A 71,388-nucleotide genomic window follows, 5' to 3' on the forward strand; every position below is an offset into this window, starting at 1 on the left:
CTGCTGCACTGCCAGTGAGCCCAGCCCCTGTGTGCCACCAGCCCTGCTCCCCTCCAGCAGCAGCCAGGCACATCTCAGCCCAGCTCTGTTTCCTGCTCTTCTACAGCTGCCTGCTGCTCCCATCGACTTCCCCAGCTTTTCCCAAAGCCCTGCTGCTGCTCACTTGTAACTCCTAGCTCACCCTGCAGAGCCCTGCAGAAGGCAGAGAGTTCCTAAGTAGGAACTGCTGGCCTTTCCCACACCAGAGACCTTTCCTGGCGCCGTCATACGGATAACACATGCTGTGTCTGCACTGCCAGGAAGCTGCAAGCCAGAGCCCTGCTCCCAGCCTGATCCCAGTGCTGGGGAAGGGGCTGGAGTGTGTCTCACATCCCCAGAGCCCACTGCTGTTTGTGCCTTCTCACCCACACTGGGGTGGGAAGGGGCAGAAGCTCTGGGGATGTGCTGGCCCTGGCGCAGAGCAGGGTGACATGGATGTGCACACCCAGACCAAAGAGCAGGAAATCTTTCCTGCATGGCTTATTTTACTGCAGCCTCTGTGCCCAGAAACACGCCAGGGCTGGCACCAGATTAGTCAGAGGAGGAAGGGAGGGCTGGCAGGGATGATGCTTCACCAAGTATCTCCTGCTGCTCCTTCTCTTAACCTAACAAGCTGGGGCTCCAGGCAGTGGCTTTTGGTGCCTTTCCCCAAAACCAGTGTCTCTTGGAATGGGATGCTTCCTCCTCAGCCCACAACAAAATTGTAAGCCAGGTTCTCCAGGCTTGGTGCACCCCTGCCCTGCTGGAACTTAGCTGATGGGGGATGCCAGATCCCAGCAGCCTGGCTGAGCTCTACAAGGGCTGTGCTCTGGCCTTTCTCATGGCCAGAGAGACTCCATGGTGGATGCTCTTTCTCCAGACCTCCTTCTACCAGGGGAAGAAGGGAAAATCTCCACCCCAGTGTGCAGAAAGAATTGAAGAAGCCCTTTCTTACATTCTGCCCTCTGAAGGAAGCGAGCAGAAGCTGTGAGGAGTCACCAACAGCCTCTGTCCAGCTCTCAGAGGCTCTGCTGCAAGAGGAAACACCTCTGTCAGGGCAGAAAGGCAAGTTCCCAGCTGCCTGTCTGGAAAGACCAGCAGGGCTGTTAGGAGAAGGAGGAGGAGGGTGTGGGAGAGACAGAGGCTAGCCTGTGATCTGGGTGTGAAAGAATCCACAGTGGAGCAGGATCAATAAAACAGTGCCAAGACTTGTGACGAAGGGAGCAGAGAATAGGATGGTGGAGAGTAAAAGAGAAGGAGCCCCCCTACAGCTTCTGAGAAGAGAGGGGTAGGTAAAAAGGGAGCTCTGATACCACCAGGCCCACAGGAGACTCAATGGGTTGTCTCATTATTATGGTGAACAGAGAGAGCTCATGAGCTGGGAAAGATAGGAAGCTTTTATTTATTTTTTTTTAAAGAGCACAGCCTCTAGGAGGGTTTTTGCAGCTCAAATGCTTTTATTTTGTGCCAATTACTTATACAGGGTCTGCATTATTCCCGTAATCAGTCTAAATGAAAGTCAAACATGAAAGATTTCTAACAATGAGCTAATTGGAATGCCATTACCATTTAGATTTAATAAGGTATTTGTAATAATAAACTTGCCTCAGTCTATAGAGTTGTCTTATTCCTGCTCAGATCTTGTGAGAGTGTAAGGGTTGACATTTGTCATTCGTTCTGCAAGACATTGGATATAACCTTCAAAATGTTTTAGTCTTGCAGTGCTTAGTAAATGTCAGGGACAGAAACAAAATCTATAGCCTGCTATTGTTCTGGCTGTGTCAGGCTCAGAGTTAACAGGAATTGTGCTACAGCTCAACAGCAGATTATATCCCACATATCCTCCTTTATTTGCAGTCCAAACCTCTCGTGGTTCAGAACGAGTCACTCAAAGTCCTCTTATGCAGCTTCATTCATTATTTGCATTGAGGACTTGCTGAGGAACTTGGGTCCAGTTCCAGCCCTGCCAGGTACTACACAAGCACCAAGTGCCTTGCATAGCTTAAGATCTAAGTAATTAAGTCAACACAGGCTCTATCTTGAAGCCAAGATGTCCCATCTACAGAGGTAAAAGCTAATTAGAGCTCCATGCATAGCTACTTTTGAGAACTGATCACAAAAAAAAAAAAAAAAAGAAAAGAAAAAAAAAATTTCTTGCTTAACATTTCTGGGCGAGCTGTTTTCACAGAAAGCACATGTGAGCTCAAAGATTTGGTCTCACTGTGCAGCTGGGGAAGTTTTATTCAACTGTAGTTCATACCACAAAAGCAAGGCATAATCTTGGTAGGTATTTCTTCTATTATGAAGAAAAAGAGCTTGGTACTGAAAAGGCAGAGGTTCAGCAGGTGTGTGTGTGTGTGTGTGTGTGTGTATGTGGGAAGCAAAAAGATAAAAAAGGACAAAAAGCCAACAAAAGACTCAAGGCAGCATGGATGGTACAGAAAAGAGCATGCTAGGAACATTCTTAAGATCATGATGCTGCTTCTCCCTCCCTCTTTCACCCCAGAAAGATGCTATAGGTATTTCTCCAGCCACTAAAGAGATCCAAGAAGAAAGCAAAGGGGCAACAGAATGCTTGATTTCTGTTTTAACAGGAAATAAACCCCACCAAATTCCTGGTGGTACCTCTGCCTGAAGAAGCATTACCCATCCAATAAGCCGTGCTGCCATCAGCCGCAGATGAATTATGTTCTGCTGACACTCTGTGGTCCCAGCAGCTAGTCCTGAATGATCTGACTCAACAGAAAACTTTGTACAATAGCTCAAATAAACATCAAATCATTGGAAACTGGCAAAGCTCACGGAAATTTGGAATGTTCCTTCCTGAGGACAGTCTTTTAATACAATCCGACGCTGGGGATTCGGCTGAACATTTATAACGTCCAGGAAATTCTAGGCACAGTTGGTAAAATGACCAATGGTCTTATAAACCTCCTTTTTTTTTTTTTTTTTTTTTTTTTTCCTCAAAACTGTGTGTGCTTCATGCCAAAAGGTTTTTTTCAGAAACAAAAGCCAACAGTCAATGGCCTTAAGTTAACCATATGCCTGAGCACTGTGCTGGATTGTTGGAGAAGAGCAAGGAAGCATGAAAATCAATAGCTTCCCTGTATGTCTTCACAGAAGACAGTTGGGCTAAGAGTTAAAATCTGAGCCTAAAATGCAGCTTTTCTTGCCCTTGATGGTCTGGTTAAATTTGTCTTTTTCTGATTCACTTCATACACTAGGAAAAAAAGTGATGCTTGTTGCTTAGATCACAGCAATGTTGTGAAGCTTAATTTTCTGAGAGGAGTTTTGGGATCCTGTATGAAAAGTGCTATAAATATACACATTCTTAGTACTATTTAATTTACTTCCTTTACAATTCCTTTGAGCCAGCACATGTTGCCAAAAATGCAATATTCTCTAAGATGTCTTTTCTTCTTGTATCTGTCTGGAGTCCAGGACATATCCCAGCCTTATAAAGCATCCGATATTGATGTATCCACATGCAGCGTGTATATATATAGCTAATACCATCAGATGGGGCTTTTTTCTCCACACAGAAACCCAGACTTGCTCAATGTACAAGATGGACATGCTTAGCAAATGAGGCAGCTGTTCAGGTTTTATTTTTATGCTCATTGTTTGCTGTGCAGCCACATGTCTCGTGGAGTGCATACCATCCAACCTTTGGAGTGAATCAGACAAGGCTCCACCAGAACTCACTCACTTGGAGCATCCAGCTCCACCCTGCTCCCTGTCTGACACACATCTGTGATCATGTATTCAGGGACTGAAGCTTAGGAAGGCTTTAACTTTGTCATTTCCAAGCTTTTTTTTTTAGCCTCAGATTTTTTTTTTTCCTGTAGGTGTTTTAACTGAGAATCCCTAGGGATGTAAAACCTTGCAGTACCAAAATAATCCCCTGAAAGTTGTGCAACAGCATCAGTGTCCTGCAGATAGGAGGACACCTGTGCCTGAGCATCAGCTGGGCCCTTTTCTTGATTTTCTGAAGAACAAGGACACTTCCAGGGCTGCTCCTGTTTTGTTCTTCTGCACTGTGTCATGGAGCACATGCCAGATATAATTTCATCAACTTGACTAAAGAAGTTTGCAGCAGATCTGCCTGTACAAGAAGAGATCAGCTTTTCAGTGTTTGATAATAACAATATTATCACCTGTGCATTCCCCTCTCTGGGGGAGTTGGGGAAGGTGTATAAAGCATCACCAATTTTTATATTTCCCAGCATTTTGAAGTCAAGGGTATTCACACATTTTACAAAAGGATTTTGTTCCTTTCTTCCATAACTGGAGATGATATGGACATCTTTATAGCTCTTTAAGTTGGCCTGGCTCACAACTCAGTTGTTGAATATGTCCTTTAAATAGAGCAATGCAAATAGCTTTTATTGCTTTACCAAGAAATTTGAGACTAGACTAGAGGAATAGAGAAATTTGAGTTTAGGATTAGCCTAGAAAAGAACAGAGAAATCACAGCACTGGATGCAGAGCTCTCTTCTCCTACATCTTCAAACATGTACAAGGAGGTGGCAAGAAAGCAGCAATTTATGTACAGACAGAACAAGAGGCCAAGGACTTTATCTTTCAAAGGGTTATACACACTTATCTTTAGACTTATGATTAGCCCCATTAATTTTGGTAGTACCTTGGCTTCAGGAAGGTTCTGAGCATGCAGTATTAGACTATTTCAATAATGTGCACTGTGTTTAACTGCTGCAGAGAGCAAATTGCAGGAGTGAACAAAATGTGCTACAGGGGGTCACGGGCTCAGCAATTACTGCAGGCAGTGCTGGGCAGACAAGATAGGGTTGTCCCCTGCTTGGTAACATGGGATACAAATAATGTTTATCCAAGCATAGGTGGTGTTTTTACATCTCAAAATCCCCAAGTTTAAATCAAAGTTGAAAGGGGAACTACAAGAGAGATGGGGAGGGACTATTTACAAGGGCATGTAATGACAGCACAAGGGAGAACAGTTTCAAACTGAAAATGGGAAACTTTAGGTTAAATGTTAGGAGGAAATAATTTACTGTCAGGGTGGTGAGGCACTGGCACAAGTCGCCCAGAGAAGTTGTAGATGTCCCATTTCTGGAAGTGTTCCAGGACAGGCTGGACAGAGCTTGGAGAAACCTGGTCTGGTGGAAGATGTCCCTTTCCACAGCAGGATGTTGGAATGAGTTGGCTTTTAATGTTCCTTCCAACCCAACCATTTCATGATTCTATGTAGACAAGGGGAGGATGCTGGAGAAGAGAGGGGAGAATGGAACAAATCCCTCCCAAGCCAGGGCAGGAAAACACCTGGAGCAGTGCATCCACGTGAGCTGAGTGAGCTGATGAGTTGGAAACCAGGGGAGCTGGGCAGTGCTTGTCACAGCAGCCCACCTCAGCCAAGCACAGGCTTGTCACAAAGTGGAGCACCAGGGGATGCACAGAAGCACACAGGGGTTTTGCAAACACTGCCACTGCAGGTCCCTTCTCCAAACTGTGACTGCCACTTATGTGTCCCCTGCCATCATCCCACTGCCATTCACCTGCCTTCTGACACCCCATTCCTGAGAGGGAGGCACATCTCCATTCCCACCCCGTGTGCTGCCCCTCCACACTGTGCCCCTTGCAATAAGCAGAGGCAGGGCTCAGATCTGGAGGATCTGGGTCCTTCCCCACAGTCCCCATGTCCTTAGGATGCCCTAATCATCCATCCTGACCTGAAGAAGCACAATGGAGCCCACTATTCTGACTGGGGCCTCTAGGATCTCTTCTAATATAAATAGTAATGACTATAATTATTAATCATTACTGTGATTATATGATTATAATTAATAATCATAATAATGAATCATTGTAATTACTCTACTAAATGACAAGCCCTGCTTCCTCCAGTGAACTTTGGAAGCACGAAGAATGAGCTGTTGTGTATATTTAAGGAATCCCAAACACTTCTGGTGTAACAAGTCCAAGCGTCTCTGTCTGTTTTAAGGACTTCCACATTGGATTTAATTTGGAAATCTGCAATTGCCTTGAATTGTGACCAATGGATTGGTGCTACCACATGCAAGCCCTTTGCTTTAAATCCAGCAGAATTATGAATAAACAGGGATTGGAAAGAGGAAGGAATGTGCATATGGGCAATGCTTGAAGGATGGAGAGCCAGATCTGCCTAATGTTTCATATTTCCATCTTAGATTTGTAACTGAAGTGCATTTTCAGAAAGACAAAATAAGGCAGCAAACGTAAAGGCTGCAGACACTTGGAAGACAGATGGTTTGACATGCCCTGCCACTTGGGTCTCGGGATCCACAGGCATGACTACTTTGGTGCTATAAGCTCAGGACAAGGGAGGGGAATTTATAAAAAATATTAACATGATTTTAAAACTGCACTTGAAGTGAAAGGATTTTTCTCTCTTGATGATGTGCATGCCACAAGCCCAGGTGGCCAAGACATGCTAGCTGTAAACCTCTGTGTTTTATATGAAATACCTGAAATCTGGTCAGAGGCACGTGGCTGCTCCATGCCCTGTGGAAGAGGGTGTGGAACAAGTGCCCTTGGGAAACCTGCTGGAGTCACTGTATATATTGGATAATTACCTCTGGTTACTGGGCTGCTGTGAGTCACTCCTTCCCAAGCACAAAGAAACCGATCTTGCAGAATGTAAAATCCACCCAGGAGTGGGTCATTGTTTAGGTTCAGCATCTCATTCTGGCATGTTCAGGAGGGGCACGGGATGAGCATTGTGACATTGTAGAGGAATTCTCTCATCTTTTTGAGATAAAATGTTTGCCAAGGTTTAGCTGATATGATTTGATTCACTGCTGGTGACCATAAAATCTCATTATCCTTTGTTATGGTTGGGCACGTGTGTTTGAGGCTGTGTTTTGCTGAGTTATTGTAGCAATTACTCTAATGAGAAGGGTGCACTTAGCAAAAGAGCTGCTGCTCCACTTCCATGTGACTGAGTGCAATGACAAGATGTGAAAACTTTTGCATTGCCTCTCTGTATTTTTGATACATTTTGGAAGGAAGGGAGTAGGAAAAGGGCCTGCCTCTGTCTGTTTGTCAGGATTGTCTCCTGTTCTGTTAACACTAACAGAAGGTGAGCACATCCATGCAGCAGCCTCTCTGTAAGCAAATTAAAGAAAGAAAAAAAAGCTAATAGGTAGGAACATTAAAGAGGTTGTTTGGGCTACTCATAACCAGTGAAATCTATTTTAGGTGTGCCCTATTTTGAGATTAATAGGTGGTTCTGGAATTTCTGCAATCTCCTTGCAGTGATAACCTGTCTAGAGGCAGGGGACACTCTCAGTGCATCCTCAACCTCCTTGTGTAGTGGTACCAGCCATTACCCCACGTGAAGCAGGACCTTTTCTGCTACTGCTTGTGCTTCTTTTCAGAGAAAATAATAATGTATGGGCTTTAAAAAAGGAACTGAAAAGATAAGTAACTAGTATGGCTTAATTATAACAACAGCTCTCAGGTCTGAACTTGAAGCAGAATTTAGCAGCCATTCCATATTCCTATGTGCAATGGCTGATAGGCACTAGATACTGTATGAAAGGAATAAAAAGATGAAGGCATAAATCTTGAAGGTTTTTTAGTGCCTAATTCCATCAGTCAGGCTTGTGAGTTTCTGTTGAGAAAGTAGTATTCCTTCAGGGAAGAGTCCTGAGAGATCCCAAGTGAGCAGCTGAGAGCAGGGCTGACACCCCCTCTGACACATCCTTCAGGCAGGATGGGTTTCAAACCCCACACTCCGGGGTGGTGAGAGCACAGAGGAGATGAGGCCTGGGGCAGCCAGAGCTTCTTCAAACAAATATGTGGATGTATAAATGATTTAATTACCAGACTGTTTAGGAGAATTTCTAATCTCTCTTCAACCACTCGTACTGACATCTCTGATGTGTGATACCATTCAGATTGAAAAGAGAATCCATTTAAAGCCTAAATACTCCAATTACTTTTTTTAGATGCCTGGGAGCAGCTCAAAGTTCAAGGCACATGATGCTCTTAAAGACCTACTAAATTAGAGGCCATGGGGCACAGGGGGAGAGAAAGAATGTTCAAGTACATTATATTTTGAAGTATGTGGTTTTCAAACTGACACAAACGAGTTTTTAACTAGAAGTGTAACCTAATATGGGTCAAGGTTTCCAAACTGAGGTGTGCATCGTGCCAGATACATTCAAGAAGGGAAAAAATTTATAAAAAGAAACCAAAAAACTGGGACAGTCCAGCTCTGACCCTCATTGTGAGACAACCTCCTGTGAACATCTGGCAGCTCCTTGCAGGAACCAGGAGGTCCCAAATCTCGGCCTCCCTTCAAAAATCAGTCTTGCCAAGCACTGTGTGGGCTGCTAGTCAGCACGAGGTGACTGTGCCTGCAATTGCAGCCTGAATACATAGTGGAAGGAAGAAGACTTTCAAACTGATCCTTACACATCACTGGAAGCTGCCACTTAGGTTTTGTGATTCACAAATTTGCTCTCTTGTTATAAACAAACATTTCTTTTCATGACAGTGTCACGAGGACCGAGCTTGAGAGCCTCCCTGTATTTTTTTTTTTTTCCTTTATTTTGGCATATCAGCACAGTTGAAAGACACACTCTCTTGCCTCCTTAGACTCCTTGCCAAGCCACAACCACAAACCATCCTTACAGCCCCAGAGCGCTTTTGGCAGTTGTGACACAGAGCGTATGGCTCGTGTGGTAAAATGTGCTGGCAAGTTCCCTGCAGGCCCCATCCAGCCATCACTTATGTGCACAACTTGATGCCAGATAGCAGCTGTTGTGTCGAGGCTGCTCAGTATCACACTAATCAGCCCTGTCTCATCCTTTCTTTCCCCTTTCCTGTCTCCACCTGCTGTTTTCTTTTCCTTTTTATTTTTTCACTTCCCTCTTTCGTGTCTTAGATTAAGACTGGATGTGCTCTGGGGCAGAGACCCCAGACTGGAAGTGCTCTGGGGCAGGGACCATCATTTGTCCTGCGTTTCTCTCTCTTGCCACAGAGTCTGCTTGCCTGGCACAACAGTAAGACAAACAGCAATGCCAAATAATACAGCTGGCACCTGGCAGGTTACCTGGTGAGTGACCTGAAAACTGACTGCTGTGGGCAAAAAACACTGCTCCAGGGGAGTTTTTCATGAACTTTTTGAAGGCAACATAGCACTGCTTTACCTATCTGAAAGTGTTTGCCCAGCAGAGGCCTGACCAGTCATTTATCCTGTCCTCACTGCCTGTGTGTGTTCTGTGTGTTTGTTTGGTAGTTGCTATTGCTCCAGGTCTGAACTGCAGGACGTGTTTATGGCTCAGGAAAGTTGTCCAACAGAAAGCCTGAAGGGAACAGTTTGCTGGGAAATAATGGCATTCTGCATCTTCTCCAAGAGGTGTGTCTGACAGCAAGAAAGTGCCTGGAACTGAAGGGGAGCTCATCCTTGATTTAGGTGCCATCTCCAGTCAGACACAACTGGAGAGGAAGGATAGCTTGGAGTGGCTGTGTCCCTGCAAGAACTTTATCTTTTCACTCACATTAGTGAGCTTCCCTGGATACTGGCAGGTTTTGATTACAGTGAAGGAGGAAGCTGCAGCTCCTCACGCCTTCTCTGAGACTCTCCAGCCTAAGGATAACAAATGAGGAATCATTTGTCTGGTGGAAAAGCTGGAAAAATCAAGACAGCAATCTAAATACATCTGTGTATCATCTGATGTGACTGATTTCCTCTGAGGTGTCAGTTTCCTTTCTTCATTTTGACTGCAGATACAGGTTATAAAGCATCAGGGTCAGAAAAGGAATTTAGTGGTAAGCTCCCTTCTCTGAGCTCACATGGCCATTTTTTGAAGACTTGGTGACTATTTAATTGTTCTAAGCACAAAAGGAGATTTTCTATAGGAGGTATTAACAAAGCATTTTCCACAGTGATGCAGAAGCTCAGAGAGTAAAGAGTTGCAATGTAATTCCTAAACTGCATACAGGAAACACTTTCACTGTGGCTGCACATCCTGCTTCTACAGCTCCTCCTGTGATCTGCTTTTTGACCTTCTTGGTGGTTCTGCCTCTGTACTGGGTAGTGTGCAGTGCTGTGTGACAATGCACATGCTTCAGGCCGTAGGAAAAAAAAATAAGATGATAAATATTGAGTGAGAGCTAAATACAATCATTACATCCACATGTAATGTGGTTTAATCTTGCACTCTGAGTACCAAGAGACATTTTACCACTGGCTTTATCCACAGTAGAAAACAATTCATAATCAGTACACTGGCGTTAGGAGTGTCCTTTTGCCCTTAGCTTCACCATTTCTTACCTATTAATTACTGTAGTGTTGATTCTTTCTTTTTTTGGCTTTTTTCAAGACACAGACTCTTGCTTTGCCCTCTTACTGAGAATACTGTGCCAAGGATCTTCATCTGTGCACTGAAGAAGAGGATGGCACAATTGATCCTTCGTCCATGACAGGGTACACTAAATATTTTTGCAAAGCAAATGAGACATCCACAACCAAACCCTTCTCCAGGAAGGCTTTTAGGTGCCAAAGCATCAGAGTTCCAGTGAACTGTGCATGACTGCAGTGCCCAGTGCAGAGATGATCTGTGAGTGCTGTTCTTCAGGTGTCCTGGATGTTCACAGGCAGCTCCAACCCAGAGTGGATTCACAGCTCCAGTAATTCCCTCCCTGTGCATTTCGGGGTGTTCACAGCAAGCAAGAACCAGCTCTGGACAAGGCAAACACTGCGTTTTCAGAGAATTTCCTGCCTCTCAGGGGCTCTTTAGGTCTGCTCCAAGCGAGGTCAGCCACAAGTGGGCACTGTCCGGCTGCTGCTCCTGCGGAGCGCGGTGGGCACAGCCACCAGCGGCCCGGGCAGCTCCGGGAGAAGGGATTCATATGCTCCCGGAGCTGGGTAGAGCTCTCCACACCAACTCAACCACCGCTCTGGGGGCGATCGAGGGTGGCCAGTTCCGCTCACGCTTTGCAAAGCATGTTTTTGTGTGAAAACATGTCCCGCCCGTGGTGGCAGCCTTAATGAAATGGTATTTGAAGATAAATGATGCTCATTTCTTTGCCACTTCGAAATGCAGTTGTTTCTGGATTTGCTTCTCTCTAGCACACACCCTGCGTGCTACATTGGACGGCTTTGCCTTTATCCTGACTTCCTTCCAAGTGCTCATTCCTTGCAATTCCAACTGTGCCACCTGAAGCTGAGGCTTCTGTTGGGGTCTGTCCATAGAGGCTGTATCATTCACCATAGCTGAAAAGTCTCCCTTTTACCAAAACTGTAATATTTTAGTTAATACCATCATTTCTAGCAATTAAAGCTGCCACATAGTTGTGTCAAAGACAGGATTGTGCTATTTGCTGCTGTCTCCCATTAGGAATTTAGTTGCCTAAAACTTTCCATGCTGTCCAGCAGAGTGGAATGGGCTGTTGATAGCTGTGCCCTAATTTTTTTTTTTTTTTTTTTTTTTTTTTATTTCAACTGCACTGGGATAGAAATGGGTTTGGTAGAATATTTTTCACACTGAATTGCAAATGATCCTATGCAGCTATTCTTTTCTTCTAGGCAAATATTTTCCATCTCTGGTCTCCAAACAGTTAAATGAAAGACAGCCAGTAAAATGGAGATCTCTTTAATCCTGGAATAGGCAATTGCAAACACAATAGAGGACACCAACCTCTTTTTATTTCCCATTTAGGATCGGGAGGTGAAAAGTCAATATTCGTCTGTGAGATGCATCCAGCTAAACAGATGCTGAACCTCATGTGCTCATTTTAGTCCACTCCTCAAGTTTATGGAGAGCAGAAATATTTACACACCGAAATAAATCCCTCAGCCGCTCCAAACCACAAACTTGACTTCCAAGCCAAGCGGGCTCGGTGCGTGGTGCCTGCCCCGCTGTTTTAAAGCGTGTTTACCTAATGGCCAGACCCCCTGGCCGCTGCAGGAGACCCCGGTTCGCCCTTCCCGCGGCTCTGGGGCTCTGCAGAGACGAGCAGGGCCCAGGCCCGGGAGATGGTGAGGCCGGAGGGAGCTCAAACCCCTCAGTTTTGGAAAATGGCCTCTTCTGGTGGCGGGGGCAAAGCCTCCCGTTGGAGGTGTTTCTCTGCGCCGGGCAGAGCTGGGGGTGCTGGGGAGCAGAGGGGGGGGCCCTGTGGGAGATAAGGGGTTAATCCGGGGGGACGACCCCCCCCCATCCAGATGTGCCACCAGTCCCCCCCGCCTTGCTCACGACCCCCGGCCCCGCAGCCGGGCTGGGCTCCAGCTCGGCCGCACACGACGCCCCGCAAGGGCTGCAGCACCCGCGGTCCCCCTGCCACCAGATCCCTGCTCGGAGAAATGAGTTTAGCCTCGGGTACCTGGTGGGGACAGCTCCTAAGTCACCGCGGGGACCGCGGGTACGTTTAATCCCGAATTATTTATTCATTATCACTAGTTCTTGCCCTTTAGTTTCTTCGATCTATGGCTTTGCGCGACCGTGCCAGAGCGTGTCCTGCTCCCTGCCGTATCCTCAGCCCAGGTTTGTGACAGAGGTTCCCCCCCCCGAGGTTCTTGTGAAGCCCCGATGTCCCCTGGCGGCCCCGCTGAGGATGCGAAGGGACAATGGGGCACACATGAAGCGCCGTCTGCTGATGAAACATAGCCGGGCGCTGGTACAATGGGCTATTTTCCATCAGGAGTGTAAAGAATGGTTAGCTGATGGCTTGGAAATTCAATTGAATACCTTCACGGACCTAAGTATAAATATTATTTTTTAAAAGAACAATACGTAATTAAAAACCAATATTTAACAACTTAAACGCCTATCCTCTAGGAAATAACAGCCTTTCTTCGCAAAACCTCCGAGATTGACTTCGCTTCCTCCTGTAAAATGAGGCCAGATTTAATTCTCCAAAGATCAGTGAGATCAAGTATTTCAGCGCTCAATTTACAGCTCGGGGGTATATGGGACCCTTTCCCAGTTATCTGGGTAGGCTAGGAAATAACTCAGGGAAGGAGGAGGGGGAGAGGAAGGAGAATTAATTCCCGAACACCGCAGTAACACCTGTAGTATTTCCTTGACTCAACGTCACGGCGGCGATGGCCGGGAGCGGGTTTCTCTGCCCACAGTCAAATTGCGAGCAGGAAAACAGCGCAACTCTTGCAAGCAAGCAAGCAAGCAAACAAACAAACAAACAAACAAACAAACACATCGTGTTTGCTCGTTTGGAAGGAAGCGCCCTAAGTTGGGAAGATCGCTTCGCGGAGCCATTCGGTCCCGTGGTGACACACGCGGGGAGGCAGGCGAGGAACCATATGCCACCTCTGTACACATCCTCGCCTGTGGATGCGGGGGATTGTTCGATGGGCTGGAAGGAGCGAAACACAAATAAAACAGCTACTTTCACTGAAACCTTAAAAAAAACCCCAGTATAAAATACATGACACTGACTCCGAGGGTCCCCGCTGCCCCGGAGGGTCGCGTACTGCTTCCCTGCAGCGCCTCGGCTCCTCTGCAATGTCAAACTGCGGCCCGGCTGCAACCTTTCCCAAACCCTCCGCAGGCTTGTCCTCTTCCTTCTCTGCTCCCTTCTTCTGAAACACAGCGAAAGGAGAGAACAAGCCACCCCTGCTAACCTCCCGGGGAGGTGGGAAGCGAAGACCGGTTCTCCCTGCCGCAGTCCCCCTCGCCACCACCCTGCCCCTGCCAGCCACGGTGGCTCCCCTGCCCGCCCTGCCCGTGCAGGAAGCTGCGGACAGAGCTCTCCTTGCCTTGGCTGCGCTGCGCTGGGGCGCGGGGAAGCTGCAGAGCAGATTTTCAGCAGCTAGGCTCTGCACCGGCACTGCCTGCGGAGCAGACCCCTCGCAGCCGCACGCACTTCTTCCCACAGGGAGGTCCAGGCTCCTGCTCTGCCTCCACCATCCGCTGCCTTTAGCGATGGGGAGCGCTCCCTCGCCGGGACACCCACGGCTCTCGAACGGAGCCTGCGGGCAGCAGCGCGCCCGCCCCTCGCCGGTGCGCGGTGAGACACCGGTTGCTTTTTCCGACCTGCGGTCAGAAAACCACTTTCTTTACCAACACTATTTTTTCCCCTTCCTTTTCCTTTTCATTTTATTTATCCCCTCTGTAACAGTTTGTGGAAAGTGAAAACTGATTGGAGGTAGGTGATTTGTGGAGAGAACCGCCGTGTGCGCGCTCTCTTTGCCCATATGGAGAAGATTATCGCTGAAGTTGACTTTCGTTGGATCGCGGCATCAAACAGCGCAGACCTGGCAGGAGTCGGGAGAGGGGGTCACTTTCGATTCCCGGCTGCTACCCTGCAGCCTTCACGGCCGGAGAGAGGAGAGAGGAATCGTGTCCCGAGTCCCCCGCAGCTCCCCGGGCGCTCTCCGTGCCGCAGCCCCGCTCCGTGCCCGGCCAGCACCGGCTCGGGGCCAAGCCTTGCCCGGGCAGCGCTGCCGGTGCTCGCTGCCGCCGGCCCGCTCGCTTCTCGCTCTCCTCTCCTGGCAGCGACTATTCCAGCCCGGCCCTGGCACCGACAGCTGTGTCTAGGTGAGATCTGGCGGCTGTGGAGCAGCGGGGCACACCGAGCAGCACTGCCGGTCTGTGTCCACCCGCAGCGCGATGCTCGCCTACCGAGCGGGGACTCCCCGCAACAGCCTGACCTTTGCCGGTGTTGTTGCGGCGAGAAGAGCTGGACAAACGATGAGAGACCTGCGTCACCCCAGGGGAATGGCCAGCGAAGGGACGCGGGGAAAGGCAGCACCTCTGCCCAGGTATTCCCTCATCTGTGCACTGCACAGAGGTGAAGTTTCCTAAAACTCCGAAAAAAGACTTTCCCTATTTTGTTTCCGTTTCAGAGAGGAAAGAAAGAAAAAAAATATTAGTCTGTAAAAGCAGCCTTAGTTCGGAATTAATCTATGGAAAAAGTTGTCGGATGGAAGCAAGATAACGGAGCGGCAACCCCACGGAATCACACACAGAGTTGAAGCAAAAGCCCCCATGTCTGTGTTTGACATACATTATGCATGTCAAAAAAAAAGCAACCCCGGGCTTCGGAGGCCTGGAACATCCAGAGAAACAGCTAATTTTGCTTTAGGATTTCTGTTTTATTACACTCTGTATGACTTCCACAGCGAGCACATCTCTGTGAGCTTGAATATTTGGGAACGCATTAGCAAATGAAGGAATTCAGTGAGGTTATGCTTTTCAAAGCTGGATCCTTATATTCGAATTCCAGGATGCCGTTACAAGCGATTATGCACTTGAGATCCTAGAAAAAAAAATGCAGGTTTTAAATGAAATACGTATTAATTAGCGTTCTCAATGACACTTCAATGTACTAACATTTAGTTGCTAAATTTTAGAAGCTTGGAGAGTTATTTGGAAGTTGATAGGTTCTCTTTCACTGCGAACTCTTTGTGCCTCATACAGGTCACCAAGAGAAAGATAACTCGGGTGGATGGAGGGGCTCGGGGGGAAATTTCCCCAAAGGATGGACGATAGTGGACTCACACACACACACACACAAAAAAAAAAATTAAACACCAAAAAAACCCCGACCCCACCATGGGGCAAAGAGAGGAGAGAGAGATGAACCCCAATAGAGCTAACTTCGTTCCAGGCTCTCTCCTAGCCAGGCCAAGAGGCACTGGAAAACACGGATGACCTTCTCTTCGTTACCCAGAAAAAATCTTCTGAAATGAAAAACAAATTTAGTCGGGTCCGCGGGATCGGGCTCTCTAGGAGCAAGTTAAAATGGAATAATTCACAAAATTGAATGTCTGAACTAGAAACTAAAATTATCTCAGTAGTACCCAGAAGTGCCGAACAGAACTAGTGGTAAATTACACAGTGGTTTTCTCTTTCCCCTTAGAAACAAAACTTTTGCTTTTGAAGACCTTGTTAAGTTTGCTTCTCCTCGCTCCTTCCCCATCCCCGTACGGACAGCGGTGAGCTGGGTCCAGAGGAAAGTTTAGGAAAGTTTGTAACCACAGCCCCCTCCTCGGGCGGGATCTCTCCCACCGGGAATTGTCTCTGCCTGCCCCCGGCCGATGCTGGGGCTGCGGTGCGGGACCTGCGGGGCCCCCGGGCAGGACGGAGCCCCGCGGCTGCCGAAGAGAAGCACGGCACTGATGGGGAGCACTGTGATCTGAGGTGGGATGGGGAACGAGAAGAGCCGGGAACGCAAAGCCGCTCCGCGCCGCACCGCGCAGGGCAGTCCGCGGTGTGCCCCGTGTCCCCCCGGGCCGCTCAGGGCAAGGACCGTCCCGCCCAGGCGCAGAGCAGGGGTTTATGTGGTGGACAATGAGTTTCTGTTTTGGTATGCATTGTACTCCACTAAAACAAACAAGCATCGGGTGGAAAAGCATCTCCCGCACGTTCTTCCCACGCAACCTCCACAGCAGTGGAGGCTTGGACACCTTTTCGTTCCCATAGGATTCGAGCGGCTTCCCACGGGGTGTCCTGAGTGCGGACACTCGCAGTCTCTGGCTGGCCTGCAACTCTGCTTCTGCTTTTAGTTCTTTCTTTCCTTTCCTTTCTTTTTTTTTTTTTTTTTTCTTTTTTCTTTTTTTTTTTTTTTTTTATTCTTGTGAGTCTGACCAACTTTCATCACGGAAGAGCTCCCGTGGCTGTCGAATCAGGGCTTGCCCAGGTAGCCCGTGTATCTGCCATGAATTCAGCACTCAACAGCTGCAAACTGGCTGTAACTCACCGGCGTGCGGGACCGCGCTGCCGACAAGCCAGCATTTCCGAGACCAAGGGAGTCCCCACAGGACCTGTTCCCTCGGGACAGAGCCCGCAGGTCAACCGGACAGGCGGACAGGAAAGACAGACATCTTTTCAAAGCCCTCTCGCTTGTACCGCGTCACGAACGAGAAGTCGCAGTACACGGCTTGGCTGAAGCCAAAATTTTGGTCAAAGTGCGAGAATAAGTTCAGGGGCCGGATGCAGTGTTTGGATCCAACTGCTCCGGTGGCTGCTCCGGAGGGACAGATTTCAGACGGGCTGGTCCCTCCGTGCTAGCTCAAATCAAGCGTTCTGCCAACTCACTGGGGGAGTTTGGAGTGCGTGTGAGTGGACGTGTGTGAATACACATGCGTGGAGTTTTCTCCATGCATGCTGCGCCACATAAAACAAAAACAAAAATTAAAAAAAAAAAAAGTAAAAATGAAAAAAGAGAAAAAGCCCTTTAGGGCTTGATTACTTTTATTAATAGACACATTAAGCGGCCTTAATGCTCCTGGTGGCTTTCTGACGGGGTCGGGGAGCTCGGGAGCGGCCGGGCCCGCCCGGGATCCGCTGCCGGCGGCGGGGCCGCGGGCGGGCGGAGCTGCGCGGCAGCCGGCAGGGGGCGCTGCCGCCCCGCGGATGCGCGCCCGCGGCCCCGCTCCCCGCGCAGCGGGCGGGACCGGCACCGGCACCGGCACCGGCACCGGCCCCGGCACCGGGACGGGAGCGCCGAGGGAGCGGCGGGGGAGGCGGGCGGGCACGCTCCCAGCCACCGAGCGGGCCGCCTCGGCTCAGCTCGGGTCGGCTCGGCCCGGCCCGCACTCTCGGTACCGCGCTGCCCACCGCGCCCGCACGCAGCTGCGGATATTTCCTCCCGCTTCCCCCTTGATGTTTGAAAGGTCTGGCACGGATGGGTGCGGGTTAGGGCTTCGCGTGTGAAGGCGGGGGTTACGGGAGCCCGGTGTTAATGACAGTGTATTGGAACCGCGAGTCCGACACCACCGGGACGAAAAGAACCGCGCGGAACCGCGGCGGGGCCGGGCTGTGCAGAGCGCAAGTGGCGCTGGTTCGGGAGCGAGAGGGGACGAGGCCCTGAATAGCGTCGAAAAGAGAAAAACTAAAGCAACCCTTCCGATCGCAGTTTCTTGGTCGGGGAGAGAAATCCGGGCAGCAAGGCCTTTTCCTGCTCCCGGTCCCGGTCCTGGCTCTCTGCTGCTGAGACGGGATCCCAGCGGCTCCAGCGCTGGCCCGGCTGTGCGGGACCGAAATAGAGGGGTGATGTTTTCAGGGCTGGTCTCCTCGATGGGGAGGTCCGTGGGAAGCATCCGTGTGTCCGTCCCACCCGGGAACCCAGGATGAGCGGGGATCAAGGCCCTGTCCACGCGTGGCTCCGGCTGCTCGGGGCCGGCTGCCCAGGGAATCCACCTGCTCGGCGGAGGCCGTGGTGCCCGGCCAGGGCTCTCCGGCAGCCCCGCAGCCCGGCCCAGGTCCTGGGAACCCGGTTGGGCTCGGCCCAGCCCGGCTCGTCGCTCCCGCACAGCACTGCGCTTTGCGAAGGATTCGCAGGAGGCTTAGACATACTAAGTAGGGTTTAGGGTATCCAGAAAAGAATTAAGTTAGGCATTTCACCCTCTCTTTTAACTCCATCAGCCCCACGCCAGACACGACCTGCCTAGGTCACCTCTCCTTCCTGCTGTGTGCATGAATCGCTGGGACAGGAGGGAAAAAGGGAGACAAATCCCACCTGGAAAAGAAAGTTAGGGGGAGGCTGAAACTTCCCTCACCGCCACCCCCATACCCGCGAAAGCTCAGCCTGCTTTAGCCCATGAATAACCGTCTTACCCCGAGGTCCCCGCATCTGAGACCTTCCTCGCAATTTCTTCTTGGCTGGTCTTTTTAAAGGTGAGTATTAGTTTGGAAATCCGGAGCTAGTGCCTGCGAGGCCAGCCATGTAATTTCACTGCTAACGTAGCGCACCCCTCCCTCCCTCCGAGAGAGGCTGCTGCCTCTCGGTGCGCTCCGAGCAGATCGGGGACTGCTGGGAAGCGAGCCCCTGCCAGATTCTCTCCATACAGACGCCAAGAGGACAGCGAGAGCAACCTGTCAAGACCTTGGGTAGGAAAAGTTCAAGAGAGGGGCTTCGGGAGGTGTTCCCGGGGCAGGCCGGGCTGGAGCTCGGCGGCCGTGGCCGGGCCAGAAGAGGCCGGGGCTGCGCGGGAGGCGCCCACGAGAAATGGCCACGCTGACGAATGCGAGAATGATACAAAAGTTTAGGGAAAAGAGGAAAATTCCTGGAAATCCCATCCCGAGTCCTTTTAGTTTTCGTTCTCACTGCTCCCGGCCTGTTTTATCTCTGACAAAACCCAGGGAAAGCTTGTGTTCTCCAGGCTCTGCTTGCGGTTGCTCTGCCTGGATGTATCCCCGCGCACACACACGACATGCACACAGATATGTGTTCCTATGTACAGAGCACAGACAACGAGCACGGCTCGGACCTCCATGGTGCTGCTGCCGAGATCACTCGCTTTTCCTGAAAAAAATCGGACTTGGATGTGGAGAGCTCCCCTCTGCAAGCGTAGCCTCCTCCGTTCAGCTCCAAAACAACGGGACTCCCCCTTCGGAGAGGGATTTTAGTCTAGAGGATATTTCCCCGGCGGTAAAGAAGGTCGAGGGAAATTTATCGATCGTTTTGGAGGTTCTGCGTGCGTGAGGTTTCTTTTCAAACGGATATAATTCCTCCCTCCCCAAGTGCTAAATTACTCGATGCAGTTTTCAAAGGAACCCCCTGATTATGTCAGGATGTCTGGAAAGAAAAAAAAAAGGCAAAAAAAATTAAGAGTTGAAGTTTTTCCAATTCAGATTCATTCTTCAGTCCCGGAGAAGTGTAAATGAGCAGATGCAGAAGTGTTCTTCCTAGGAGAAGGAGAAGTTTCTCTCTCTCTCTTTTTTTTTTTTTTAAATTTATTTTCTTTTTTTCTTCATATTCAGTGCTCTAGAACCAAGACCCCAGTCGAAATCAGTGCATCAAACACCCGTCCTATTTAGGGCACTTTCTCATCCTTGCTCGTGTCTATAACCCCAGATCTTTTCGAGAAGTGGCGTAATGAACACCGCTTGACGGGCAAAAAGTTGCACGGAGAAGGGGTGAGGAGACTTAAAAAGTTTAGATACTAGCGATATTCACGAGGCACAAGAGTGGGCTGAAGGGAAATCCTTCTCTCCCTTGCTCGGCTCTCTCAGCTCAGCGGGGCCAGAGCCCTGCACTCTGGTGTCTTCGGGCAGGAAAGGTTTTCCCAAACGTGTGAGACCTGGGAGAAGGGCACCTCGCAGCAAAATCTGCCCAAAGATTTGAGTTCCGCCGTGTAAAGCTCACTTTTCTCTGCGCTCGCACGCACGTGTGGCTGTGGATGTCTGTACGTGCAGCTGCCCCACGCCTGGAGATCAGATTTACATTTCCTACAGAAAGTGAACTTCTCCCTCCACAAAGTGCACACAGCGCGGGGTACACAAAGGGAAACACGGCCTCAAACAAAGGCGCAAGAACAGCCGCATCTTTGCGTGCCCAACACTGTTTTGTCACTTATATTATCCCCTCGTTTTGGTATTGTGTTAAAAATATCGGCGAGCTGGGAACAGATGCTTTTAGCAGAGAGTGGGGAAGGAGAATAGAATTCACCTCGCCCTTTACTGGAAACAACCATTTAGACGGCGATTTGTTTTTTAGCATAATTTAATGCAGTGAAGTAACGGATTTTTAGTGTATAAAGTGGAAAGAAAACAGAAAACAACGTCCGGGAGAGAAGGAAAGAAACGCAAGACTGGTTTTAAGACTCCCCCCATCCCTTGGTTCAACAGAAACATTAATTTACATTAGCAATTCTGCATCTTTAAGATAAATTACACAGCAGCGTAATAGATTTAAAGTACGCCAGATTTTTTTATCATTAATTGTAAATGTGCAAAATACCTGCTGGTACTTCACTTTAGAAGAATGTAATTGGCAAAAATGGGAGGCTGATGAATAGATAATAGATCCTTAACTACCAATAAACAGTAAGCACCAGCCAAGAGTATTAGGATGTGATCATAATTATTCTGCAGCTCCAGCCAATGGGAGGAGGAGAACTCAGCCCTAAAATCATCTCCGGACCCAAAGGTAAACGCGAAAATACGGACAAGGCTGGAACCGGAGACTTGATCCCCCGTCCCGTCTGCGAGAGCCCGGCGTGCCCCAGCTTTGCACGATGCGGCTGCCCCGCGCTTTGTGCTCCGCACCGCTCGGTGCGGGCAGCGCGGAGGAGCCAAGGGGAAATAAATAAGTTCGGACCAGGAGGACGAGCCGTTCTCTCACCGGGACGAAATCTTTCCCAAGCGGGGCATCTCTCCCTGACGCCCCGGGGCCGATCAAGGTAACCTCGCCAGGCTGAGAGTACCCGAGAGGTGGCAGGGACGGGGGTGTCGCGCTGGCGGAGCAGCCCAACTCCCCCCTTCCCCCACCCGAGGAGATGCAGGGCCCCCCATCTCCTGTCCCGCTGAGGCCCCCTCCCCGACCCCCTTCCGCCTACCTTGGTCGCCGAGCGGCGGCAGGGGAGGGAGGGCAGCGCGGCTGCGGAGGGGCGCGGAGCCGAGCGGGGCCGAGCGGGGGAGACGGCAGGGCGGGGGCGGCGGCGCGGCGCGCTCCCCCCGCGCTGGCGGGCGCGCTCCCGCCGCACTCCGATCCGCGGCTCCATCCCTCCCGATGGCGCTGCCCGGCGCTCGCCTCCCCTCTGACGCACTTTAAAGAGTCTCCCCCTTCAACCTCAAGGCGAGTAATAGCGACCAATCATCAAGCCATTTACCAGGCTTCAGAGGAAGCTGTTTATGTGATCCCAGCACTAATTAGGCTCATGAACTAACAAATCGTTTGCACAACTTGTGAAGAGGGCCGATCACATCCATGGATTGTCTTTGGACTTAGGGGGGGAGGGGGGGGGCGCGACCGCCTTTTCCTTGCAGGAGGGAAACTTCTCCCAGCAACTTTTTTTTTTGTGTGAGTGTGTGCGTGGTGCGTGTGTGTGTCTCCCTTTTGGGTACCGCTGGCTGCCGCTGCCTCCTTTTCCTCCAGCCCCTGTCTATTTATGTGTGTATCTATCCCTCCTCAAGTCACTCCCTGCTGCAAACTTCCCCGGATCGTCTCCCGCGCACCAGAGAGAGACGGGCAGAGATTGGGTCGGGGACTCTCGTCGCGGCAGCATGTTTCAGCCCACACCCAAGCGGTGTTTCACCATCGAGTCGCTGGTGGCCAAAGACAGCCCCTTGCCCGCGTCTCGCTCCGAGGATCCTATCCGGCCGGCGGCGCTCAGCTATGCCAATTCCAGCCCGATGAACCCTTTTCTCAACGGCTTCCACTCCACTGGCAGGGGGGTCTACTCCAACCCGGACTTGGTCTTTGCAGAGGCCGTCTCCCACCCGCCGAACCCGGCCGTGCCGGTCCATCCCGTGCCCCCTCCTCACGCCCTGGCTGCCCACCCTCTGCCTGCTTCGCACTCCACGCACCCGCTCTTCGCCTCGCAGCAAAGGGACCCCTCCACCTTCTACCCGTGGCTAATACACCGTTACCGGTATCTGGGCCACAGGTTCCAAGGTACGTGCAACTTTTCTTCTGCTTCCGACCCAGCTCCGCATCCCCCGGCCGGTCCCCGCGGCGCGGATGTTGGGGGACGGCGGGCGGGAGGGCGGCCCCTGCCCGGAGCAGAAGGCTCGGCTCGGCCGGACCCGGGGTCTTTTGTCCCTGTCTCCCCCTCGGCCAAACTTAGGAGAGCTGTCAGAGCCGAAGAGCTTGGGCTTGGTTTTGTTTTGCTGCTTTTCCCGGTTTGTTTTGGTTTCCCGGGAAGAGGGGGGTAAGCGGGAAGGCAAGGCCGGCTGGGACTCCGTCAGCTTTCCACCCCCATTAGAAGCAGACGAAAAGGTGGATATTTTTTTGTTCCGGTGTGTTAAGAGCTAGAGAGGAGCCCAGAAGGAAGGGGCCGCGCAGAGCGGGGAATGGTGAGGCTGAGTTCCCCCGGGAAGGCGGCGGTGCCCGCCGAGCTGCGGGGCCGAGCTGCAGGAAGCCCCCGCCGCCGCCCCAAGCGCGGCCGCTGCCCTTGTTAGAGGGAAAGAAACGAAGCGAACCCCAGAGAAAGGAGGAGGGAAGTGTGTGGGGGGAATTAATCCCAGCAGCGGAGCAGCGCGGGGAGATGGGGCTGCGGAGAAGAGCCGGGGAAGGGGCATGGAGGGCGATCCCGACCGTGCGGTCAGCCAGGGGCTCCAAATGCCAAGCGATTAATGACCAGCTGAAGGGAAATAACCGAATCCAATGGCGGACAATCAATAAAATCCCCCTTGCTTAACCCTTTGTAACCGGCAGCGTCTTCTCCGAGGGGTAAGCCGATTTCTCCCGTAATGGGTCTGGCTTCTGCCACTTTCATTACAGGCAAACCAACAAACAAAACAAAATCAGTCTCCACTCGCAGAGATCCATCTGCCTTTTTTTTTTCCTTGTATTTTTATTTTTTTAATTCGGAACGAAAACAAACCACCTGCATGTTGCATTTTCCCCGGCCTTCCACAGCCGGGCCGCTGCAGCCGGGTTGAAAAAGGAGCCACTCTCTCCAAAGCCAGGCGGTCTGAGACACAAAATGGATTATTACCCTTTCAGAATAAAATTACAGGTTTCGCTCACCAAATTATTTGTCGCAGGCACCAGGCGATTGGTAACGAGGGGTAGATGAAAGGCGGAAATGTCCTGGTGTTGAGCCACAGCCTGATTTCAAACACACCCTCCTCCTCCAACGATTTTGAAAGCACTTACAGAGAGAGCCCCTCGGTGCCGTTTCCACCTTGGAAGGACCAGCCCGCAGAAGTGGCACAGGGGCACCCCGGAGGGAAATGTCCCCCGAAAAGCCCCGGCTCACCACCCCCCGCTCCCTCCCCTGCTCCAGGGCAGGCCGGCAGGAATGGGATGGGATGGGATGGAATGGGATAAGATGGGATGGGATGGCCGCTCTGTGGCCTCCTCGGAGTTTGATTCTTTATTTCCACACCGGTTCCCAGCGCCTCCGAGGCAGCGGGGAGGGTCATGGGGCCGGGAAGGCGGCCGTGGGAGCCCCGCTGAGGGCAGCACACCGGGAGAATGAAGGGAAGCGGCGGGAGAAAGGCTCCGGCCGAAGTTTTGGGCTAGGGAAGCCGAGACAGGCCGGGGGAGCAGGCGGGAGGCTCCCGGAGCTCGGTGGGCGGCCAGGGAGACTTGCAGGACTCGGCCAGGGAGCCCCGAGAGCAGCTGGCTGCGAGGGGAAGGTGGAAATAACAAACAAATAGGGAAGGACGTGAGGCTCCGGTGGTCGGGGGGCAGGGGGGCAGCCGTGAGGTGTAGCCGCAGACACCGCAGCCGTGCTCTGGCCAAGTCTTTTTTTTTTTCCTTCTTTATTTTCTGTAGTGCTCCTCAGGTTGTGTTTTAGCATTTTAATTTATACCAGTCCTCTCCTCCCCCTGCTTATTTATCCTTTCCCTCCACGTATTTATCAAAGGAAAAATCAATACTAAAAAGGAGTTGAAAAATTAAAAAGAAACTGTAGTTGGATTTATCCTGCGGGTAATGGTGGGAAACAAAAATTCTTGCGCTAATAAGTGCTGTCGAGTGCATCTGGGGAAGGTGTTTTATTAACCTGTTTTGCCCTGTTTCCCAGGGAATGAAACCAGCCCGGAGAGCTTCCTATTGCACAATGCACTGGCCAGGAAACCCAAACGGATCCGTACAGCTTTCTCCCCATCCCAATTACTGAGACTGGAACATGCCTTTGAGAAGAACCATTATGTAGTAGGAGCGGAGAGAAAACAGCTGGCACACAGCCTCAGCCTCACGGAAACTCAGGTAAGGGGCAAGCAGGGAACGGGCAGCTGGCAAAGCGAAAGTACGGGCATCTCCTGTGGAAAACCCACCGGCCGGGCCGAGATTCGGGCAGCGGTAAGGGCAGATTCTAGGGGTGTTTAGGCCTCCAGTCCCGCACCGGTGCAGTGGGGAGAGGGATCTCCCCAGCCTGAGTGTCGTAAAATCCTTTTCCCGTTCGGGTTTCACATCCCGTGCCGGGGGTCGCGGTGCCTCGGCCGGGCGTGGGGAGCAGCAGCACTTGGGGCGCGATTTGGGGATTTGGGGTCCCCCGGGCAGCCCGGGCCGGAGCTGCGATCTGCGAGTTCGGTCGTTCTGCTGCGGGACTGGTGTCACCCTCAAGAAGGAGTTCGATGTTAGGGGAAAAGCCCCCAAAACAAATGCGGGAGCAAAGGAGGAGAACCTTCCCTTTAAACCCTACAGCAGAAACACAGTTCCTTGGATGAATTTTCGCTCGTTTCTAGCCGACAGAGGGGATGTGACTAGCCGGTTCAGGAGGGCAGAAAGATGCAAAATAAAAGCAGAGAAATTACTCACAAGGAATCCCCCCCTCACCCCTTCCACCCCCCCCCCACCCCCTCCCCAGCCGACTGGCTGAGGGCCAGAACGGCACCGGAGACTGTTCGGTCTCTCTGGCGGGACGCTCGGCGATGTTTCTGCCACGGTGGTGCCGGGCCAAGGGTCCCGGCAGGTACCGGGGCCGGGGGCCCGTGGGGCGGCCCGGAACGGGCCGAGAGCAGCGGCGGGGGCTGGCGCAGGCTCCCCCCGACGGCCAGGGACCCGGGGCTGGCGGGCCCGCTGCGAGCGCGTTTTTCACGCGGTTTTCTCCCCGCCGGAAGAAAGGCTGGAGTTTGGAGGATTGGTGGTGGTTGTTGTTGTTGTCGTTGTTGTTGTTGTGTCGGGTTTTTGTTTTGTGCCCTTCCAGGAGACTCGTGGAGAGAGGGTTCCAGATGGGGATTGTCTCTGCTACAGTATGTGGCACTGTACTAAAAAAAAAAAAAAAGAGAGAGAGAAAAAAAAAGAAAAAAAAAAAAAAAAGCCAAAATACCCAGCCGCAGCCTAGTTCAAAGTTCCCAGTAAACACAGCGTTCTCTGGGCGGATTAAGTTGTAACACTTTTTTTTTTTCCCTTAACTCCTTTTCGTGGGGGAAGCAATAAAGAGGTTGGAGCTTTTGTTTTAAAATGTCTCCCTAACAAAACAATAAAAAGGGATCGCCACTTTTATGAGGTTCCCCGAACAAGGGACCGGTCACAGGCTTATTTCTACTGGAAAGCTGTATTTAAGGTGGTCTTTGTGCTGCTTGATTCCGAAGCTGGTTGGGGTCTTTTGTCCGGATGTCAAACCCCCAGTCCCCTACAAATGAGCTCCCTTTTGGGAGATCAGCGTGCAGAAATGAACCGTCCTCCCCTTCAATTAGCAAACTAAAAGCAAATTAAACTCACCCCTTGTTCCCCGCTCAGCTTTTTAATGGGGGACTTTTGGAGAATATGAAAATGCAGCAGAGATGTGTGTCCGGCCAGTCAGGTCTCTGTTCTGAAGAGGCAGCGAAGCGGGTTAAACCAGCTTATTAAAATGCTCCAGTTCCCTTTCCCCCCCTTGCTGAGGCCTTTATCAGGCACTTTCAGACAGAACCGGAGTTTAAATTGCTTTTTTTTAAAAAAAAAAAAGTTTACCTTTGGACGCTACAAGGAGTGTGGCCAGCCCTGGAGATAGCTCCCAGATCAATACTATCTGTAATTAAAGCACTGAAGTCAGCTGCCGGATGGTTCAGTCAGATTTACGCGGCTCTGAACAAAATCAGAGGGATATTTATGATGCCACTTACGGCTTTCACCGCCCCGCGATCGCTCCTGGACGGCGCGTCCCAGGGAGATGCTGCGGAGAGTGATGGGCGCATTTCTATTCGGGCTATTTTGGTACATTTTTGCTTTTCCAAAAGGAAAAAAACCCTTGCGTCCTCCCCCCAGCCCCATCCTGGCGCCCCTGAGAACCGACGAAGCTTTGCCTTTTCTCTCCTCTGCCGGGCAGGTGGGAGCCCCGCGGCCGGCGCGGCCTCCCCGCCGCAGCCCTGACGGCTCTCCCGGGGCTGGAGGTCGGGGACGCCTCGCCAGGAGCGGGGAACCTTGCCAGGAGCGGGGAACGGAGCCTCTCGGGCGGCGGGGCCGTCGAGTGACAGCCCACGGGCCAGCTCCACTCTGCGTGGGCTACCTGGGCGCTGCTCGGGGCTACGCGCCCGCGGAAGCTCCTGGAGCATCCCCCGGCCGTGCCGCCCGCTCCTGAGCGCTGCGAGCTCCGGAGGGCGTGGGGCAGCCTGGCCGTGCCTTTCTCGCAGAGGTTTGGGTGGAAGCGGGTGCTCGCCCCCCTCCAGGCTGGCCAGGGTGACAGCAGTGGGGACACGCTGCGGACAGAGCGCAGGGAGGGCAGGGCACAGCCCGGTGGCACACGGAGCAGGAGGGAACTGGAGCATCTCCCTGGTCCGGGCAGGACTAACGCCCGGTGCCTTTCCTCCCGCAGGTAAAAGTATGGTTTCAGAACAGACGGACAAAGTTCAAGCGGCAAAAGTTGGAAGAGGAAGGTTCAGACTCACAACAGAAGAAAAAAGGGACTCATCACATTAACCGGTGGAGAATCGCCACCAAACAAGCCAGTCCAGAGGAAATCGACGTCACGTCGGACGATTAAAAACTGGCACTTTTGGACTTTTCCAAGCCAGCATCCCACGAACCGAAAGTGTTAAAGGCTCACCCCCCCACCCCCGCGGCGTGGCGGTGCGGGGAAGGACATGGAGATCTTCATCAAAACACGATTCCCGTCCGGGAGGGAGCTGGGAGCGAGCGAGGGCAGCCAGCGAGGGCTCCGAACTGTGGCACTGCCGGCACCTCTCTGCCAAAGGGGATCTGTCAATCAAAGCCAAAACACCGGGACGAGGTGATTGACAGGTATTCCGTTTATCGCAGTCCACTTTTAAAAGCATAAGGTAAAAAAAAAAAAAAAAAAAGTTAAAAATATATAGAAAAAAATCTTAAAAAGAAAAAAAAATAGAAGCAAAAAAAAAAAAAAAGCCCCCAACCAAACCAGAAAAATTAACACCTTACGGGACATTTTGCACTTCACGGTTTTTTCCGTCTTTGAAAGAGAAATTTCCATAAGCAGCCAAAACCCATACCTGTTTCAGAAACTTGAATTGCATGTGTAAAGCCGTCTGGGGAAAAAAAAAAAAAAAGAAAAAACCCGGAAAATTACTCCGGTTCCTAAAGACAGAAATGAATTGTAATTTTTTTCCCTTTAAGACAGGTTCTGTGTGCTTTTTAATTTTATTTTACGAGAAATGTGCAGTCTGTAAACATTTTATAATAACTTCTGGCGTCAAAGTGTTTGTGAAAGCTAAATGAAGTAGCAGTAACAAAGCATAGTGTTCCTTCCGGATGGACAAACACGGTAGGGAGGGGAGGGACGGGAGGGAAAGGCGGGGGGGCGGGGGAGGTTGGGCTTGGTCATAACTTTTGCTGAAAAAAAAAAATCAAATGGAATTATCTCCCCCCCCCGCCCCCAACTGTATCCCCATTGCAAAACCGGATGATGATTACCTTTTTTTTCAAGATTTACAAAACTCAAACCCAGCCACCAATTTTGGCGGTGGGGACACCTTCTAGGCTGGGAGGATCCAGAGAAAAGGGACTTAAAATCGCGGATTGATTTTTTTTTTTTAATGACCATTTTCATTGGGTCAATTTTCAAGCACTGACCTTATAATATTCCGAGATCATAGAGTTACTAAAAAAAAAGAAAAAAAAAAGTGACAAATGTTTCCTTCATGTCTTCTATACCAGAATGTAAATATTTTTGTGTTTTGTGTTTAATTTGTTAGAATTCTAACACACTATATACTTCCAAGAAGTATGTCATTGTCAATATTTTGTCAATAAAGATTTATCAATATGCCCTAATTTTTTAAGCAATATCTTTTCCCCTTCACCCCCAAATTTCCTGGAAACCGATGGTTTCCCCTCACACCGCCTTGTTTTTAGCTGCTGAACCCCCGCGGCCGCGCCGCACATTCCTGCGGCCATAGGCGCATTTCCTTAATGTATTCGCTGGCTGCTAAAGAGACCTCTAAAAATAAGCCGCAGAGGCGCACTTGCTGTATATAAATACCCCAAACCCCCCGAAACAGAACCAACCAACCAAACAAAAACCTCAAGGAGAAACCCATCCCCTTCCCTGGTTGGAAACTGAAGTGCGGACCGGGTCGTGATCGTGAAACAGCCGCGCTCCGCCGAGAGAGGCTTTCCTCGGCAAAAATATGTGCTTTAGTTAGCGAGAGAGGATTTTTCCTTTTTTTCTTTTTTGTTTTTTGGTGTTTCCCCCCATCTTTTGCATCCCCTGTCCAGGTCGGTGCGGTGAGGAGCAGGTCCTGCGGGCAGAGGCTGCGCCCCAGCTGCTGCTCTCCCTCCCTGCCGCTCCCGGGGAGCGATCCTGGGCACGGAGTAAAACTCTGACATTAAAGAGGTGGGGGAAAGGGGAAAAAAAAAAAAAAAAAAAAAAAAAAGAGAAAAGAAATGTTGCTCTGGGTCCTTGAGGAAACTAGCTGGTTTTCTGGGGGTACACAGTTGTTTTTTCATGCTTCATTTGCTCCTTAGCCTGATAGACTGCATTAATCAGTTTTATTTCCATTGATAGAGAAACCTCGTCTGCTCTGTTCGAGCTACAAAGAATCCTGCAAGCTTTTGTGAAAGTGCAAATCAGTTTAGGCAATTATCATACCAGGAATATGAAGGGGAAAGAGGAGGCATTGCCCAGTGGTCTCCTTTAATCTCTTAATCCGTGGATCCAGGGGGGCTAGTTGGACATAATTTAGGACAATCTGACTACCCTTTACACTGTGATAAGGCGAAGTTACAATGCATCGCAAAAATACGAGCTTTGTTAAACATACTGCCTTGAAAAGTTAAGATTAGACATTCTGTGCACGTGTTGGCTCTATCGGGTACTATGTAAATTTAATTTTTTTAAAAAATATCCGAGATTTTTTTTAGTTTTTTTTTTTTTTAGCATCTCTTCTTATACAATCCCGGTGACTTTCCATTCACTTGTGCTACAAATATGAGAGAGGCCCAGTCAGGGTTAGGACGCATGTCGCAATGCAGTCCCTTCCATTTAAACCCAGGCTAATTATTTAGTAGAGCTATTCCCAAGGTAAACTTCTCGTCGCGTTTCTTCCCTCCTCGAACAGCTGATGGTGCAGATCTCGAAACCAAGCAGGACGCACATTTCTCCTGAACTAGCCCGGGCTGCCTCGCTCTCCACTTCAAACCCGGGCAAATGGGCAAACATTAAACGGATTGCGGCCGAACAGCAGACTTGGGCCTTTCTAGAAATTGTTTCCCATCTTGATAAAAGGCTTATTTCTGCAGGAACCATATATTTCTTCCCCCACCTTTTTTTTTTTTTTTTTTTTTTTTTAAACCGTGAGGGAAGAGAGGGAGAGAGGGGGAAAAAATTAAGCGTCCTATGTAGCGTAACAGCAATAAAATCTTCAGAGAATGCCATTAGCTTTGAAAAAAAACCCTAAAAGCTTTATTACAAACCCAGCTTTGAAAATAGGGGGGATTAGGAGTCTGAAAGGGTCCCACAATGGTTAGAAGAAAAGGTTTCATGCTAATGAGGTTAATGCCCTTTGTATCTCAGGACTCCACAACTTCATTACTCCCTATCTCCGGCTGCACCAAGCGGCTCAGAACACTGCAATCCACTCCAGCTCTCCCCTGCCTTGCCTAGAGAAGGATTTGATAGCAGCTCTGTTCAAACTAGATAATTATATCTTTTCAAGTCGGAATTAAGATAAAGAAAGTGAAGCAAAGGCGGCTAGCCTTGATCCACTGCAAACAAATTTGGCGCACTTTCTAGTCTCTCTCCCCCTGCCTCAATAGGCAGGACAGTCAGCTTATTAGACCCTCATTTGCTTTATTAATTCATCTATTTAAAGTGGCAGGATTAGAGAGAGGGAGAGAGAGGCAGAGTCTAATGTGGGACAGTGGATGCCAGGCAACGTGGAAATATAAATATTGGCGAGATGCTATCCGAGCGGGTGTTCAAAAATACATTTTATATTAAATAACTGAGAGGGGTGGGGGAGGGAGCGTGGATTTCGGGTGGCGAATTGCAAACTCGGGCGGATTTTTACGGCTTTTTTGAAGAAAAGCTGGGGGACGGCCGCCGGGGACCGGCACTCCCTCCGGAGGACGCGTTGCCCTCTGTGCCTGGCGGGGGATTTGGCCTGCTGGTCCCTCTGGGCTGCTCAGGGGGCTGCAGGACAGGCGGGGACCCCCGCAACCCGCGGCCCGGGGCCGCTCTGGCAGCGCTGCCCGGCGGCCGCGGGTGCGGAGCGCAGCGCGCTGCCCCGCGCAGCGTCCCGGGAGCGGGGCTGCGGCTCCGAGCGGCCGAGGCTCTGCGGGCTGTCCCTCCTCCGCCGCTGGGCTCTGTCTGTCGGCCAAGGTCAGCGCATCCCGCCCCCGCCCCTCGCCTCCCCCGGCCCCTCTCAGCCCGGGGTCCCCGCCGCAGCCGCACCCGCCGGGGGCCGCATCCCCACCCTCCGCAGGACTGCTGCCTCCGCGTCCGGGACCTGACCCCTCCGGCCTTGGGTTTTTAACCCTTTCCTTCGGACACGGCCAGCGGCTCCCAGCCGGGGTTGCTTCCCACCGGTGATGATGATTTGCGCTCCCCACGCGGTGTAAGTCCGCACCCACGCAGCCCTCTCTTTGCGGCTGGACTGGGGTGAGGCCGGAGGCTTTTGGAGCCCTCGCTTTGTTGTGTTTAAACGCTGTTTATTTGCCTTCCTCCTCGGACGGATCGCGCTGTTACCTGCGAGGGCTCGGCGGAAATTAGCGGTCTCCCCTAATTAGCGCCCAGCCTCCGCATAGCCCATAGGAAACAGGCAGAGCGGCCAAGGCTGGGTTCCCTGATGAACGGGATTCTCCCAGCCCTGCTCCCGTGTCCTTCCACGGTTCATAACTGCTCGGAGCTCCTACAGCCATTGATTTACTTCTGCAAAGGGTCCCGCTGCGAGGGGGAAGCGGGAGTTTAGAGAACCTCCTGACCCCGAGCCGTAACCTCTCTCCCCGCCAGCCTCTCTCCTGGTGGGACACTCGCAGCCGGGCGAGACCAGCCCGTGGCCCACGCTTGAAACCGAAAGGGCCATTAATCACCTTCCCTGCTCGCTTTTAATCGACCTTTCGCAATTAGCGCCTGTTGCAGGATAAGCCATCCCTCCCGGTGCCCCTCGGACCCCTCTTGGCCCGGGGGGGCCGTGGCTCCCCCAGCTCCGCGGGTGTCCCCGCCAGGCACGGCCGGGAGGATGCTGAGGGCACCGCTCGCGCACCGGGCTCAGCCCCACTCGCAGGTGGCTGGCCTGGCCGGAGCAGGGAAGGCAGGATCTGCCTTCTCTCATCCTCATCCTTCTCCTTGTCCCCGCCGTGGGGCCGCTCGGCCCTGCTGCCTCGGGAGTCCCATCTCCCCGCACGGCCTGGCCGGAGCCCCGGCTGCTGCGGGGGCTCCGGGAGAGCATTTATAGACCCGCTCTCCATCGCCCACGGCTGGACCTGACGTCAGGAAGAACTTGATCTCGCCCGCTTTGCTCCTGCTTCTGAAACTGATCCTTGAAATGAGAGAACAGACTCTACACAATTCCCATGGCCTTGACATAAGGTACAGCGATAAATATACACCACTAATGAGCAATTACCATATAATCACCTTCCAATTAGCTCGCATAATGATGAATTAAACATTCTAGCCTGCTGGATTAGGTTTCTTACTTTGTATATTATTTACGAAGGCTAGCTTCTGCTGAGCACCAAATATCAAATTAGATAGGGAATTTTCAGTTGGGGGTAATTACGCATTCAGAGCATGCCCGGAGTTTTTGTCACCAGCCAACTAAAGTGTATTGGAAGGTAGTGTCCATCCTTTTCTGTCCTTCCTTTTTGATGTCTTAAAACAAAGTCCACGCTTTTCTGCCAATGCTCCGCACGTCTCCTCCCCCGTGTTAATTCTGCTTCCTTCCCCAAGGCTGGACGGACAGAAAAAGTAGCCGATTTTTTCCCTGGGACAGTTAAATAATAGGGAGCAGGCAGAGGCAGGATCCGGGGAAAGCAAAGGATCTCACAGTCCGAAGAAACCCGGCCTGTTATCCCGGACAGGTAGAAAAGCCCTGGTCCTCCGCTCGGGGTGGTGAGGACTGGCCGGGCACAGGAGGGGACATCCCCGGCACCCATACCCTGGGCTGCTCTCGCACAGACCGCAGGACACCCTCCCCCGAGTGGTTGTTTCCTTCACATTCTGGGGACAGGGCTCCAAAAAAATCGAGTCCCGGCTGTGTTTGGTCCGTCTGGGCTGAGGGAAGGGGGGGAAAGGCTTTGGGTGCCGATTCCCCCTGCATGGGAACGAGAGGAGCAACATCAGCGCCGCAGGAAGACAGAGGAGCTCGGACACTCGGGCAGCCCCAGCCCTCAGCCAGAGGGGATGGAGGGACGGCTGCTCCGGGCGGGGAGGGGGCTCGCAGCCGCCGTGTGGAAAGTGGGAACCGGTCTCGGAGCTGCTTGGCTTTTGTTGGTTTAAGCTGGACCCTTAATGTTTTCTTAATTAAGCGTTTGAGTGTGAGTAAACCTCCGCGAGGCGTTTACAGCCTGGCTATAAAGTGGGAGCGGGGGATCTCCCTGCCTCCTGCAATGCCTGAAAACATTCCTTGGGGGCTTGAAGGGGGCAGAAAGCGGCTCCGCAGGGAAAAATCCAGACTCCTGCTTGGAATTACCTTTCTAAAAGTCCTTTACCTATAAAGGAAAGGACAGACTAGTAGTATCCTCTTTCCCCGCTCCATTCTCTCCCGCCTGACACATGGAGCTCTGGAAAGTTTCAGGGATTTCCAGTCAGGAAGGGAATAGTCCAGAAGAGCAAAGATGCTCGGCTTCAGCTGCAGGTTTTTTTTTTTTTTCCTTTTCCTATGTAATTGTATTTTTTATTTAAAAAGAAATTGGGGAAAAAAAAAAAGGAAAAAGAAAAAAAAAAGGAATGAAGAATTCGAGACCATTTCTCCCAGTGAAAGTGTTGTCTGAATGAGTATTGGTGACCTGGACCCAAATAAACTTAGATAAGGTGTGGAAACTCATCTGTCAAAGCTCGCACGTCTAGAAGCAGCAGCTGATCCAAGCCTGACTCGCGAGAAGCTGCTGGATTCCGGTGTTTTTGTGGAGTTACACTCATAGCTTTATCAGTATTTGAACAACCTTTTTGTGGTTTTGCTGTGTTCTCAGAACGCGCGGAGTCCCGACTTTCTCCTCAAGGCCGGAGAATACAAGCACGGCTGTTATTTTATCTTTAGATCAGCAAGTGGGTATCAGAGGCAGGGAAGAAAGTGCATTCTTGTGGGTTGCGAGACTGAGATATTCCCAGATAAACTCTTCTGTGATCTCATTTATAATCCACGCGATCACGGCTATTTTATTTGGCATACATGTGTCGGGAGGAGGCGTTTGCTGTGATGGGAAGTTTAGGATCCAAATATGATTTAAAAACCTTTTTCAGAGAGTTATCTCCTGTGCCATCCTGCTCGTCCCAGTAAGCACGTTGTCTTTTTGTAGCCCTTACCTGCTTCTCTGTGGGCTGCCAAATATCTGCTCAGAAACAAGGAAAAGAGAGGGAAGGGGAAGATGTGATTTGGAAGAGTAAAGGTTGTTCAAATAAACCATGGAAAGGTATTTTCATAAGAATAACGTTATTTTATTTAAATTCCCCTGGAATGCAAAATAATAGAAAGCCCTGCACTGACTAAAATCTGCAAGGAAACAGAGAGGAAAGGAAAAAGAGAGAAAAATAAATAAAGATGAAAAAATGTGTGCAAGAGATAGGAGGAAGAGAGAAAAAAAAGAGAGGAAGGAAGGAAGGAAGGAGGAAGGAAGGAAGGAAGGAAGGAAGGAAGGAAGGAAGGAAGGAAGGAAGCAAGGAAGGAAGGAAGGAAGGAAGGAAGGAAGAAGGAAGGAACGGAACGCAGGACAGGATAGTGAAGGACAGGAAGGACCAGGCGAAGGAAGGAGGAACGGACAGGCAGGACGGAAGGAAGGAAGGAAGGCGTAAGGAAGGACGGAAGGACAGGAAGGAAGGAAGGACAGGAAGGACGGAAGGAAGGACGGAAGGAAGGAATGACGGAAGGAAGGAAGGAAGGAAGGAAGGAAGGCAAGGAAGGAAGGAAGGAAGGACAGGAAGGAAGGAGGAAGGCAGGAAGGAAGGAGGAAGGCAGGAAGGCAAGGAGGAAGGCAGGAAGGAAGGAAGGAAGGACGGAAGGACGGAAGGAAGGAAGGAAGGAACGGAAGGAAGGACGGAAGGACGGAAGGAACGGAAGGAAGGAAGGAAGGACGAAGGAAGGAAGGAAGGAAGGAAGGAAGGAAGGAAGGAAGGAAGGAAGGAAATGTCGTGTGTAAGTAGAAGCCAAGGTCCCAGTGTGGGACTGAACAAAACAGGGACATTGTCAGGAGTGTGGGCGGAAGGGCCGTGAGTTCAGGGTCGGACCGACTTGGAAATTCCCCCCAATTTGTCTTTAGGAGAGTGAAGGGCTGTCGGAAATCCGCTTTCTTCCCACATTGTGGCGATGTCCTGAGAGATGGGGGTCGGTGTTTTCCCTGTCAGATAAAAGCCCTGCTGGGCAAAGCGAAGGGTCCCGGCGGGCGGGGAGCGGTGTCACCAGTGCAGCCCCCGAGGACACAGCAGGGCAGGGCTGCCCCTCTGCCGGGGCCTTGTCTCTCTCCCCAGTGGGCGCTTCTCCTACCCGAGCGCCCGATCCCGGCCTTGGAAAGGCAGGAAGGGAGAGCGCGGGCTGCCCGGGGTGGGCAGCCGTGTCCTGCGTGGCGGGGACCACCTTCGGCTGCCACCCCGCGCATCGCCATGGAAACCGCCGCAGCTGCACATCGCAGTTCCAGGAAGCTCAGCCCCGGCTGCCCCGGCTGGGACCTGCCAGGGACCCCCCCCCAGCCGCCCTGCCGCTCTCGGGACCCGAATCGACTTTCCCCCGCCTCGTCCGTCGGTGGGCAGGAGCACGTCTTGAGAGAGACTGCCGGGAAGAGCCACTCTGGCTCCTTTTCCATCCTGACACGAGGGTCAGAGAGAGGCGAGGGGTGGCTTTGAGCTGGGCGGCAGCGAACGGGGACTGACAGCGGCCAACAACCCTCTCTCGTCCCCGCCTTGTTGGGGCGACCGCGGGACAGGATGGAGATGCGGGCCGGCAAATACGGGCCCAGAGCTTGTCCCTGCCCTCCTCTACCATCGCTTAAGCTTCGCCCTTCCCAGCCAGTGACTCCCTGTCGCCCCAGGGTCCCTGTCCCCGCACCCGGATGCGCCCAGAGCAGCCGGAGCTACAGCCCCGGCCCGGCGCCCCCTCCTCCCGTGGAAAGTGGCTGCTCCTTCTTTTTCGGGTGTAAGGGTAAAACTCGGCCAATCTTCCCGCTCCTCCCTATAACTTAAATAAAAAAGGAGTAAAAAGCAACGTTTACACCAGTTTAATTAAGGAGGGCCCTTATACCTTGGGGGGGATCTCATTGTTTCACATGAAATATTTATACAGGAGGTTTCCCGAGCTGCTCCGTTTAATCGTTCCTGCTGCCAGCGAAGGGCTCTGTCTTTATACATGCCTGTAATTTGATTTTAATGTCCCCACTTTTCTATCCGCACATGTCCGGGAGGTAAGTTCCCGTGAGGAAGCCAGGGCTGAGAAACACTGCCCGGCCCAGGCGGGACCCGCACCCGCTGAGCGCTCCGCGGCCAACCGCGGGCGCGCATCTCCTGCCTGCGCATCCCATCTCCCTCCTCACCACTCCAGCCGTGCCCGCCGCGTCTCCCTCCCCTCCGCTGGACTGTTTCGCATTCAGCTGGGTGAAATAGCGCAGTTTTATATCCCTATTTAAAGGGGGGAAAGAAAAAAAAAAAGGCGGAAAACAAAACACACAGAAGGAAAAGAATGCGGCGTCGACTAATTTAAACCAGTTCGAGTGGAAAGGCTGTCAATTCTGTAAGTAAACGATGCTGTGTTGATTCAGATGTTTCTCGCCGTCGCTGCTGTCTGAGGGGGAAGAGCTGAGGCTCGGGCTCGGAGATCGGAGCGGGGCGAGCGGAGTGGCCGGGCCGGGCCCCGCTGCTCCCGGCTGGGCAGGACTGACCCCAGCGGGGCCCGACACCTCCGAGTCCCTTTGCAGGCTCCTGCTCAGCCTGCCTGGATGGGGAAGATGATAAAAGCATCATTTGCCCCTGAAATGATGAGCCCCACTTCCCCCTCGACGCACCCAGGCAGGTTTATCTCAGTCGCGCTGTTTACTGGGTGTCACCAGCCGGGCGGCGGGGAGAGAAGCGCATGGTAAACGATGCCATCAGACTGCAGAGCAACAGGCGGAGACGAGGTAATTGGCAGCAATTCTCAGGGCCAGTCCGGTGACCTGTTAATCTGTTGCAACCAGCACTCAGTCAGGGGAGAGAATAATAAACTAAAAAATCTGCAGAGTGGAGAAAAAGTCTGACTTACCTCAGACCTGATCAGCTCGTTAATGTTCCACTTGTAAAGAAAGAAGGGTTTCTGAGGAAGCCCTGTCTGTGTTCAATCAGACTGTTACTCCATTTGCTGAGTGTAATATATCCTCTGTTTAATCTGTTCTCCTTTTTACTTTAATTTTTTTTTTTCTTCTCTTTCTTCATTGGGATCCCTGTGAGGTTTGGCATCAGCCCATTGGAATTATGAAGCTGAGGGTGTCTGCAGAGCAGGAGCACCATTCAGCAACTCTGCCTTTGCATTTCCCTTCTAAAAGGCAGCTGTGTGATCAGAAAGTTCGGGATGGACATGCAAACCTTCACCCCTCCAGAAACTTTGCTCAATAAATCTCCCTCTGTCGTTCATAATAGAGCACAGAAAGAGCTGCTTGTGCAGGTGGGAGTGTTGGTGTGGGAGGCTTTACACAATCCCTGCATCCCGAACCAAATATCCACAGTGGCTGGAGATGTGAAATAGGACCTTAAACAGGCTCAAACCAACTGTTTAGAACCAATTCCTTCACAACATCACTTTGTTTCTGAAATAAAAGAGATAGGCCCTTGGGTAGCTTAAAGGAAAACAGATTTTTAACAGGTGACTTGGAATCAGAAATGTTTTGAAGAGCTCAGTGTAGAAACAGTGACACCTCCCCAAATTTAAACTGTTTTACAGAAAGTTGAAATCATAGGGGATGCACAAAACTACCACCACAATGTATATTTTCAGCATTAAGGAGGAGATATAAAGTGTGTTTGAGCTTGCTTTATTTTATTTCAGCCTTCCATCCTTCCTTTTTATTTGTTTATTTTTAGAATGGAAAGGATTATCAGGAGACCTCCCTAAAAATGATCTTTTGATCTTACTGCAAATACAGGGCCAAAACCAGCAGACCTTACTTAACACTAAACCATTTCTGCAATGGCTGCTGGGTTGCACAGGAGGAGATCCAGGGTATTTTCCATTATTCATAAATATTTCAAGCAGGTAAGTTTAAGACTTTTTGTTTTTGATGAGCTATTCTCTCTCACACACATGCACACAGACAAGAACTACTTAGAACACGCTTGGATTCAAGTCCAAATCAATGAATAAATTACACAGATGGGTTTCATTGCTTCTATATTTGCTGCATGTAACAAATCAGCAAAAATGTTCAGCTCATTAGCAGGGACAATACTGTGTTGGAGGGGTCAGACACGAGAAGGAAAGAAGCGTTCATTTTTCCCAGTGATGTGACTGATGTCTGGCTGAACAAGTGTGATTTATACCAGACCTCTCCCTGAATATAACATATTTCTGCAATTCTTGTGAGAGAGCCCAAAACATTCATACATGACAGAATCAGAAATAACTCCCTCAGAAAGGCTAAATTACATGCTTGGAAAGTTACAGCCGTGTACATCTCATGACACTGTTTTACTGCTGAAGAATTTTCTTTTTTTTACAAGTGATAACTGCAATCCAGTAGCAGCTAAACCATTCCAGTGGGTATATGTAGCATGTTTGGGCTATATATGAAATATCAGTAACTCTACATGATCTAAAATAAAGGTTTTACATTTTTTCTCACAAATGAAGGCCAGTAAATTGTGACAGAGCTGAGCAGAGATTAATAGCCCCTGTTCCATACTGCCACTTAGATTTCTAGGGGGACACGAAATGTCTGTCTTTTCCTGCCTATCCACTGTCACCCAGACTTATTAATTCAAGATAAGATTGCTATTTTGAATGGAGCCATCAGGTCAAACACTGGAAACTTTTCCACTTCTGGTCCAGGGATGAGGTTGAAAGAGAGTGAGTAAGTATTGCTTGGAAAAGAAAGCAGAAATTTGTGCAAATCTTTCAGCTGCCATCCTGTGACTGGTGGAAATGGCCACCTGTTTTGATTTTCCAATGAACAGGACTTGCAGACTGTGATAAATGAGGCTGCTTTGTGTCATGACTGGTGTCAGAAGTTTTTATTTCCAGTGCTGGGATGCCGTGCATGTGACCTTACAGCGAGAGCTCTTCTGCTGAGGCACAGGAGATGTGTCGCTGGTGAGTTTGAGCTGCTCAGGGGACAAGTGTGGCCTTTGAACTCTATATTTCCATGGCTATTCAAGCACAGCTCTCTCCATCTTTGCTCTGCTGACTGATACAAGTTCTGTGATGCAAACAAGGCCCAGGAAATATTCTGTATACCGCAAGGACCGTTCTGAATTATGCATCTCTTGGAGCACTTCAAGAAGCATCTCTTCCAGAGATGCTGATGCACTGCTGACTGATGCAGCCAGTGATTTTCCACGTGCAGGTTGGTGTGGCTCCTCCATTCCTCTGTGCATGGCTGTTCCTGGAGCCTGCCCCTGTCTCAGGGACACAAGCTCACTCGTGTGCCTTGCTTCTGCAGAGCACGCAGCCAGATATTAAACTAATTTCCTCAGTGCATGCAAAATTCCCTTCAGAGCCTGAAATTTTGGATCTTTTCCTTGCCTAAATTCTATTTAGCATCTAAGTGAGACAAGCTAGATAACAAGCTGGCAGGCTGGAGCTAAAATGACCTTTTTTCCAATGAGCAACAACTGCGTGTGAAGGGAAACAACTGCATGCAAGGGCTTTCCATGGGAACCTGAGTCACAGCCTGCTCAAGAAAACATGAAAATGTTTCACCAGGTTTACACCATGTGTGCAGTGTATTTTGATGTGTCTTGTGATGCAGACCTGAGTGGCAGCTGAAGTCACCCTGGCACTGGAGCCCTGCTGTGGGTGATGCTCTCAGGGCCTGCTGCTGAGCTGGCCAAACCCCCTGCAGGCAGCCTCAGCCTGGCTGAGAAATTCAGTTTATGCCAGATGAAAATTCAGCTGGCCCCTGGGTACAAAGTTTGGGAATTTCAGCTTCAGAGTCACAATATGTCTTAGCAAAAAGAGCCCCTTTAGCCTGTGAGAAGACACGACCAAGCAGACCATGCTGCTATGCCTGTCCTGTACCTCTAGCAGAGGGCTGCCCCCTCACCCTGCTGAGATAAATTGGGAAGGTGAATATCTGCTCACAGGTATCTTCAAGCTATGTTGGCAAAGCAGAAAGAGAAATCTTTCTGATCTGTATTTGCACAGCACCTAACACAGCAGAGTCCTGGTGCCTTACTGGAGTTGCCAGGGACTTCTACAGCACAAATAACAAGTACATAATGCATCTGCTTCAGAGCTCACAAACCTTTCATGTTATTTATGTACTAATCTGAACAGTGTGGGCCAGATTTTGATCTTGGTTATTCTGGAGTAAATGAGATACGGGTTTGGCCTCACATCCATAAGATCTATAGTCAATCAGTGTTTCTAATGTGCTCATCATGGAAATATCTTGGCATTGTGTGGCTGGCCCACTTCAGTGTGACTAGAATAGCAAAGCATTATATTAAGCAAACAGAACAGTTTGATTTATAGATTTGTGGTAAGAATAGTTCAGTTTTCCAGGGTGTTCAATTTAATTAACGTTCTCCAGGGAAAAAACTGCTATTGTTTCCCTAACCACATGCCTTCCAATACAAAATAAACTCTTGCTGGTGTGTATGTGCTGCTTAATTATCCTAAATGGTTCCTTTTGAAAGTTGTCTATTGACCTGCTTCTACACTTCACAAGTGGAGCATATCCTATTCACTCAAGAGTGTGTCTCTACCTGCACTTAGCAAGATAGAGATACCAGATGAATTTTAACACTGCTAAAATGACAAAACAACCTGCTGCATGCAGCATTCCCCATGGTGTGTGTGAATAAGGCTGCAAGGGTGCTTTATAAAGCCAAGCAAATTGCAATAATACCTGCAGATCCTAAGTCCAGCCAGTGTTTGATGGCTGGGGATAAATCTACAGCAAGGAGCTCTGCTTGGATGCTACTGGAGCACAAAAGAGGAGAGCAGGGACAGTTTATCTGTTTGACCCACCAGGCATCAAATCCTGCCGTTGATATTCACCTTGAGGCACTCCATGGGTTTGATCTGCTGGTCTTCAGAGGGGTGAGCTACAGGAACAGCAGATCCTGGGCTCAGGTCACCCCTGGCTGCCAGGGCTGTGTAAATCACACAACCAACACAGTGCCTGAGCTGCTGTCTCCATCTTTCAGGCTCTCTCGCAGTTTTTCAAGAGTGAAAAGAATTCAGAAGTGAGACGAAGAAGATGGTGGAGCAATCCTGACTCCATTTTTTCCCCAACATTTAAGTGGAAACAGAGCTGGGCCCAGTGAGTGCAGCAGTGTGGGATGACAGGAGGGTGAGATTTCGTGTAGTTGAGTCAGTAGTGAGAGCTGGCTGTAGCCGGCTCTGACTGAACACAATAAACAATTCCACTTGCAACATGCTGTACTATTTAAGGGCTCAGAGATGCCAGTGGGAGTTTTGCCTGAATAGCAGGCCAATAGCAGGTCCTTACTCTCTATCATGTCTCATGATAGATCACAGCCCCATGTGTGCTGCAGAGGCAGATAAGGGAGTGGTGGAGATAAGAGGGGGTTGGGGAGGGGCAGCAAGAGCAGAAGGGCTGTGTCACTGCCTCCCCACTTCTGCAGAGAACCTCCCTTTAGCTGGTGAGCTCCATCCATGCTGGAGTTGCCTGGAAAATGCTCTGAGGATGGCCAGGGAAACTCCACAACCAGGCTCTGGAAGCTATGGAGTTACTCTGCAAAGCAAATGGCCTGATTGCAATGATTCCCCCTACATTCAGCAACTACTCATCTCTGCCACTGTGACTCCATTAGTTCTGCCTTCCAATGATTCCTTCTGTCTAAAAAAGGGACCTAAATTTTAGGGAAATGTTAGAAATATTTTTTTCTGCTGTGCACTGTGCAATTAATATATTGAATAGTCTCAGAAATCCAGCTACGTTTCTTTCCTCCTGCAGTACTGCTGATTCAAACACAGAGCAGCAGGTTAAAATATATTCATAAGATACTAAAAAAAAAATGAAACTTGTCAAAACAAGCAGCAGATTTCTCCCTAATATTATGGTATACAATTTTTATAAATGTGGAGGCAGCTTTTCTTAGAAGCATATTTTAAACTCATCTAAATTATATTAAGAGTCAAGGCCCAATTTGGTAACAAGCTGTGAGACATCAAGGGTTCCTTTAATGAAGAATTCAGGCTGGAAAAATGTATGTCACAAGACATATGACTGGATGCCTCCATGCTCACTAACCCTTTGCTCCCCTTGCACTGGTGTACCCTGAAGTGCAAACCCAGAGAAGGGGCTCACATGAAGTCCTTGACTCCAAATGACCATTTGGGTCTCTCCATGAGCACACAGCCCTGTAAAACAAAGCAGCATCAGCAAAGATGCCTGAGGTTTGATTTGAATTTTGCTCTAGTTGAGTGATACTATTTATACCCTGGGCTAATCAGAACCAGGGCTGTTTCATCATTCTAAATGTCAGGAAAAATATATCATGTGCATCAAGGGAGAAATCTTGGCCCCACTGAAGTCAATGGCAAAACTCCCATTGATTTCATTGGGGCCAGGATTTCATCCTGAATAAAAACTCATGTTTCATACACAGTTTAAATGGCAATGGGTTTATCTGTGAGTGGTTTTAAAAATTGTTTTGGAGAAAAATACATTACTGAAATGCAATTAGGCATTTATTTAGCCTTTACAGAACAATCAATGTTTTCACGAGCCCTGTAAAGGAATTTAAGAAGTGAAGCTCAAGGCTGAAGTTGTATGAGATGCAATTGGGCAATTGTTAGAACACATAATTGAGAGTGATTCAATGTCTCCAAACACAGTTTCACTAATAAGCTCCTGGGTTTGCGTCTGCATGATCCAAATGTGAATATTTTTTCCTGCTGGGTGACGTAATAGCTCACCAGGACACCAGTGCAACGGATGTAACATATTTGATTTGATGGGCCTGTTGGACACGAGAAAGAGCTTGCAGTTGTCTCTCTGACTTGCTCTCACACTAATGAAACCCAGCCCTGTGGTCTCTGAAGTCCTGCTGGGCTTGAGCAGCTGTCCCCAGTGCAGGAGGTGGGCAGAGGGTCGCTGTGGGCTTTGAGCATCATTAGAAAGGTTTGGTGAAGTCCTCAGCTCCAGCCTTACTTTAAATCAAAATATTCTCCTATTTCCTTGCTGGCACGGTAAATGAGCATAGTGTTAGGGTTTGTAAGGTTCTATGTTTGCTGAGACAATTCACAAGAAGGAAAACAGCCTTGTTTTCACTGTCTAATTAGTTCACGGTGCATATTTCTTCAGCTGTGTACTCAATACTTTGGAAAGTATCATGGGATCAAGAAAAGAGCTTTGCATTTCAGTCAAAAAAAGAGCTAGTGGGGAAAAAAAAAAACCCATACATGAGCAACATTCAGTGATTGGAGAACACCACATCCCCACTTAAAAGTGCTTTCAAAAGATATGTTGTACTCAATGAATCTCACTACTTCTAACCAAAGCCATAAATCTGATGTACAAAATGTTCCCTTATTTTGACTGGATCTATCAAACTGATTAATTTCTCACCATTTTCTCTGAAAACCACACTGTGGCATCGCTTCAGCACTAGCTGCCCATCTCACACAGACACCATCAGTTCCTGAAATACTTGGGTTTCCTGTGAGTTTAGAATGGGTCCCTTCCAAGTATTCACTTTGTCTGATCTTGTTTAAATTATTTGAATGAGCAAAATTATGGCCTTTGATGCAACGTTGTGAAAACAGTTAATCTATTTTGTTTTCAGCTTTCCTTTGACTGGTACAAGAAACAAAGCCTGGGAAAACAGGCAAATCATGACTTATGGGTGAGTGGCTAGTCACATTTGCAGCTAATTTCTTTTCCAAACATTTATACTTCCTAAGAAAAAGTTTCTCCAAAATAATAACTCCTGGAAGAGGCTGGAGTTGTGGTGAGAGAAGAGGAAAACATGTCATCTGATGTAGTCACCTCGATTAAGGTCCTGTCCAATTAGGTTTAACGAGACAGGGTTAGAGAATCATCCTAAAATACACTGAGGAGAGGAAAATATTAAGGAACAAAGAAGCCTCTGACCTCAAAGGACAAGAGAAAAGAATTTCAAACCATCTTGACGAATCAGTATAACCACAGCTTGATGGAGGGACAAAAATGGGATGGGTCTGGCTCTGAGGATTGATGCTGAGATTAAAAAAAGCAAACAGGAAAATAAATCCTTTCACTTCTAGACCACTGACTTGAACTCATAAACCAGTTAGTCATCATCATCTGATAGTTACTGAGCGAGTCCTCTCTGGAGCAAACTGGTGGTCTCAACAGGAGCTCTAGGAAGCATTTGACTATATTCAAATCAAATCAAACAATTTCCTGCTTGGCATTATTGCTGGCCATCTCCATAGGAAGGCCAAAGGAGCAAGCAATTAATAATGGGGGGAAATCCCAACAATAGTTTATTACTGTTATTATTAGTAGTACTATTATTACTGTTATTAATTCACAAGAGGAAATTATACAGTTGTCTGAGTATGGCAGTAATTATGCAGTTGAATGGGATTACTGCAAAGCAGGGCTGAGAGGAGGGATGCAAGCTGTGGTTGGATTAGGAAAACATCTGTGGCTGCACTGCCACAGTGCAGAGAGGGACAGAACCAGGGCAGTCACTGCTTGGGACCCAAAAGCAGAGCTATTATTGCATGAACTGGGTCCTGCTCTCACAGGCAGGGCTGCAGCAGCTCCCACCCTGCCTGGAGATGCACTGTGGTGAGGAGGAGCAGTAGCACAGGCTCACCCATGGGTTGTGTCCTTTCTTCTGGCTGGCCCTAGCAGTTCAAATCCCTTTTGAGTGAAGATTCCTCCAGTGGATCACTCAGCACCCAGGAAACTGCTGTCAGGAAAAGCAGGCGCTGCCCTGAGGCTGAGCAAACACCCAGCAGTGTGCAGTGTCACAGCATCCTGTCCTGGCCCTGGCTGAACACACAGCAGCCCCTGAGAGCTGCTCCCCCAGGCCTGCCTTTGCTTTCCTGTCTTTGGATGAGCAGAATGAAACAGTCACAAAAGTGCACTCATGATCACTTCACCAGTGTTGGAAAAGAGGATCATCCCCCAGTCTGTTCAAAGGGTTAGAACAAACATTTCATCTTTGCTATGTTGGCCCTAAGGTGGTAATTTTAGTGAGTTTTGTATTCTAGGCTGATTTATGGTGGCTAAACTAATGCAATAAAACTTCCCAGACCTTTTTTCATGTGCATTATTGATAAAAACACTCAGTAAGAGAAATGTGTAAATCCATCTTTGTGAGCTCTAATACTTGTTGGTGGCATCTGTTTTTCATTTAACAAGATGACTGAAAATGACTGTAACTACAAAAAACTCAAACAGCCAAATGTGTACATATCATTGTGTAAAAACTGCAATTTCACCACTCACTGATAATCAGCCCTGATTTATTTGAACAGACTTTGAGGTTCTGACTCCACTTCTCACCCAGAGCTTCAGTTCAGCAGCAGTTTTCCTTAGGCAGGGTCTTCCAGGTCTGACCCAGACCTATCCATTTGCAACAACATCCACTGGAAAGGGTTTTGCCCATGGTAGTAGCAGAGTGAATCAGAAGAATTGAAGTTTCCATTCAGTCACAATCTTCTGTGCCTTGGCATACCCTGAGGGCATTTACTAAGTGAGTATGAACATCTTTTGTGCTATCTCATGACAAAATGGCCTGTTTATGGAATGACACCATTCCTGGATATGGAAAAGTTACCTTTTATCATATATCATGTGTAAAGATCACATAAGAGATTAAAAAATGGAGATATGTGGGAAGAAGGGAGTGTGCAGTGGATTATTCAGCACCAGGGAAATACAAGGTGCAGGAAAAGAGGAGAGTCTCTGGAGACTGCCTGGGTTGCTAGCATTGATAAGAACAACTGGGATGTGCTGCTGAAGCTGGGCTGGTGTTTGTGGTCAGGAGGGGCTTTCAGGGGATGCTGCACCTCCTGTGTACTGGACAGAGACTTGTATGTGAATCTGTCACTGGCACACAAATAGGCTAGAACAGGTATAAATTAAATAATCTTTCCGTGTGCATGGTGATGGAATCCTTGCAGCTTGATAAAGAGCAAATCCAGCTGGTTATCTCCCCAGATATGGAGTGTCCCAGAAAAAGAACTGGTGCAGCTCTGATGTAGCAGGTAGGGATCAGATTCTAAACATGGGCAGGTAAGGGCAAGGCAAGTATGACTAAATGATGGGAGACATCAGCAGCTTTCCAGCATAAACCCACCTAAATGCTCAACAGCGTGGGCTGAACATTTTACTGGGACAGGATCTGGTGTAATCTGCACAAAACTGTGCTGACACTTCATAGTCATGAATAATGTGACAAACATGGCACGGGTGCAAACAGGACAAACTTTCTGTCATATTTATCATCTCTGGGGGCACAGTGACAAGTGTTTACCCAGCTTAAAACAGAGCTGGGGATCCTGGGCCAGTGGCTGAGACATCCACTTAGGATGTGCCCCTCAGTCATTCTCCAGCTATTCCAGCAGCTTTTCCTAATGATGCTTCTTTCCAGTTCTGCCTAATTTGCAAATCCACAGCTGTATGGCTGAGGAATGTAATAGGGTTAGATCCTTGGGAATTTTGGACCTGCAGGCTTCAGTGAGCCTTGGGGGAGTTATCCAGGCTCGGAAGACATCCATCAGGTCCTTTTTTCCAAAGAAACCCTCCACCATCTGCCTCATTCCACACGCCCTGAAGCCAGTGGGAGTCCCACCAGATAATTCAATAGAAATCAGCCCAGGACTCACCTAAAACACACCTGTTCCTTACAGCATAAAGTGATAAGCTGTAAAAGGTTTGTGTTTTAATTGGACACTTAATACCAGCTTTGGCAGGTGATTAAACTGTGATTTACTTCCAAGGGAGATAAGAAGTAAATTTCTAAGGAATTCTGGAACGGTGGTTTAACAGCACGGTAATTATACAGAGACTCTTATGGAAGAACTGGGCAAGTTAAGGGAGAATCAGACATAAATAAGTGAGTTATTTTTCTTCCTACACTCAGAAGACACAGGAGATTAGAAAATGACAAAAAAAATAGAGCAGTGTTTAAGTAGTTTGAAAATAAGGGATTGTGAGTGGACACAAAAGCTGCCCAAGAAATGTTTAATAAGGAGCCAACAAGGAATGTATTTCCACTCCAACTGAAACAGAAGTGGCCAGTGCTATCAGAACATCAATGTATACAAATCAAACAATACAGCTTAACTAGCTCCCATGGGTAAAATAAAGAGGCATGAAGTAGGGATTTGTCAGTCATTGAGACCTTTATTAATAACAACTGCAGTTTAAAGAGCATGGGTTCTGGTACTTGCAAACAGGAAGCAGCAGCACTCAAACAAGAAAGCCAACATTTCATTGCATGTAAAGGAAGATCATAATTCAGAGGGAAAAAAGAAATTTTTTTTGAAAACAAATTAAGGTACACGACTGCAACAAAGTCTGGGATGCTAACAAAGCATTTTTGTGTTTTGCATTATAGAAATACAATATTCTGAAGTATTATATTAGAATTGTCTGACTGGTATTGGGACAAATATGCAATGGATAAAGAGAACAGCTGTTCACAATGGCCAAAGAATGAGGTTCATCTCCCACACTCACCTGGCTTCACAGCAAATTTTTAAAATTTTTCCAAGGACATATTAAAGTAGCTTTTTACCTTTAGGCTTCTGTTTGACAGGGGAAGATTATTTCAGGCCTCTTGTGGTGATGCTAACCATAGTCCTTTCTGCAGAAGGCTTTTTAAGCACTTGGGTTTGGATAACTCTGTGAATGGAAGCAGAATTGCTTATCCTCAGCACCCAGGCAAGAACTGTGCTGCTGAGGGTACACCCAGCAGTGGCTGAACGTGGCTACAATTTTTGGCTAGACTATCTCCACTGAACCTTTCATTTCCTCTGGTTTGCTCCTGTTCCCACAAGTCTCACATGAAATATCTCCTTTGGGGGACAGTCCTGCCCTTCAGCACCACATAACCCTGGGAATGGGAGACAGGGGTCCTGCAGAGCCCATCCTCTCAGTGCACCAGAGCTCACAGGCAGGAGAAAAGTCCCATCAGTCTGTGACACCCCTGTCCCATCAGTCTGTGACACCCCTGTACTCCTTACAGCAATCCCCTTGTCCCCCTCTGGTCTGCCTGGTTTAATGGCAGCTGGATCACGACTACTGTGGTTTTTTGCAATTGTTCTCCATTGCAAACACAGGTGTTTGCTGGGGCTGTAAAGTACACACAGCCCCAGACACAACTCAAGGGGGGGTTTGTACTCGTCTCCTGGCAATTCTAAGTTCACAATTTTTCACCTGAAAAATAATTATTTCCCCTTTGTCCTTTCCTCAGGAATACTGAGGAGAAAAGGACTGCATCCTGTTTTGTGTAACTAGGTCAAAAGCTGCAGTAATTATATAATAATGGCTTGGAAAGGCAGTATTTCAGGACAAGGTGTTTCAAGCCAACAACTTCAGTCATAAGAATGACAATGGTATTTATTGCAGGAAATCCCTTGCAAGGAAAATATCTGCCTATTACAGACAGCAATAAAGTAAAAATTTTGCCTTGAGCATATTTCTTCCTAAGGCAGAACAGTAAATATCTGAGCTGTAGAAACATTAAAATACCTGTAACTAGTAAGAATTTACAGTTCTTCAAAAAACGTTGTCAACAATGTGTGTAGGTGCTTTAGAGATAAGTAGGCATTTACCAGAGATTTATGGATTGCTGTGTTCTGTGACATCATAAAATGTGGGGAATCTGAGTGCACAACTATTTGGTGGTCAGCAAAAGACTCTTCTTAGACCATTAGGCTGTGCCATACATCAAACCTAAGGTTATTTCCTTGATAGGTCTTGGAAAAGGTGTTGTATATCACAAATAGTCATTGACCTCAGGAGCCAGGCTGGGAGCACCTTTTACTCCATTAGCAGTTGAAGTTAATACCATTTACTTTTTCATAAAGAAAGTCATTACCTCAAGGTTTTAAATGCTTTTCCAGATTGAAGCTGTGACCTCAACTTTAAGATGATGTTTGTGTTTGTAATCAACCTTATTTCTGAGTTTGGTGATTCCTCATGCACTCATTAAATGTGATTTTCTTGGGTAGTTGTACAACACATTAAAAGCAGAGGAAGTTATAGATCCTCATTTAAAATAGTTTGAAAGGAAAATAAGTCACACTCACTGCTGCTTTTGTGCAGTGTGCTTCCACCTTCACTGGCACGTCATTTGGGGAAGTCAAGGGTTTTATCTCTAAATTTCATAGCTATGTAACAGACAGTGATAATAAATGGGATACACGAGGGACGCTGGTATTATGGAGCTCATTTTAGCTGCTTTTATATATTGCATTGCCTTGAAAACAAATTAGAATCTTCAGTCTAGGACCAGAAAGGCCAGGAAGAGCAGAGAAAATTTTACAGACTAAGTAGAATAAGGTATTTGGGATGTGAATCCCTGGAGGTGACCTCTCCATTCATAAACTGCTTTGGGCTCCCCATTCTTCCCCTCCTTTCCCTTTCTCAATCCCAAAGGTGTGGGTGTACCTGGGTGTACCTTGCAAAGGTCAAGCAGAAAGTGGGACATGGTTCTCCTGGTGGAAACATGACCAGGACAGATGGCCTGGGAGCCTTGTCCTGTGCAGGGTGATGGGACAGGGAATATCACAGAAGCACAGAATATTAGAATGGCATGGGTTGGAAGGGATCTCTAAAGGTCACCTAGTCCAAACCCCCTGCACAGAACTGGGACATCTTCAGCTAGACCAGGTTGCTCAGAGCCCCATCAAACCTGGCTTTGGGTGTTCATAGGGATGAGACCTCTGCCACCTTTCTGGACAAGCTGCTCCAGTGTTTTGCCACCCTCATTGTAAAACACTTCTTCCTTATATCTAATTTAAATTGACCCTCTCTTACTTTAAAACCATTACCCCTTCTCCTTTTGCAATAACCCCCTGCTTGTCCTCTGTGGGTACTGGAAGGTGCTCTAAGGTCTCCCTGTGGCCTTCCACAGATGAACAACCCCAACTCTCTCAGCCTTTCCTCATAGGAGAGGTATCCAGTTCCTCTGACCATCTTCGTGGCCCTCCTCCTGACCTGCTCCAACAGGTCCATGTCTTTCCTGTGCTGAGGACTCCAGAACTGGACACTACTGCAGGTGGAGTCTTGCTGAAGTGGGTTAGAGGGGCAGAATCCCCTCCCTCAGCCTCAGCCCAGAAATTTAGAGATCAGATCAAAAAGAAATGGAAGGGGAAGACTAATCTGTGCTAAGATTTCAGGGAGTTTTCTCTCTTCTTTTCATGGGAATGGACATCAGGGGCAAAATAAATGTCTTTATTGCTGGAAAACATGAAATTGAAGCAGCAGAGAAGCCGTTCATTCAGCACAGAGGGATTGCAGCAGCCAAGGAGAATGGAGGGCTTTGCATATCCAGAGTGAAGCTGCTGGGAAGGAGCTGCAAGGGGATTATGCAAATCCCTGATTGGGTGAGCAGGGGCTGATTGCCAGAGCAGGGCATGCAGACACTGCCTGTACCTGGGTAGTGATTATGCAAATCACACCCCCCCAGCCAGGGTCCAGGGCAATTGGCTAAATGAGAAAAACTCGGGTTCTGCATCAGTGACTGCTCAGTGCTCAGCACCCAGCCCAGCCCACAGGCTGAGCACACCAACACCAACACAAACACAAACACAGAAACAACACAAACACCAACACCAACACAAACACCAACACAAACACCAACACCAACACAGACACAAACACAAACACAGACACCAACACAAACACCAACACAAACACCAACACCAACACCAACACCAACACAAACACCAACACCAACACCAACACCAACACCAACACCAACACAAACACCAACACCAACACCAACACAGACACAACACAAACACCAACACCAACACAAACACCAACACAAACACAAACACCAACACCAACACCAACACCAACACAAACCCCCAGCCCTGCCTCCCCCTCTCCCTGGGATCCCCCAGGCTCCCAACAGATCCCCACTGAGTGAAAGAGGGTGTCCCTTTCCATTCTCTGTGGGTCAGCCATCAAGAGGATAGAAAATGGAAGCTCAGATTAAAACCTCTCCCTGTTGCCTGCAGTTCTGGAAAACTGAAATTTCTGTTTTCCTGAAAAGCCAGGAAAATTCTGTTGTTTGTCCAAGGAGGGATGTGTCACTGTAGGACACGAAACAGCACAAGCACACACACTGCTGCTCTCAAGGTGAAGAAAAGGGAAGTTTGTTTTTTGACTCCAACATTTCTAGTTTTCTAAAAATGACAGTGGGTTGGAGGGTGACAGTGCCACCTCTCCAATGGCACTGGACAAACCAACAGTCCATCAAATCTCTTCTATAAAACAATGCAAAACAATGAGTTATTTACAGAAAGTGTGGGAGAAAGTTCGTTACAAAAATGTAAACATCAGAAGGCTTAAAAAAATCTTAAAAAATCAGGGTGACAGGGATGCACCTGCACAGTGGATGGGCTCAGGCCTCAGTTTTGCACTATGCATGGAAAAGATTTAGAGGGATGTGAGAAGTAATTAAAAGATCAGATATTTAATACCTATTCCATGTTTTTTTAGGGGTTTGATGGATCTAAATTTGCAAGAAGATAAGGACATAGCCCTGCCATATTTACAATAAAATTTTAATGTTCAGAAGTTTCTTTTTATTCTTTCTTATTCCAGTGTGTACAATTATGTGACTATATGTGTGCAATCCAGCATCAATTCTCAAATGCAGCATAATATCTCAATATAATTTAATTTAGTTCTGAACAGCCTTTAATGTTTACAGGAGCTTCTCACAAAAGGAATCTCATTCCCATGAACACCTAAGCCTGAAACACCTCTATAATTCTCACTGCAGAATGTTGGAAAGACATGACTCAGAAATCCAGGAAAATACACTAATTATATAGTACAATTAATTGCACTCTGCAGTTTTCATCACTTTCTGGCAGATGGGTGATTCAGATTTTGAGGTGATTGGGCCAGATTAAAAACAGAATATAACTGACTAATAGCTGGACATGTCAGAAGAAAGAAAGAAAGGAAATTGTCCATCTCATCCTGTGGCACAAATTGAGCTCACTGAACTGGCTGGCAACAAAAATCAATTTATTAGCATGTCAGGATTATAAGGAAGTTTCTTGGTAAAGCCCATGCCAGTGAGGAAGGGAGTAAAAAAAGGTCCACAAAGTTTTCCACACTGAATTTTCTCCCTGATTATTCCCTTGGGTGGGCAGAATCTGCTTCTGTGTACAACAGGTTATTGGTGATATGGGCAAATGTTAGTCCCAGGGGACCAATTAATTTTAACAGAGGCTCCCCTGAAAATCAGGGAATGAGGCCAAATATTATTCCAGAGAAAATCAGGTGAGTGTTTACATCTGGGGAAGAAGAAAGGGGAAATATACAAACATATGAGGCATGAGGGAAACCTAGGTGTGGTCTGCAGGCAGGACAGGGTGCACAAGCCTGGCTGGGGAAAGCCCAAGTACCTTCAGTCATAAACCAGTTATTATAATTTGCCATATTCACCCTCAAAATTAACTGCCCACTGGCAAAGGATGGATTTTGGAAACACAAGCTGTGGGCAGTTATTCCCAGTCTCCACAGGCTGTGGTTGGTGGTACAACATGGGGAGCAGAGGAGACTGGAAGCTGACAGGAGATTTTTTCCTGATTAATGCTCTGCTCTCTTTTTAATAAGCTAAGAAACATTTTAAGAGCAATAAATTGCAATAACTGATAACTCCTAGATATTTCTAGCCCACTTTTATGGAGGTATAGAACAAATTCCACTTAAATAACTTGCATCTGTCATGACACCAGCTTGGTCTGTACCTGCTGGGTGCAAAGCTGTGTAAGCAGCAGCTTTCAATGGAGTATTGATTCCTGTCAGTGTGCAAAGAAGAAAATAGAGAATGTCAGCCCTGCTGCAAGAAAGACATCATGGAAAGAGGAGAAGATCACAGGAGAGCTGAGCTGTGCCACAGAGCCCTCCCCTCTGGCTGAACTGCAGCTCCTGTGCCAGCAATGAATGAAATCTGTGATGAGTCAGTGCTGCTTCCTCACCTGTGAATCCATTTCTGCTCTGGAGCACCACAGGCAGGGGCTGCTGGGCTCTCTGCTCAGCCCCTGGTGGGCAGGTGTCCCAGCCACACAAACCACTGTCACAACTGACATTAATTGGCACCCTTGTTGCAGTCTCCAAGGAGAGGCTAAAGATTGAATGGGCACTGAGAGTGAATTATTGCCATGTGCCTCAAGGTGGTCCCCCCAGGGCTGTGCAGGGCAGGCCAGAGCCAGACTCCTGAGCTGCCACCTCTTGTGATGGATTTGCTTCACTGCTATTTTTAAAGGACAAAAAGGAGAAATGAGAAACTTAGGGTAACAGGGAAAAGAAAAGAACAGCGTGCTGTTTCTCAAAGACATCTTGGAACAGAAGGAAATACTTTTTCTTGGATAGTTGTGAGGTCAAATGGGTGAGTGTTTATGTAAATTGGTGACTCTTCATGGAGGCAACCACTTCATATGAGCAAATACTTCATACTTATGCTGCCTTTTTTTGAGAGATGAATGATTTCACCATCTACCTATAGAAGAAATACAGATTTTGTTATCACCTTAAGTGTTAAATATCTATATTATTTTCAGATGAAACCTGTTTAAAAATAAAGTAAAAAAAAGTTCCGTAAAGGGACAGTTTATTTCTGAAATTATCCTGGCTTCTTTTTGTTTGCATTTATCATGCTTTATCCTAAGTGTGAATAACACACATTTTTTGTGGGCTGCAGGATTCTAGAAATAATAAAAGAATGCTTTGGAAATGTGTCACCTCTTCACAGTTATAACTCAGGAAGCAAGATTTCCCAGTGCTAACTCCTCTCATGTTGGCTACTATCTCTACGTCTGAAACAATTTATTTTCATATTGACTATAAAAAAACAAGACATCACATAATTGTCTGGCCATAAAATATGTAAAGTATTGCACTACTGGGGCTCATTAGCAAAAGCATAGATGCTTTTTAGTAATCCATAAGGTGATACTTTTTAATGAATGCTGCAAATGATTCCACTGACTGCCTAAAGATTAATAATAGATATGTCTGCTGCAACAAACAAGGCTCAAATCTCTGGAGAGAACTAGGGAAAGTGGATAATAATTAGAGTAAGAGCACAACAGCTATTCTTATGTTCCTAGTTTTGATCCTATCAGCTAAATGCTGGTTGTGGTTTGTGTTGTGTCTGCTGCAAACAGACTCCTCTTGGAGTGGGATCCTGCCCTGAGAGCATTGCACACAGCTTGGCTTGAGGGTAGGAAGAGAAAGGGATTTTAACTCAGACTCAGGCTTTAATGCTGCCTGATTTCAGGGGAGTTTAACACCTTTACAAGACCTGAAACCTTACAGTTCATTTATCTCCAAGGATGATGTCCATCCTTTTGCAAGGAGACTGGAAACAGGCACTGTGTTCAGGTAACTTTATTCTGCACTCTCTCAGCTTTTGTTTCAGTGCAGCCTCTCCCTTATTGCAGCATGTGGAACCCTGCAAAGGAGGTGTGGAGGATGAACAGAGTGCTGAGATGTAATATCCAATATATCTAGGCATGTGAGTTATTAAAAATGGGACAAATATCTCAGAGGTGAACAGCACAGGACACCTCCAGAGCCCCTGTACCCCCCTCTGAAGGTGTGTCTGTCTGAGAGTCACACCACAGTGCTGTTAACCTGTGCTGCTGCCCAGGCTTTGGGGGAGGGTGGGCAGTGCCTCATTCCCACTCCCACTGGGAACAGAGGGCACCAGGGACAGCCCAGTGCCCATTTTGACTGGGTCTGTGCACCTGCAGGAGAGTAAATGGGTCTAAAAGAGCTTGGATGAGTTACTGAGGTCCCTACAGTCCCACTCAGCTGTGTGCTCCTATTTCCACATCAGGTGAAATGTCTCAGTGATCCTAAAAATGAAAGATCCAGAGAGAGAGAAAGGCCAGGACACCTGAGTGGCTCCTGCCAGTTTTCCAGTTTCATCCAGTATGACCAAACTGGCTTCTCTGGGTGTAGTGGGCACAAGGCTGTGCTTATTGCTTAGAAATGCTTTGTTGTGGTGCATCATCTCTGACCTGGGCTTGCTCTAAAGCTCTCAAAATCCATGGGAACGCTCTCAACAGACTCCTTTAAAGCTTGGATCAGTTTTATTCCCTGGCAAAAGAAGGCCTGGCAGTCCTCAAACCCTCATGAATCCTGCCAAATGGCACATGACTCTGCCAGAACCCATGGTGGCTTCTGGAGAGGAGGAAATTCTCCACACAGAGGAACCTCACAAAGTCTTTTTTGCCTTCAGATGAGAGAAGGTGAATGTCACAAGGCTCCTGAGATGCCTCCTGTTGTTCCACCTGCACTTCAGCAGTGATTAAAAACTACTCTGTCCACAGTGACCCAGCACAGCACAATGATCTCCAACTGCAGATAAAATTATTCAGAGACAATGATTCATGGCTGGCCTGGTATGCAGAACGAGCAGAAAGGCAATTTAATTTGAACATGTAAGCACACACCAGTCCCTGCACAGTACCCTGCCAAATTGGAGAAGTTCTCCTTTAGTTTCTGCCTATATTAAAAAGAATTCCCAGAGGGTCCTGTTTAAACAATGTCTAAATAAATACTTTCCTGATCATCTCATAAATTGCCATAGCACCTCAGGAAACTCAGTGAGCACCCTCATGGCTGTCAGTTTGGAAATGAACTGTGTAATTGTTATAACAGTCTTGGGCTGGCCATTCTGGTTTTTTTCCTGGTCAAAAGATGTGTCTTCCACAGGAATTATTGACTTTTCAGTGTCTTGGCTGCTCCCTGAAAGGGAGCTGTTTGGTCTGAGACCATGATAAATTAATTTTTAGATAGCCTGACCTCCTGGATGCAGCCCTGGGGTCTTCACAAAAGCTTGTCACTGTCCTGCTGCATCACCTGAGATACATCTCACCCCATCCTCCACAGCCCAGTTTCTCCCTCTGTTAAATTAGAGCATGGGATGTAGATTCCCACTGTAAAAAAAGAGTCTGAGCTCTGTACCTCCATGACAGAGATGCTCTCCTGGATGCTCTCCAGCTGCTGTTACACAGACAATCATCTTTAGGCATCCTCTACCTCCTTGTTTGCTTGGATGGCCAGGTAGGAAAGCAGTGTCCAGCCCTCTGGATTTGATCCTGAACTGCTGGTTCAAGTGACTTGGCAAATTAGATATTTCCCAGCACTAGTTTAAAAAGATGCAGCCTCATTTATTAATCCTGAGGAAATCTTGATTTCTAAAGGAAGCTTCCTTACCCTGACAAAGCTCTGGGGACATCACAGTATAAATGGCATAATCAAATTCAAAGTCAAAAACAAATATGAACATTCACCAGAAGTTCAAAAACATTTAAATTATAACAATTCAGTGGTTAAAACCATAGGGAGCTTACTGTTCACACACTATTGAAAGTAAAATAAAAAGGGCACTTCTTGATTTAAAAGTGTGAGCACTTGTTATTTTTAAGTAGGATTAAGTATCTGGACTTCCAATTACACAATGGAAAATCCCTTTTTTATTGGTAAGATTTTAATTAAGTACCTTGATTTCTGTAAATGGGAGCTTCATTTGACACTTGTGGCCAACTTTGAATAAGTGCTAATAGAAACTGTGTAAATTCTGCTGAACTACAGAGCTCTGAGTGCTGCTCAAAGAGCAGCCTGCCTCCAATTTCAATTCCTTTAGAGAAAATCTGAAATGAGCACATTGAAGTCAGTGTTGCACTGGTAGAAAGCAGAGTAAGAACTGAGCCATGCCTAGGCCTGCATTAGTTTGTGCACAGCATGGTGGATACCATAGAAATGTACATAAAAATGAATATATTTTTCAAGTCCTGTTCCAGCCAGATGATTTGTACAGGAATAAAGTTGCAAAAGCCTCTCCTCCTGTGCAGCTTTCAGCCATGTATCTTCCTTTCTGCTGAGGAAGCCCACTGGGGAAAATAAAATACATTGCCACATGCACAGGAACCAGCAGAAAGGAAGAAATCATCCTGTATTTCTACCTTCAGAGATGGTTTATTGCCTTAGATTTCTGAATTAAATTACTTTTCTTAGCCTTGAGTTTTAAACATAAGGTAGATATCATGGTGCATTTATTTTGTAAGAGCATCCTTTAACGTGGATATATTGACACATTAACCTGATGAGACTTCTCAGAGTGTATTTCACAGACAAAAATGTGCTAAGCAGATATTTACAGGACATTGACTCTTGTGCCTCTGGTAAAGGATGGTAAATACCTCTGGAATAGATGGCTTTTAATATTTTCATGTTACTTCACTTAAAGACATAGCTAAAGAACATTTAATAATTCCTGAAACTTTGCTGACATGATAGTTTTAATTATGTTGAAGGATAACTCAAAGTTTCAAGAGTTTTCACCTCCCAATCAATGGCTGAGCATTACAACTATTACATCACAAAAAATGAAAACTGCAGACACTTGACTGAGAGTATGCCTCTTACTAATACAAAATTTTATTTATTCCCTCTGCTGCTTGTTTTTTCTCTGAATTTGATGGGATGTGAGCAATGCCCCCTCTCACCTAGTTTAGCTGCATAAAATTCAGGTATCTTCCTCTGAGCTGTTTTTCTGGATGGCATCTGACTCCTATGTGATGATCACAGTCACCAGGTAAGAAGAAGGTGCAATTCACTGAATTATTTTAGATTTTTTTGGTAGGGTGGGTTGTCCTTACAGTATTTATCTAATTATGATGAAAAGTTCAGCAAGTCCCTTGCATCTGGATATCTACTTTTAACACCCTTTTTATGTGATTTCTTGGCTTATTTGCAAAGTGTGTACATTAGTTGTGCTAATTACTACTTTATTTTCAGGAGGACCCATGGACTTCCCTGGGAGGAGTTGTCCAACATAATTCAAAGCCCAATGTATGGCTTTGCAATAATTTATATTTTCCCAGGATTTAGATTGCATTCCCATACACTCCTCTCATCCTTTTCCACCTGCCACCATGCACATCCTGTGTGTTCTGCCTCCATTCCCCTCCTGTGTCTTGCAGCACCATCCCTTCCCTCCCAGATGGCTTTTCATCTTTAATGACCTGCACCCTAGGGTGGCTTGGACAAAGCTTCCCATGAAGCTTTTAAAAAAATCAGAGGTAAGAAAAGTTCTTTTAGAAACTGGTCACTCACAAATTTCCCTGTGCACAGCTGCTGTTTTATCACTAGGAAAGTTGCAGTGGGGATCCTCAGAAATAAGTTATTTTGTAAAGTGTTGCTGATGGCTCCAAACAGAACATTGAAGGAAAAGCATAAATGATAGTAAAAGCAGGCCTCTCACTAAGAGAGACTGAGAGCACTGTTCCTGCTCTCTGCTGCACAGTATAACCTTGATGAAGAAAGCAGGTGACATCATGTTGTTTACAAGAACTTATGCAGCAAAATTTGTCTTTTTCCCTGCTTTCTGACTGTCTCCTGGCAGACCTAAAAAAATAAATAAAATTCCAATTCATCCATAAGAGCTTTTTTGCTGTTTTGCTGCTTTTCTCTTTTGGTGGAGAGATTTCACTGAAATTATTTGATAGTCAGTGTTTGAATTATGTGATTAGTTACCTATATCCCATAGCATGGGTTCTAATCTCTGACTGAATAAAAACAGCTCTTGGGATCAGGAGGAGAAATTCTCTGGAGGCTGAGACCTCATTGCTAGATGGGAAACAAATAAGAAAGCAGTGGGAAATTTTAGGAAACTGTGTGAACCAATCTTTAATGAGTATTTCTAGCAATACTTTGTTGCATAGATTAATTACTTATTTTTTTCCTGTGATTTGAACAAAATAACTGGGTGTATGTAATCCCAATGTGTAAGAACAGGGAAGGAGGGAAGAGGGAGGGAAGAACCCCTTGTGTTCAGCAAGAAAATGTTTTCCCAAGTCCTGGTGAGCTGGATTTACAGGGGGAGGGAGGAAGTGTGGCACAGGGATGTGTGGGATTGCCTGCTTGGGATTTGTGCATAATGAAGTTGGTTAATCAGTGCAAGTCGAATTGGAAATCCACAGATTATGTGATACAAGTATTGTCTGCAGCACTTCTGAACCTGTTCTAATCAAAAGCCAGGTTGAGGGAAGATAAAAAAGATTTGTGCTAAAATGAAAGAGAAAAAAAATCTGCTCTCTCTAAGCAATAATCCACCTTGATGAAAGCAGAGTGATCCCATGAGCAAGGCTTTTGTGAGCAAACCAGAGTGGGCTCATACAGTGAGCTAAATGGCGCTTGGTTGTCTACAATGGTCATTACAGCTTTTCTTTGCATATTAGCCTTCATTTCTATCACATGTGCATTTAGAGCTTTGGGCAGGTATTGACAAAAATCTGAATATATTGCACCTCTGCTGCCTAATTACAGTGGTGACAGCAGAAGACAAAGGATATACATGAGATCTGAGCGAGGTGTTAAATCATAATAACATGTGTTCACACCATGCCCCATTCCTACATATGGGATGAAAAAATCCCACTAATTAAGGTTACTTTGTTAGACTGATAGGTAATTACCAGAGCAAAACTTATAACCTCCCAGCCCTCAGTAGGAAAAGGTCAAAAATAATGGTGTAGTCCTTCATAAATCTACAAGGAGTGGAAAAGGAATACCAAGTAACTTAACACAGAGGAATTTTAAGTTTCTATACACACTCTTTAATGCTTCTTAAAGAGCACTGCTTAGATTTATATTTCTTTCAGCTTACAGGACATTCTGAATTTAATCTCCCCGTAGCCACTCGTCTACAATGATTTCAGCTGTGGGTCACAGAAGTTAAACCTGATAACAGCTCCATTGCAGCCCTTCTGCTTTAGAGGTCAATGGAAAGTTTCTCAGGAGGCATCATTCAAAAATAATATCTACTTCTACACGAGAGATTTGAGTCAGAGTTTGATTTCCTTCCTCCTTTGACTTAGAGACTTTTCTTTGATTAAAATGAAGCACTAAATGCTGAGCAGTTTCTGGAGAACACATCTCTCTTAAAGAGCCACCATCACCGAGCTCACATCTATAATATGAACCATGATTTTGTTGGTACAACAAGAAATAAACATTGCAGACAACTGTTAGGAAAAACTGGTGACATTAGGGGGCTTATTAACACTCCGTCAAATTAACAATATATTTCTAATTCCCTTGAGTGTCATATGTGTTTTTCTTATAATATTGTCTGATTCTCTCCTGCATTAATGAGGTGGACTGCTGCCAAAAATATGCAAATGGAAATCCAGTGGACCTGCCCTTGTAAATTCAAATTTCTGGGAATTCGCACTTAAATGAGAGTTGAGAAACTCCCAAACCAAACAGTTGTTTGGTGGCAAATCCTGTGCTGTTAGATTGCTTGCACCAGTGCTGGAAAACATCAATATGTAAATACCTTGAACTCTAAACTCCCGGAGTCTGTATTATCTGAGTTTTTACAGTGGAGGTGTCAGGTCCCCTTTAGACTCTCTCCCACATTTAAATATAGATCTGCAATCAAATTATAGAGCTTTCCCTAGGAAACAGCAAGTCATGTAGTTCCCAGATAATGCAGACAAACAAAATCACATTTCCTTGGCTCTCCCACCCTTTCTGAATCTGAAAATTACTTCTGAAGCTGAAAACGATGTCTGAAAGCAGAGGAGAAGCACACGCATCTCCACACACACACAAAACCCCTCTTGAATACAGCAACAGATTGTAATTCTCCTTAGAAACAAAACAAAGCAACAATAATGCTCCACAAAGCACTGGCAACCACACCAACTCACTCAGTGGCCCCTGCTAGATCTGGGGTTAGGCATTATGACACAGGGTATTGGAAACCACCCCATCCCCTCCTCTCCACAGCCCTGCTCCCATATGTTCCTTATTTCTGGTTACCTTCCAGCTGCCAGATGTTCTTTCCCACTACCACCATCCTGGACCTGCAGACCCCTTCTTCTGGGTAGAAATAATAGCATGCAGATTTCAGGAATATTTGCCTTTATTTGATGCTATTCTTGTCCCACCCTCACCGTGGCTCCAATCTCGCTGAAAATTACAAGGTAGATGATCTTCATTTATTGGGCATGTATTCCTAGGTTTTAAGGCAAGCAGGGACCAATATCACTGCTCAATCTGGATTTCTGCATGACAATATTGTGGATTTTAGCTGGTGGTGCTGGTGCTGAGTCCAGCAGGCAAGAACAGCCCCATACTCCTGGTTGTATGCAGGTCAAAGGACAAACTGGCTCACATGGATAAGCTCTAAAATTTAACCCTTCTCCCACTAAAATCTTGGATTTTATTCCATGTGAACAGAGGGTCCCTGACCACCTCAATTCCTATGAGTCCACCTTCCCAAACTGATACTGATCCTCAGCTTTTCCCTGTTGTCTGGAGAGCTACCTTACAATTCTTAACATATGAAAAGGAGAGAGTAAAAATCAAATAATAATGCAATTCTCCATTTCTCCATCCAGCTTCTGGAGACCATCATCGACTTTCTGCTGCTCTTATGCAGTAGGATCTAAGCCACTCTCATTTTTAATGAAAGCCTAATGTAAATCATGTGAAAAGCCATGCAGGGTTTCCCTGAAGTGTCCATGCTGAATTGCCATTCAGGAATTCCTACCTTTCAGTGGGAAAAAAAAAAAAAAAAGAAAAATAAGCTCAGTGGTTGTGAGATAAAACCCAAACAAGAAATATAAAATAAAAAGATGGAAGAAGCAAAGTTACATTTTTATCCTATTTAGGTACTCAAGCTGCAGCTAAATGTGTAACAGAGTTTACAAAAGCACATGAGTGATAAATTAGGACTTCAGGAATGAAAATGCTTTAAAAGTTTTTCATAGTACAGGTTCTCATTTAAAAGGATTGAAGCCTTGTCCAGGTACTCACTGGGTTCTGCATTTCTGAAGACTCCAAAACACAACCACATGAGCAGTTTTATCAAGGCTTGCATAATTTCACATTTTCAGTAAACAGATATACAGGACCCAGCTGTTTCTGGGGTATATCTGTGCATGTTTAATTTTTTTTCCCCTGTATAAAATGCAAACTCCACAGCAAAAATAAAAAATACTGTTTAAAGAGGAAAATCTTCCAGAAACTGAAATAACAAGTAAGATGAGATCCAATTTAGACCAGGTGAATATCAATTGCACAACTGTAGAACGTAAAATAAAATTGATTTATTGGACAATATCTGATTTCAGTGGCTTTACACCAAGGATGCATTAGTTGAGCCAGTATCTTGAATTAATGAACACTGAAAAAATCTTTTATGTTTATTGCACACCTGGCCATAACCAGCCCCAAACTTCCCTTAAATTCACTTGTCAGAAATCCACAAAGCAGCAAAATGCAACTCTTGGGGTAGAATCTCACAGTGGAGTTGAGCTCTACCAAAAATCAAATTTAGACCATGTGTTTCCTGTATGATGTTGATCTGGTAATTGCCTTTCTTGCTGCTTTGGGTGAGATTCTGATATCCACTATATTGGGTTTTCCAGGTGTTATTTTAGTCATCTTCCCTTCGCAAATAGAAATAATTTCTCCTTTTTGATTGCATTAAGCTACACTTTAAATGAGTTCCCTACCTGCCTTGACAACTGCAACCACTGAGTGCTTGCAAGCAGGTACCCAGAGCAATTCAGACCTTCACATGTATTTATAATGAACCTTAAGCCATGACACAGTTATTTTTAAAATCTTTTCAACTAATCACTGCTAAGTTCTAAAAACATTTAGTCTGAAATAAGAGCTTTTCCCTCCTCACTCATCTCCTTGTGTTCTGCCCACTGGATACCCCAGTAGGGATGCAATGGCCATGTGTGTTAAAGGTGAGGAGACCCATCACAATGGCTTTGAAATGATGATTATTCAAACTCCCAGAAGATAAACCTGGCTCTTCAGGAGGGATCATTATAGACCCACCAGCTGTTGAAGCTAAACCAAGTGGGAATAGAGAAAATGACTTGCAAAATAAAAAACCAGAAAACCACACATTTCCCCGCTTTTTTTCCCAAGGGTGCATGTGCCCCATGGAGGGGCCTCCACTTGCTAGAGAAGCTGATAGCTGAGATTCTCCTCTTGGGAGCACTGCAGAGACCCCTGGAAGCTCCTCAGCAAGATCACAGTGGGCTACATGAGGCCAGGTGCTTCCTTCCCCTTCTTTCATCATCTGATGGTTGTTGGGGGATTTGGAGAAGTGGAGGCAGAGGAGAAAACATAACATTTTTTTCTATATTTGAAAGAATTCACTCTCTGAATCTTCTATTTTTTCTGAAAGTTTTGCATGCCTGTGCATGTGTTTGCTTCTCAGAGTCACAGAATCATGGGATGGGTTGGAAGGCACCCTAAAGATGATCTCACCCCAATCCTCTGCAGTGGACAGGAACACCTTCCACTAGACCAGGTTGCTCAGAGCTCCATCCAGCCTTGCCTCCAACAGGGATGGAGCATCCACAACTTCTCAGGCTAACCTCTCAAAAGTATGACATCCTTTCATTCTAACCATGAATTTCAGTAAAGCTCCTTAAATGCAGAGAGGAGTCAAAAAAAACCCAAAAAAACACCAAAAAACCATTGTCAATCAATTTTTTTTCTCCCTTTATGGGATTTTGGGTACCAGATCCTGGCTCAAGTACCTCTGAGTGTGAGTGTGTAGCAGCTCTGTGCTTCATGGCTTCTCTGTGTGTTCAAGCAGCACCTGGCCCTTGGGATAGTGGCAGCTTCCAGACTCCTTGGAGTTATATTTACCCCCTAAAGACTGTGGAAGGCTGAAAACAGGAATAGTACAAGCCATGCTGCCCAGAACCCTGCTCCTCCTCCCTGTCATCTAGTTTATCCAGTGGTGGAGCACAATCAAACTCTTTAAAGAATCCCAAAAACCCTCAAAAGATACTGCACAAGATGGCCACTGACAATTTTGAGTCTTGTATGGTGCTGGCTGTGTGTAAAAAAGCTACATTGAAATAGATTATACTATAATTATGTAATATCATCTCACAAATACATGTGTAACACTATAAGTATACCAGAATAACACACTGCATTACATTAAGAATTCAATATTGGAAACAAACCAAAAGTGAGCACATTCTGAATTAGCACGGTGGTTTCAGGATCTGATATTATGACTTTGTTTAATACTGTAAATTAAACAGGAAATGCAGTTTAATTTTGTGCATGCTTGTAAATAAACAACATGCTGTAGATTTCATCATGCTCATTATATGGAATATTACTCCACTTTTTTTTTTTTGTTTGTTTCAAGAGTTTATGATATCAAATCTTCTGTTTATCTCTGATTTTTTTTTCTGAATGTAAAAAAAAAAACCAAAAAAACCATTATGCTTCCTAACATCCATATCTGTAATTCTGTGAGCATCCCTTTTGTTTACTGCACACAACATAGCTCTAACAAAGACATTTACACTTCTGGAGTCTGAAGCATGAAGTCGTTCTAAATCTGTGCCCACAGGTAATAATTACTTCACTCATTAACAGATCTCCCTAGTCTCTCATAAAACAGCTCTGAAAAGGTCTCTTGGGACAGATTCAGGAAGTGTGTTTTATGATCATTAATATGGTACTACCTTGGAAATACCTAGTCTAGCTGGTTTAGCCCCAAAGCTATGTTTATTTGCACAAAGCCAGCAGGTTGCAACGACAGGGAGCAGACTAAAGGCAGCCCCAGTGGGTCCTCTTCATCCTCCTCGTGCTGAATCACATCTTATTCTTTGGCATCAGCAAGTCATTACTAAGAGAAAAGGACATTACTAAGAGAAAGGCACAAAGCCAGGCTAAAAAATGAATAATTTATGTAGGGCATTCAACAGGATATGAGAAATTAAAGATCAAATTGTAAAACCTCGTGGCAATTTTGTGTGTGCATGTATTCAGGAAATTTTCAAGTTATTGTCTTAGCTAAAAACAATCATTAAGATAATTTATTGATAAGAGTTCAGGGCTGACAGTCAAATACAGCAGTAGTTGGAGGAGGCAGGACCTCACTGAAGTATGTACAGCTGGGTTTAACTCCATGAGCAAGGAATTTGGGTCTCTAGATCTGCTGTTCTCCAGTTAAGTACTCCTTTAATAAATAATTGATCCATTTGTACAAAGATCTTTGGCGTGCTAAAGACAATGCTGCAGAATGAAAAATGCCCTGCAGGGAGATCTAGATGATTAACCAAACTAGACACCCACCTCATAGATTAACCAGTTTATAAAAAATGTATGAGTTTGGATCTGTCTGCAATGAGAAAAGCACTAAACAAAATGTCCAAGGTCTGTAAAATTGGAGCCTGTCCTTTGTATCCTGTGGGTAGCAAAATTTGACAGAAATCAGTTAAAATTCACCATTCATTCCTGTAGAAAACCAACCTCAATAATCTCAAAAGGTTCATACAATGGTGTTTATCACACAACCTGAGGTGCTGTGGAAGGTCTACTGTCCTTTCAAGATTGAGAGAGGAAAAATACTGGCCACGCTGTCTGGGATGTTCTCAATGGGTCCAGACTTTTTCTGGGACTTGGCCATGAAAAGTCCTACCAAAGCTTGTATGCCACCAAAGAATCTGAGGAAAATTCAAGATAAAAAAGGCAGCTGTTTGCTGTTGAAGGAAAGAAGGGTTGTCTTGCCCCAAAGTACTTACAGCACACGTCAAAACTGTCTTCCTCAGGTGCTGTGCTTACTTAGTGCATCAAGAAGACCTGTCACAGTGTTAAATCATCACTCAGAGATGCCACTCAGGGCTTTTCAGTTTCTTTTTTTAAACAGACTTCATTTTAGACACCTCAATCAATTTCCCTGTTGTGGCTTTTCCCCTTCAGGCCAAAGCATCCCGATTTCAGTACTAATTATTCTTATTACAGAAGTCCCTCAGGTCCCACTCAAACTGCTGTGCTTAGGGGTATGCTAAAGCCTAACTGGAAACATTCCCAGTGCCAAAGAATTTCCAAGTAATTTAAGGCAGGATGCAACAAGTGGGTATGTGAGACAGTAATTAAGGTGAGGGGATTGGAAAGGAAACCCATGGTGGCACTGAGTGGTCACACTGATTAGCTCCACACACTGATTTAGACTCAGCTGCAATATTTTATTTTATTTTTTTTAATGCTGAGGTATTAACAACTAAAATGGATACAGTTGTGATTTAGAGCTTAAGTGCTTTAAAAAAAATCTGAAATGCGTGGTTTGCAAAATGTATCAGTTATTTGTACCCAAGTATCAGCTGAATTCTTCATTTTAGGAATTAGGACAGGTGGCTGAGGCTGGGAAAGCTCAAAGGGCTCTAGAACCACCTGATAAACTCTCAGTAGGACAGCAAAGCTCAGGCATTTTGTTAACAGCTCTGTAAGATACTCTTCTCCAACGGGTACTTTAGTGAAAGTTTGGAGCCATGAAAATACAGCCCATAATGATAAAAGTCCTCCCAAAAACCAGCAGAGCTTAGTGAGAAACACTACAAATCCCACTGGTGTGGCCCTATCCAAGATTAAGTGCTTGATTTGCTGCCTCTGGGAGAAGCTGGGGCCAAAACATCTCCTGCTTTGTGTGGTGTAGCACCAAGGCTTTGTCTGCTCAAGTGGTGTCACACACATCCAGTCCCAGTGGTAAACCCAGCAGTGCCAGGCAGGGAGCAGATCTTTGGCCAAAGTAAACTGGCACAGAGTCTGTGTCGTTGAGACCATCTGCAGATGTGCCAAGGGAGACATTGACTCACTGCTTGCATGGGAATTGGGGTGGAGGGTACCACAGACTGAGAAAATGAAGGGTGCTGAGGGAAAATATTTGCAATATCCCAGCGCAGGGGAAATTAGGGCTTAAATTAGCTTTTCATTTTCAGAGAGAAGGTGGCTGATCCTGTGGCCATCAAGACAGGTTGTTTGGACATGATGAAAAACTGAGACAAGCTCTGAGGCAAAATGGCCCCATGGAATCTCCTAAACCTCAGAAAAGTGATCTGCAAGAAGCTGGGAGACGAAAACCATGTTCATGTCTGCCACTCACCATAATTTAATGTAGCAAATAGCAAACACTCAGACTGAACACATGAGAGTAGAAACAGTGCAGGTATTAATATATCTGCTCTTCCCACAGATTGGCAAGCAGCCTAAATCCACTGCTACCTGAAATTATGCCAACCTGTTCAGCACATCTGAATTTAAAACTAATCTCTTATTTACAATCAAAGCATCTACAAAGCTGGTGCTTGTAATGGGTTTTATTATACTGCATTAAAGATTGTTGTTGAAATTTGCATTTCCAATGACCAATTAGTGTATTTATTTATTAGAATTTAGCCATGCTATTTCTAGTAAATGAAATGTAGTGCGTAAGAACATAAATAGGATTATTAGCTACATTCCTCTCTTTCCTCTCCTATGGACTTCATTATTTTTGCACAGATGCCAGGATTTTCTTCTCAGTGAAAAATTAAGATTGCGTGAAGACTTGCCCACTCTCAAAAGCTGTGATGACATTCAGTGTGATTGCAAGTTAGACCACATTAAAAAAGACATTTCTCTGAAAGCAGTGGTTAAAACCCAGACGCCTACATTTATTTACATTTGCAATGCTTGTGCCATGTGTATAGCATACAGTGAACTGCTAACTTTTGGAATGAAAATAACTTGTGTCTGTGTTAAATGTCACAGGAAATTGTAGCACTGATTAATAAGTAAAGAATACATAATTAGAAAAAAAAAAGTTGCTTCTTGTAAAACTGCTGCGTGTGTTTAAATTCTCATTCAGTTTTTTTTTCCCAGGAATGAGCAGATTTAAATAAATAGAGGGATCACGTAATGAAATTTGCCCTCCTCTTTAATGTGAGTGTTCAGGTTTCAGGATAACATTGTTCCCTAACAATTTATTTAAAACAGGAGGCAGAATATTTCCATTGTTTCCTGGTTTCTTAAGCTTCCAAACACAAAGAAAAAAAACTGCTTCTTTGCCTCAAAATTACAGCTAATATAAATTAAGCAACAGCTCAAATGACTAGAGAGTAAAGCTTTTAATTAAAGCTATGGTAAGAATTTCTTCATATTTTCCTCGGTTAGAGGTCTGCAATAACAAAAATTGGGGTAATGAATGGAAGGGAGGAGATTCTCATCCAGACTGGGAAGTTCTTGAAATTCAGGACTTTTGTTTCGGCTCCCAGCTTCTCTTGCCTCTTGTAGCATCTCCTTCCTGGGTGCTTTACACATGAGGGTGTTGGCTTGCTTTTCAAACAAACACAAAATATAACAAAATATAAGACTTTTCTCAGATTGATGTACTAAGGCCAAAGAAATGATCAAAAGCTAAACTCTTGTGGTTCTTTGAGAGCTTTGTTGCTGACCACAATTCTTTCTCTTAGTAAAGCCTTCAAAACAAGAGGACCTATTCCAGAGTAAGTTCTTTATCTGACAGAAGCTTTTTGAACCTGCAGTATTTTGTCATTCCTTACACACGGAGAATCTGGAGAACCATTATTTACATAAATTGATCTCTAATGTACCTGTAACGAATTATTTTAATTAAAAATGCTTAAACTGGTTGTTAAAATAATGGAGTAAATGGTACACCTCTATGTACTTATAAATTGAGATGACTGAGATTGCTTTTTGGCAGAGGGAAAGTGAAGCTTTGATAGGACAGATCAAAACAGAGTTCTGTTTTTACATCTATTTCATATTACAGTGTATATTCACTAGCACTGTACTGAACACCAGCTTCACAAAAGTCCACAACTGTGAATGGCATAGAGAATATAATGTACTCTGCAAGCCAGGGTTCTCTTTCTTAATTTTTTGTTGTTCTCAGGTAAGAGGCTCTTGCTTGAATTCAAGCACCAGGTCACCTTTGCTAGATAATTCAAGCAGTTGTTTCTCTGCAGTAGCCAGGTTACAACCAGAGCAGCACTTCCATTTCTTATCTAATCACCCCCTGTGCTCACTCCAAGAAGGTATTAGAGAAAATGACATTTGAACACTAAGAAGTGCTCCTCTGCTTCGCTTCCTACATCACTATGAGCCAAAAAATGATGAAGGAAAATCCTTATTTAAATTCAAAACCGATTTTTTTTTTGATATCTCAATTCTAGCATGAATATTCAAAGCCATTAGTCTCTTTTCTTGCAAATGTAACTTGATATCATTTAGGAATGAAAACAACCAGAGAGAAAACAATTCAGCAAAGCCATGCTTCGATTTCTAGACGATGTTCAAATGGATCATCATGAAAGAACTTTTGGAGTTCAAAGCACTAAGTCAGTACTTTGCTCTTTGACAACCACTGCTCACAAGTTTGCCAATCATTTCATTACATAGATCTGAAAATAGACATGACTCTACTGGTATAGCTCTGATAAAATCATCCAGGGTGCTTTTCATGCTGGCTGCTAGGGCTTCCAAGTGACTGCTGTGATGTTTGCAGTGGTCATCAGGAGCTGCTTTGAGGAGGTGCCCCATCCAGTGAGCAAACCTCCTGTCATTCAGTGTGCACCATCCCTGCAAACCTTCACGTGCTTCCCACACTTCACTCAATTTCCTTGCAACTTCCAGTGCTTGGACCAACTTCAGGCTGAGCTTCCAGGGTGGTGAACAGTGATGAAACAGAACAGCTTCCAGCACTCCCCTTCCAAATGCTCACCACTCCTACAGGCATGTTGGTGACAGCAACAGGGACAGTAGACTTGTCTCACTGCAAACTAGAGGCTTGTTTTGAACATTTTGATCTATTTTCTGCATCCAGCACGTGTGGTGGTGTCTGCAGGGGGTGTTAGATCACATTTCTTGTCTGACTTCTTGCTGAGTTTTGCTGACAGTCTGTTTTTCCTTGCAGGTACAAACAAGTCTTCTGTGACAAAGCAAAACTTTTTGGCTTCAGCAATGTGGTAACTCAAATAAAAAGACACTTTAAAGATTACAGCATTCACTTAACTGGCCAAATAGATACTTTCCTTTTTCATTGTCAGCTCAATGACTTAATGCTCTTTACTCTTTGAAATGATTCAGGCTAGTAAAGATGATCATCAGATTATAAGAAGAGTTTGTAACACGAGAGAAAACCTAACCTGAATTAATTTTCACCTGAACCTGTGTTGTATCAGCACAGTCTCTTTTTCAGGTCTGTTACAGGTTTGTTTTTATCTTCCTTCTGGGACAGCAAGTTATACAGACATCATCTGCTTATCTACATTTATTATGTGTGGCAATTTATTATTTCTGAATGATACAAATGCATTTCTTTTGCTTTGCATCTGTGTTCGAGCTCAGGCTTCACGTTATCTGTCTAAAGTTATAGACCCAGTGCCATGCCTGAAAGAGCAGCCAGTCTGCAAAAGGAAACATGTAACTGGTGGAAAAATGATAATATTACTGTAAAATTTCTGCAGTGGCAAATTCAATATCAGTGCTGAGGGAATACCCAGTTTTTCCCCATGTCCCATTGATGCCAGCCTGAAAACAGCACAAATGAACAGAATTAACAGAATTTCAATGCTATAAACACCCAGATGCTCCATATGCATCTGAGCCTGGAAATGAGAGGACATCAACACAAGTGGGCAGCTGCTAATGCATCTGGCCTTGCTTTGTTTGCCTTTCACCCCACTGAGAATTTGGTGCAGCTTTTGGAAATACCTGGAAGCTTTCAGGCGAAGCCTTGTGAGCAGCTCAGGAGCTTGCCAGTGCCATGGGGTTTTGTTAGATGTGGAGTCCCTTGTAGCACTCCATCCTGACCTCTCTCTGTGGAAAGTTTATTTCCTGGTCACCCTTCTCAGCCCCCTTGGCAGGGGGTTAGATCCTTTTCAGCAGGGATGAAGGAGCTGGTTGTGAAGAATGGAGAGATGTTAGAGGACATCTCTGCAGGTTCTGATCTACCAAGCCCTCTCATGGTTCCCACTCCAAACCAAGCTCCTTTCCTCCCTGAAACTTCCTGAGAGCCCTTCTGTTAGCAGGGAGCTTGTGGAGAGCTGGCTGAAGATTTTCCTGGTGGTAAGCACAGGAATACTGGTGTGGATCCTGCATGGTTGCTTCCCGTGCTGCATCCTCACAAAATCAAATCTGCTTCTGGGCTTGCTGTGGGCAGAGAACTCCAGAGATTTCATTTCCATTGACCAGTAAAATTCATGGGTTGAGGTAAGAATAGCTTAGAAT

The 71,388-nt window shown here is 46.7% G+C and overlaps 1 protein-coding gene across 3 annotated transcripts; it reads left to right on the forward strand.

The window, feature by feature from the left end:
- Positions 1–20,848: 20,848 nt before the first annotated feature.
- On the forward strand, positions 20,849–28,569 carry EMX2 (empty spiracles homeobox 2). 3 transcript variants are annotated; one of them, XM_018910588.3, is made up of 4 exons: positions 20,849–21,127; positions 21,861–22,341; positions 24,422–24,606; positions 27,137–28,569. In XM_018910588.3, the coding sequence occupies exons 2-4, from the start codon at positions 21,951–21,953 to the stop codon at positions 27,302–27,304; spliced, it is 744 nt and encodes a 247-aa protein (XP_018766133.1). In that variant the 5' UTR covers positions 20,849–21,127; positions 21,861–21,950; the 3' UTR covers positions 27,305–28,569. The 3 variants fall into 3 exon arrangements, with proteins under 3 accessions (XP_018766133.1, XP_030097262.1, XP_009085398.1); XM_009087150.4 differs by lacking the exon at positions 20,849–21,127 and having other exon boundaries at positions 21,508–22,341; XM_030241402.2 differs by lacking the exons at positions 20,849–21,127; positions 24,422–24,606 and having other exon boundaries at positions 21,463–22,341; positions 27,137–27,240.
- The last annotated feature ends 42,819 nt before the right edge of the window (positions 28,570–71,388 follow it).

The sequence above is a fragment of the Serinus canaria genome, chromosome 6 (genome assembly GCF_022539315.1).
Source record: "Serinus canaria isolate serCan28SL12 chromosome 6, serCan2020, whole genome shotgun sequence".
Lineage (NCBI taxonomy): Eukaryota > Metazoa > Chordata > Aves > Passeriformes > Fringillidae > Serinus > Serinus canaria.

Coding starts and splice junctions, on each gene's coding strand:
- EMX2 (XM_018910588.3), top strand. CDS start 21,951: ATGTTTCAGCCCACACCCAAGCGGTGTTTCACCATCGAGTCGCTGGTG. Junction 22,342..24,421: donor TCTGGGCCACAGGTTCCAAG/GTACGTGCAACT, acceptor CCTGTTTCCCAG/GGAATGAAACCAGCCCGGAG. Junction 24,607..27,136: donor TCAGCCTCACGGAAACTCAG/GTAAGGGGCAAG, acceptor TTCCTCCCGCAG/GTAAAAGTATGGTTTCAGAA.